This window comes from Felis catus, chromosome B2 (assembly GCF_018350175.1).
Source record: "Felis catus isolate Fca126 chromosome B2, F.catus_Fca126_mat1.0, whole genome shotgun sequence".
NCBI classification, from domain to species: Eukaryota; Metazoa; Chordata; class Mammalia; order Carnivora; family Felidae; genus Felis; species Felis catus.
The window spans coordinates 85,261,345-85,333,433 of record NC_058372.1 but is presented as its reverse complement, the minus strand read 5'-3'; the positions used below and the strand labels follow the sequence as shown (position 1 = coordinate 85,333,433).

General features: G+C 35.0%; 1 long non-coding RNA gene across 1 annotated transcript; it reads left to right on the top strand.

Moving 5' to 3' along the window:
- The first annotated feature begins 13,966 nt into the window (after positions 1-13,966).
- On the top strand, positions 13,967-53,243 carry LOC109500196. The gene is made up of 4 exons (XR_002157837.3): positions 13,967-14,059; positions 39,388-39,445; positions 51,168-51,220; positions 53,088-53,243. It is a non-coding gene; the product is annotated as an uncharacterized LOC109500196 (long non-coding RNA).
- Positions 53,244-72,089: the final 18,846 nt, after the last annotated feature.

The following is a 72,089-nucleotide window of genomic DNA, read 5'->3' as shown; positions in this document are numbered from 1 at the left end:
TTAAGCTAAGGTCTTTGTTTTGTACTAAAGTGTACATGATAGGGAAAGTATATAGGAGGCAGAAATGCTCGACAGAATGTGAGAAATTCTGGATTAGGGGTCCAAAATGTTCTCATGATAGTAAGAGACAGGGTGCTATCATTTGTTTCAGGATATCAGGAAAAACAGCAATGTTGTATCGTGAGTGCAGGCTTTGCTAGATGGTACTATAGAAGTGGAATTGTACAGATGGCTTTTATCTCTAAGGAAGAGTCTGCGTAATCACATGGAGATAAAAACATGAAGATGTGTAAAGGAGACACAAACAATCCTACTATACTGGAGGACAGAATTTGTGTATGGTACAAAATATTAGGGTTCATCTTACGTGTAGAAGTGTTCTAGGAGGTCACTTATATTTCCTTTTTGGCCTATACCTGACATAATATGACCTGTACCCTTTAAATATTAGCAGGTCAGTAGCATATATGGCAATGCTTATTTTTATTTGCCTGAAATCACAGTAAGAGATATACTTTACCACCACCTGCCCCATATATACATATGCATGTCATAAAAAAGATACCATAAAATTACTTATACACACTTATAAGGGATATGTTTTTGCTTGTGTTGTATTTTACTTTTATTCTCTCCAATATTTTCTATTCTGTTCTCTTTTTAAAATACTGTTTATGGCCCACTAGCCTCATTGTAAGGCCCTAACCTGGATTATAACCAGGAATTTGAAAACCACTGGCTTGGGGCACATAACTATTAGAACAAGTGAGTTTTTAGATAGGAGGGATAGATGGAGAAAAACTATATTAGTTCCCAAAACCAAACTTATCTATGCATGACTGGTAAAATCAAAGAATGCATCCATGGGAGAGATTTGGGAAGGGGTATCTATGAGTCTTGCACATGAAGGAGATTTGTGAAAACAAGGAAAATGAAGATAGAATAATCCCAAAATTGTAAAGATAGGTGATTAGCAAGTTTAGGGAGAATAGTTGATTGAGTGAGAGAAAAATGTTGCTTACTTCACAGTCTATAGTAGTATTCCGGTCAGGCTGCGATCTTGAGAAAGCAATTTAGGGACTAATGCTTTATCTTGTGGCTCCTTCATCTTTAACATATGGTTTTATTGTCCTGGAGGTGTTCTTCATTCTAGCCAACCTGAATTAAAAAAATAACAGAGATTGCCTGTGAACATTTTTATGGACCAGGCCTAAAAAAGATGTAGATTGCTTTCACTCACATTTCCACTGACCAGAAGAGTCATTTAATTATGAGGGGGGCTGGAAACATCATCTAGACGTGCACCCGCAAGGAAGAAGAAACAGAATTTGATGACGATCTGCTAGTGATTGAGATATTCTATTAGTTTGCTAGAACTGCTTTGATGACATAACACAAATTAAGTGTCTTAAACAACAGAAATTTACTGTCACTTAGGTCTGGAGGCTAGATGTCCAAGATCAAAGTTTCAGTAGGACTAGTCCTTTCTAAGGACTGTAAGTAAGAATCTGTCCCATGCCTCTTGCCTAACTCCCAGTGGTTTCCTGGCAATCTCTGGAATTCCTCGCCTTATACAATCATCACCTTAATCTCTGACTTCACCTTCACATCGTGTTCTCACCATATATATGTTCAAATTTCTCTTTTTTATAAGGACAGCACTCATATTGAATTCATAGCCCACACTTCTTTAGTATAACCTCATCTTAACTAATTATATCTGTAACCATCCTATTCTCAAGTAAGGTCATAGTCTGAGGCACGAGGGACTAGGACTTCAACAATTGAATTTTGGGGAAGACATCATTCAATCCACAACACATATAAAGAGCAATTTGCAGTACTAACACAGATTTCACCTGAATGGAAATGATAGATCAATTTCATCAAAGGAGACTTCGGGGTAGAGAAAAAAAGAGTCCTGTGGCTAGGGCTTCTGAAGTTTACGGTAGGACAGTAAGCAGGAATACAATTTAGGGCAGAACAGATTTCTTCAGGAGTGCCAGGGGTGAGGGTCAGATGAGGATAATCTGAATGAGAATGATACAGAGTCACAAAATCAAAGAAGGAGAGTGTTGTGTCTGAGGAGATTGTTTCCTAAAGGAAGAAGTCACCAATGCCAATATTTGCAGCTGTAATGCAGCTCTCAGTCAGGTGTGTGTTCATTCTCTTTGCATCATGAGGTTGTTCTCATATGGAGAACAATAGCTTGCCCAACGTCTTTTAATGAGTTACTGTCAGGATTGGGGTTGGCAGTGAGAGCTCACAAGTCAGAAATAAGCCAAGTTCCTGGCTCTGTAATCTATAGATACCACCTGTCTGTTTTCACTGGAAGAAACAGTGAGAGAACACACATTTGTCTCCATAGGATTTTAACTTGTGAAATGTTTTGGATTGCTTATTCAATCTTTCTGTTATATTTTAGAGCCAAAAAGTTTTCTGGAGCTATTTCATGGCAAATCAGGATCTACATATTAATGCAGTATGATCCTGTTATGATACCAGTGTCTAGGGAAGTAGCACAGCATGTGGAAAGACTGCCAGCCTGGACATTATTATGCATCTCAGGTTCTAATTCTCACTCCAAGTGTATGAACTTGAAGAGTCTCAAGCCCTCCGAATTTCTGTCTTTTCATGTTTTAAGTCCATGTTAAACTACAAAAACACTTAAGATCTAGGACCACCCTCACTATAAGTACCCTTCCTTATAGTTCATGGCTGGATTTACATAAGCATGGACTGAGAGGCTACCTGGCAGAAAAGACACTATTCTAGACATGCTCACATACATTAATTATTTAATAATCTGTTTAATTTGAGCGCTGTAAGAGTGACAGATTACCCTCTACAACTATATTCATGGAATATAATTTAAAATTGATAGACTGGTGTGAACTTTAACCACAATATGTTTCTGAGTCATCCCACCTCTGTCATAAAAGCAGAGTGCACAACAAACACAGAGAAGCAAACCTTAGTAAGCCAGTATTCATGGATAGGTAATAACTGCATAACTTCTCTCTACTCTTGGCACTAGAAATCTTCAGATATTGTTCACCTGGTTTAGGTTTCCTTATACAGCAATATCTATGAGTCATTACCTGTGAACTTGAAGCAAATGTCCAAATAATCTGTGAAGGGTAATTGTAACTATATTCTCAAACGAGAAAAAAAAATATATATATATATATATTTACTATACATTAAGATATGTGTGTATATATGCATTCATATTATTATGTGTAATTTTGTGCATATTTTTCATATCTATCTACCTATGTATGTGTAAATATAAATAATATCCAGAAATGCTGTGAAAGGGGTTTTTATGTAAACATTTGTGACAGGACAATAGGTTGATCAAATATTTCATTTTTACTTTGGATAGTCAAAGTTATTCTCAGAAAAAAATATAACTGGCAAGAATAATCTGTATTGCAACTTTAGTATTCAGTCACATTAAATAACTTCTAATATACCATTTTATTTACTCATAAGTAGCATAATCCAATTTGTATTTGCTCCTGCTCTAAAAGCAGAGAATTTTGGTGTCACAGAGTGGAAAGGGAATGGATGAAGTTTTTTGGGAAGCAAGAGATAGAGACACAATTCCTAGAGCCTAGGAAGGGGGCAGAATTTCTGTATGCCCTGCTCCATGGCTGTATCCCCGGGGAAGTAGCCAACCTCAAGGAAATGAATGTTGGGCATGCTGGGTAGTGAGTACTGGGTGTCTCCCCATGACAAGTATTTTCACATGCTAAATATGGGACAAAAGCAACAGATCTCTAGATCAAAGGGACCATGAAGATCCTCAAATTGGGTATGATGGGTGTAGCTAGTGAACACTGAGAGCCAATGGTTGAAAGATCCTCTCCAGGGCCTGGGTATTAAGTCATATTTCTGGACTTTGTATAACTCTTGGGCATAGTCTCAAGAATAAACATGCACAGTAGATTAGGGTTTTGGATTATGTTGATAGCAGAAAACATATATATATATATGTGTGTGTGTGTGTGTGTGTGTGTGTGTGTGTATATATATATATATATATACACACACACCAGTCTATCAATTTTAAATTATATTCCATGAATATAGTTGTAGAGGGTAATCTGTCACTCTTACAGTGCTCATATATATATACATATATGTATACACACACACACATATATAACTGATTTAATATATATATATATATGTTTTCCACTATGAACATATATATAGAATATATATATCAACATATATATAGAATATATATATTCTAATATATATATTCAATATATATATATAGAATATATATATCAACATATATATAGAATATATATATATACACACACACAAACACACACACACACACACACACATAAAGAATTTATTAGTTCTTGAATTGGAAGAAATCACTTAGCCAGGGACTAAGGGAATAATATACATTCTTTTCTGGTTTAAATTCTCCTCTTACAGCTCATGCTAATCCTCTTCTGTTTATCTTATGGCATTATTGTTTAATTATGTCTGTGTAAGAATCATTTACTGTCTTTATTTTATGTTCCTTACTGCTATTTTCAAAAAGTTGTTACTATTTACATCCACAAATGCTCATATTTCACTTTAAATGCTGAGCTGTTGTCAATTGATTTTCAGAGCAGCTTGATTCCTCCAATACTCTCTGTGAAGGGAGGGTGCCTGGATTGGCTTATAACAGGAGGGTGACTTTCATGAGTTTGGTTGGCTCTGCCATAACTTCCTATAACTTGAGTAAAGGGGTCACAATTCATTTACACTCCAATCTAATGTGTAAAGAAAACACTGATCTTTAATTCACTGTAACTGATTTAATTCTCCTCCCACCTTCAACCCACTCATCTAGTTCACCTAGGGGAAAACAAACTCTACACTTGTCAGGTTGTGGTATTATATTATTGGCCCTTTCAGTAAGGTCTTTCAATTCCTTTCTTGTCTTTGGTCTTTTGTCTTGGTCTTTCGATTCCTTTCCTGTCTTAGGTCTTTTGGCTTGGTCTTTGAATTATTTTCTTGTCTGCCAAATTAAGCTTCTCTCAAAGCAGGTTACCTAGGTAAAAGAACTGTCAAAGAGAAATTTTACTGGATGCTTGTTGAAAATGGCTAGGAAGAATTCGTTCAAGACTATTGCAATGCGGGAAAGAAATTAAACTCAACTCTGTTTAAATAAAAGTCAGAAGGAATTTCAAATGCTGGGGAAAATTCCTCATGGAAAAGTATTGGAGAACATTAGGGGAAGGTTAGTCAATGTGATTAGGTCATTTGATAAAATTTTAATAAAGTGATATGTAGGTATTTATAGAACAAATAGCAACATAAAAATAAAATTATAATTTTGTCTTTTTTATATTATGGAGAGAATGATCTTATATTAACCATATTTATAAAATATTTTTCTTATCTTTTTATATCTGTTTTTTAGAACAGATTAGACCCATTGCATTTGAATACATGTAATTCTGAAACACCAGATTTTTGTAGATGCCAATTCTTCACCTAGGTTTTTTTTTTTTTTTTTTTTTTTTTTTTTTTGAGAATTACATATGTAGGAGTTGAAAACAGGTGCATATATAAAACAAAGGGAAAAAAATTCATTGGAAATGCAAAACACTTTACAAATTTTGGCATGAATTTCTATGTAACACTTGGGAAGAATCAGAAAGAAAAAAATTAAGAGATTTTTTTGAATATTATAAAGTATCTTCTTAATAAGAATTAATCATAATTTTCAGTTATTTTAAAACAGACGTTATTTTGACATTATTTCAGTAATCCCACTTTCTACTGGAAAAAATATCAGTAAAAATTTAAGAGACACTTTTTGAGAATTGTGTACTGCTTTCATTAAAAGAATGTACTAGTCAACATTTAAATTATTTTTTTTTAATATTTTTTAAACGTTTATTTATTTTTGGGACAGAGAGAGACAGAGCATGAACGGGGGAGGGGCAGAGAGAGAGGGAGACACAGAATCAGAAACAGGCTCCAGGCTCTGAGCCATCAGCCCAGAGCCTGACGCGGGGCTCGAACTCACGGACCACGAGATCGTGACCTGGCTGAAGTCGGACGCTTAACCGACTGCGCCACCCAGGCGCCCCAACATTTAAATTATTTACAAGCAAAAATATTTTAACATTTTTTTAATATTTCATTTTTCCTCTTTATTTCTTTATGCACATGTTTCAGAATAAAATGCTTACTATATGGCAAGCATTTTTTTAGGTAATAGTACATAAAGGAGACAAAGTTCCTGTTTTTTTGAGACCAAAAAAAAAAAAAATTACAAAATACGTACAGACTAAAATATGCAATAGAATAAGAGTGAAGTCAGGGTGCCTGGGTGGCTCAACTAGTTAAGCATCAGACTCAGTTCCAGCTTGAGTCATGATCTCACCATTCGTGAGATTGAGCCCTGAGTCAGGTTTGAAGCCTGCTTCGGATTTTCTCTCTGCCTCCCCCCAACTCTTTCTCTCTCTCTCAAAAATAAATAAATAAATTTTAGGAGAAAAAAAAAGGTGAAGGGTATTTTAGAATGAGTGTCTCAAAAGGCTAAGGACATACCATGCAAGCTAAGACTAAAGAATGATAAGCAGTCAAAGGATGATGTGTGGGAGGTATGCTTCAATCAGATAAACTGATGTGAATGGATTTAGGAGAAAAGGACTTGGAGTGTTAGATTAACAGAATGGAGGCTGAGTAAGGGAACTGAGACAGGGAATGCTAGGAGATAAGTGTAACCTGGTTGATGTATTATTACTGTTCACTGTGATGTTGAGAATGTATTTAAATTACTCCATAATATTGCTCTCTTGGCATCCATATTGTGTGGTCACGTGGCTTGCCTTGAACTGACACTAGCCCCTCCCTCCAGCCCTAGGTAACAGCCTTCAAAGTCACAAGTAAAAGTAAATGTAAATTCCTGATATGACTCCCCCCAAAATCCTGTGATAAGCAGTCTCCCCAGTGCCTTCCCCTAATGCAACCCTTAGATAAGCCTCCTCCCCTCTTGAAGCTAATCAGAACTCCTCTTGGTTTGAATTGACCAGTCCATCCTTAGCTTAGGAACTCCAAAGCACTTCACTTTTGGATGTTAATAAAAGCTTGTGCCCCAGGTCCTCCCATGCTCTACCTGTACCCTGCTTTGACTTCCTCACGTGGCTCCTCCAGGTGTGCTGTGTACCTATTCCAGGATCTGTGAGTCAAAAACTTCTCTATTCCACTTGCCCTTGTGGTCTTTTGTTGAACTGTGGCTCACCATATGCACCCTGGGGGTCTGCTCAACAAGTGTTAATTTAACAAAGTTCCAGTATATAGGATGTTGGGGGGAGTCCAAGGGATGTCCTGGGTCTGCAGGAGATCTAGTAAATGAGGTTATTTCAGTCTTGAAGGCACAGAGTTATGAGCTGTTACCAGCCTTCAAAAAGAGCAGATCTCTCTGTCCCTCCCCTGCTTGTACTCTCTCTGTCTCTGTCTCTCTCTCTGTCTGTCTCTCTCTCTCTCTCTCGTTCTCTCTCTCAAAAATTAATAAACATTAAGAAAAAAAAAAACTATGAGCAGACTTCACAGGGTAAATAGATGAGAGATAAGGCCAGGGACATAATGCTACGCATATTTCCCCTTCCCTTCCTGAATGTTGAGTTTGGAATGTTAAATATTGAAACCCAAATCCCAAAGTAATGGTATTTGGAAGTGCCACCATTGGGAGGTAATTTGGTCATGAGAGCAGAGGCCTCATGAATGGAATTAGTGCCCTTACCATAAGAGGCCAGAGATCTAGCTAGCTTTCTTTCTACCATGCGAGGATATAGAAAGAAGTCAGGCCTCTGTAAACCAGAAAAAGGCTCTCACCAGAACCTGACTACGCAAACACCATGATCTTGGACATCCAAGTTCTAAAACTACGAGAAATAAATGTTGTTGTTTGAGCTGCCTAACCTGCGGCCATTTGTTATAGCAGCCTGAACTAAGACAAGGGCTGTTTTTTTTTCCTATTTTTTATGTGTTCATCAAAATTATTTTATTGTGAGGCTGACAAGTTTTCTTGCAATAAAAATCTACTCAGATTCATTCACAGAGACTAACGTTCATTTTCTTCATAGTTGTGCAATATTCCTGAAGTGCTACAGGTCCTACGAAGGGAATGTTGACAGCAGTACCGCCCCTCAGCCCTCTTGTGCTTAAAGGAACACATTAATCAATAAGTAGTCCTGAGACATCCACTTTATATAAGACATTCTATAAGAAGCAAAATAGGAAGACAGTCTCTATTCTGCAGGAAAATTTTTTTTTCTACTTGGGGAGTACCGATGCAGGCCAACAGGAAATATAAATAATGAGTTAACACAACATCATTATGATATTCATCCACTTCGTTTTAATAGCAAAACGAAATTTACTGAGCATTTACAATGTCCGGAAGTATTTGTTTCTAAGCACAGATCCCATCATCCAATCTTTATATTAATTCTATGAGGTATGTTGCTGACATTATACCCATTTTGCCAATGAGGAAACAGGGAGACAGAAAGACCAAGGAAATTGGAGGACCCACAACAAGTGTAATAGAAATTCAGAGAGAAGACAGAGTGCTTTAAGCTTAGGGAGAGGTGGAAGAAGTTGATGTGAGGCTTGAGGTACAAGTGAATTTCTGAAGGGTGGAATGGGGAAGGGAAAGGAGAAGAGAAGGGGAGGGGTGCATTCTAGGCTGCAGGAGTAGGTTGGGGAAAATTTTAGTGGTGATTTCAAGGTGATTACAGGGTTATTGAGAATACCTGAATAGCTATAGAGAAAGGATCATGGAGGACAGTATGTTGAGAGATACTGAGTGTTCATCTTTGTAATTTACGTCATGGGGCCATGTTGGTGAGTTAAAGAGTTAGGAAATGATTGCAGTGGTTCAGAGGTGGAATGATAAGGCCAGAATTAGTGCAGAGCCACTGGGTCTGGAAATGAGGCAGCAGATGTGAGGGGATCTTTGCAGGGAGTAATCAATAGGCTTTCAAAACTAATTAGATGTGAGAGCTGTGCAGTGTCTGGTTTTGAAGGATTGAAGTGCTTGAAGAGTGGCCACAGGATGGAGCTCTCCATTAACCAGCAGGAAATGACAGCATTGGTCTTTAGTGACAGGGATTAGAGATAAAACACAGGAGAGAATTCCACAGAGGCCTATGGAAATAAGGGCCTTTAACAGCAATAAATAAGAAATGATAATAATAAGATGTTAACAAATACAAATTTCTGCATTTCTACCTCCATAGCACATCTCCTAAAACAAATCAAGAACTAGTACGTGCGTAGAAATTTATTTGTACTTGGACATTAAACATCATAAATATAAAAAATTGTCTAGTCAAGGTTATATAAATAATAAAGTAAATGTATCACAAATAAAATAAAACTTCAGTGATAGCCATGACTGTGTGTGTGCACATATATTTGATATATGTTTTTTATAGTATTATCTTAATATTAAAACAAAATACAAAAACGATGCCTAAATTGCCAAGAGAGAAAATTATTTGACTTAATGATACAAAAAGATATAATAACTAAAATCATGTTTTCAAGGATACTTAATGTGATACACCATATCTATGAGGTATTATTCAATTGAAAAAATAATGTATTTAGAAATATATACAGTATGATGTATGTCTAAAATGTTTATTTTACATTTTAAATATGCATATGCATTTATACATGTATATACCCATACATATTTATTTGTCAATAAGATTTGAAGCCTGTCTATAAACCACATTTTTGAATATATTGTCTCTGGATTTCTAGATTTCTGGTTTATAGGCAAGCTTTTAGTTTTAGTTTGTTATAAATTTTGTGCCATAGGAAATCTCTAAAATGAAGCGTGCTTAAAAAGTAAACTGCTTTTGCATCAATGGTAAAGTAATTCTATACTGCAGTTTAAAATTTTGCTCACAAATGGTAAATTTTAACTGCAGGTACAACCACTGTTTGGCTCTCCTGAGCTTCCGGGGATGACGGGAAGAGAGCTGTCTAGCTGTGCCATCGCAAGTTAGCCTTGACTTGAAATGCTAACACTGGATGGTGTACTCGACATTATCCAAATAGGAGTCTTTCCTGCCATTTGTGGTAGTAAAACAAGAATGTTCTAAGCAACTGCTACATACTAAGTTCAGTGATGAAATTAGCTCAAAACTTGTTTTGTTTTGTTTTGTTTTGTTTTGTTTTGTTTTGTTTTGTTTTGTAAAGGAGGTTGGGGACCTAGGAGGTTAGGAAGCAGAAAATTATCTATTTATGTTTTTATGTCTGTCAATTTCAGATTTGATGTGATGATAGAAATAGAGTGATGATAAATAATTCCCATTGATCTATTAAATTTCAAGTTGACCTTAGACGTAAGGATTATAGCCTTCATGATACTATATCTGGCTTTAGTCCCAAATAGCTGCCATTTTTTGCATATTCACTGTGCCAAGTATATATGCGTATATAGTCAATTTTTTATTTATTCCATTTTTATTCTGGGCAAATGCAGTCACCTCATTTTTGCAAAAGAATGATAGCTCAGAATTGGTAAACAACTTGCTCAAAATCACACTACAACTAGGTGAAAAGAGGAGCTCTGATTGTGTTCACGCTTGTCTGTCTGCAAAGCCTCTTCCCTCACAGTCAGGCTTCTTTCTAAATCCTCTGGACACTCTTCCCCAAGAATTCTTCACTAGTCCTCCTTTCTCCTCCCCAATTGTAAGCATTTCTGGACACTATTTCTTCTTTTTCTATGCTCCTTATTGAGCCAAGCTGGTGAAGTTACTTTGCTAATCACTTAGGAGGGTAACTCCTTGTAAGTTACAATGTTGCTGTCCTTCTACACTTAACTCTACACTTAATCAGTTACATCTTTTTAAGTCAAACATTATGGTGAACAGTTGCTCTCTTGGCCTCCTGCTATTTATACATTTGCGTAATCTCCTCTTTAGTGCCGATTCGACCTTGTGACACGTAGCCTTGGCAATGAAAACTGTGCATAACTTTATATTAGAAAACTATTCCAGCAGCTATCCCTGGGATTTTATTTCTAGGTGCTGTGATTTCACAAAAGCTCCTAAGTTTTATTTTCTACTACGTAAAGTATTTATGCTGAAGTTTCTGGGTGGTGCAGCCGAAGGTTTTAAAGGATTTCTATAACCTCTCTCTTGGCTTTCTACTATAAGGGAGAGCCTCGCTCTGGGTAGCCTGAGCACGCCCCCCTTGTCATAACTGCTGCAGAGTGAAGGCCTCTGCCTGGACCATCCCTCAGCCTCTTCTCTCTTTGTATCTTTTGAGTCTATTTCAGCCAACATTACCTACATAAAACTTAGGTGTCACTGTCAATATTTTTCTAATATTTTAAAAACTATTTTTCTAATCTTGTCTCTTGCAGGAACAATTAAACAATAGAGGAGAGTATAAGACTTTTTATTTTCCTTTTGGGGAGCTTGCCATGTGAGAAGAGCCATGGTTGAATGTTGGATGGATAATCTTTTCCAGCCAAATCAGAAACGTGATCATGAACATCTCTAGGTAAAAAAGGCTGGTGAAAATCTACAACCTTGAAAAGACTTCAGAGTAGCCTATTAGCAAGACATGGGTGATTTCCTCACAGAGCAGGATGAGTCAAAAAGCAAGAATAATGCAGAGGCCTCAGGGCCCCCAGAATGCTGACATCCTATCCCTTAGGTTTCTAGGCTTGGAAGACAGCTAGACATTGTAAGATTCTCATCTCACCGTCACAGATTGCGTTTAATTTTTCATTACTGATAATTAAACTGACTTCCTCATGTTGAGGTTAAAATTGCTTATGCATGCAAGGATCTAGTCCACATATTGCCCCAAATCACTTAGAGTCTCTTGGACTACAGAAAGGCTAGGCCTATCTGACTACAAATCTGTTTCTTTTTATTAAATAAGGTAACACAGTAATTTCTCTCAAGGTGAATTTGAATTCCAGGAGAAAAAAAAAATATTTTCCACAATATACTTTGAATAAGAAATTGTAAACCATAACAAAAAACCAAAGCAAAACAAACTGATCACATAAACAAATTAACATAATGAAATTGAGAAAGACAAACAAAGGGAGTTAATGATGAGTATAGAGGAAGACAATGGATCTTGCAGGTAGGACTATAGACAGAGTGATATTTTTATTGTGATTTGAACATGGGCAAGATTTGGACATAAGGTTTAGAGAAGAGGCATGGCAGTGAAGACACTGGGAGAACATTCTACAAGTAGAGATATTTTATTAGAAGGAACAGATAAGAGAAGTATAAATAATATTCAGGGGAAAGGAGATGCCCTGGGGAGTAGGGTAGATGAACAAAAACAAATAAGGAGTAAGATTTGAATGTGGGCTTTATTTTCTAGGCATTAGAGAGATTTTGCAGGCTTCTTAAAATCAGAATGACATATCAAAAAGAAAATTGGGTGATTGGGCTGCAAAAATAAGGGTGAATGTAGATGGGAAGATCTGTTGTAAGAGTAAAATACTCTCACTTAAAGTTAACAAGGAGGCATCTCATTTTAGTTTTGATTTGTGTTTCCCTGATGATGAGTGATATTGAGCATCTTTTCATGTGTCTGTTAGCCATCTGGATGTATTCTTTGGAAAAATGTCTATTCATGTCATCTGCCTATTTTTCAACTGGATTATTTGAAATTTGGATGTTGAGTTTGATGAGTTCTTTATAGATTTTGGATACTAACCCCCTATCATATATGCAATTTGCAAGTACCTTCTCTCATTCCAAAGGTTGTCTTTTTATTTCATTGATAGTTTCCTACACTGTGCAGAAGCTTCTTGAAGAAGTCCTAATAGTTCACTTTTACTTTGCTTCCCCGGCCTCTGGAGACATGTCTAGTAAGAACTTGGTCCAGCCAATGTCAAAGAGGTTGCTGCCTCTGTTCTCCTCTAGAATTTAGATGGTTTCCTGTCTTACATTTAGGTTTTTCATCCATTTTGAATTTATTTTTGTGCATGGTGTAAGAAATATGGTCCATTTTCATTCTTCTGCACGCTGCTGTCCAGTTTTCCCAACACCATTTGTTGAAGAGACTGTCTTTGTTTCCCATTGGATACTCTTTCCTGCTTTGTTGAGATTGGCTGACCATATAGTTATGGGTCCATTTCTGGGTTTTCTATTATGTTCCATTGATCTATGTGTCTGTTTTTGTGCCAGGACCATGTTATCCTGAAGACTACAGCTTTGTAATACAGCTTGAAGTCCAGAATGTGATGCCTCCAGCTTTGCTTTTCTTTTTCAGGATTGTTTTGGCTATTCAGGATCATTTGTGGTTCCATACAAATTTTAGGATTGTTTGTGCTAGCTCTGTGAAAAATGCTGGTGGTATTTTGATAGGGGTTGCATTAAATGTATAGATTGCTTTGGGTACTATTGACATTTCGACAATATTTGCTCTTCCAATCCATGAGCATCCCATGGGATGTCTTCCCATTTCCTTGTATCATCTTCAAGTTCTTTCATAAGCGTTCTACAGTTTTCAGAGTACAGATCTTTTACCTCTTTTGATTCCTAGGTATCTTATGGTTTTCAGTGTAATTGCAAATGTGATTGATTCCTTGATTTCCCTTTCTGCTGATTCATTATTGGTATATAGATATGCAACAGATTTCTTGTATCCTGTGACTTTGCTCAATTTGTGTTTCAGTTCTAGCAATTTTTTGGTGGAGTCTTTCCGATATTAAGGAGAGCACTTGTTGTGATAGACACTGGGTATTATATGTAAGTGATAAATCACTAAATTCTACTCCTGAAACTAGAATTACACTATATGTTAACTGAATAGAATTTAAATAAAAACTTGAAACATTAAGTAGAATAAATTAAATAAGAATAAAGTTAATGAGGAAATCTATTAGGGAATTTAGAATAAATTTAGAATAAAGAAGAATTAGAATTTAGAATTTAGAATTTAGAATAAGGAAGAAGAAATGTTTGGGCAGGTGAAATTAAAAACCCCAGGATGTTAGGAGTTTCAAGGCAGATGAGCATCGATGAAGGTAAGGGACTCAGCTTGTTTAGCCTATTTTGAGTAGATGATATTAGAAGTAGGAAAGTGAGTAGGAAAAGGAAACCTTGAGTGGTTTGGACAATATTCAGATAACTTCATTTTTAGAGATGTTAATTCTGAAGAAATGATGACAGGCAAATTTTCCAACTGCATCCAAAAAGAGACATCATCAGTGTGGCCATCGGTAATCGGGCCATGTACAAAGAAGTGTGCCATCATGCAAAGGCCAAAAGCATCAATGTGCTAAGTGGATCACTATATTTACAGCTTGTGGTGAGATTCACAATACAATTATCCAGCTATGAACATTTATAAAATGAAAAGAATGGTACTTAAAAATCAAGTTTAACAGTTTCTTGGAGCCCTTTCCACAGGACATGGATGGTAATGTTTTTCACCTAAAACAATGTGGTTTACTGAGAAATGAATAGATAACTTCTTTTTCCTTGACCAAAATCTGAAAGTTAAAATTGATGAATAGATGGAAAAAAAGAGTCTAGACAACAGAGTATTATAGACTATAAGTGAGGAGGACAAAGAGAGGGAAGGGAGGCCATCCAATATCCTGGGATAGGAAAGGCAGCAAAGGAAGCATCCCCATGTATACCTCCCAGTGCATGAGGCATACAGAAGAAATGAAAGAGACAAGAGACAAAGGAGAATGAGAAAACACACAGTTATGAGGTTCTATGACAAGGGTAGCAAACCCTAGGGATGATGGAAATATCATGCTAGCACACTTGGTGAGGGAGTCGGCAGTCCCTCTTGAAATGAGGATGGAGGCCCTGTGAGACAATGATCAACTCATGTATCAACTGATGGTATCAATAAGGACTAAGCAACTTCAGAAAATGAAAGACCAAGAGCATGAGGACAGATAGTAAATGGAATAAAACAGTTGTAACCTTGTAGTCTTGCAAGTTATTATCAACCCTTAAGAAGGATATTAATCGTAGACTCTAATATATAGTATACTGCTCCCTTGGAGATATTCGTGATTCATTGTCTGTAATTTAATGATTTATTAAATGTAGTCATTTTTTTTTAATTTAATAAGAAGAATTCCTCTTTCAGTTATTCCCAAATAAAAGGTGCAGGGCCCTGTATTTTCTAGTGATTGCTATATCCCCAGCACCTAGCACAAAATCAGACTATAGTTAACAATAAATATTTTTGAAGTAATAAATGAGTAGGTGAGTAAATGACTAAACTCAGTCCCAAATTTACTATGGCACAGAAGTCATGTAAGAGAACTTCTTGGATTCAAGTAGACTCTAATAAACATCTTGTCTTCACAATAGAGTCAAAGTAGGAGATAAACCATCCCACCTCAGCTTCTACCAACATGGTAAAAGTTTGTCTCTGACAGTTACAGATTCAAGTACAATTCTCTCTTAAAATGTTTGCTGCTGAAGAGAGAAGTAGGACAGTGATTTAAAATGGTAGTAGTTTGGAGATATGTTTTGAAAAATTATCATTCAACATTGTCCTATGTACCTGGTGAAATGTAAAACTCTGCAACACATTAAAATGCTTTCAATGTGTACTTTCAATAGGTACTAAATAATTTAATTTAAAATAATTAAACATGTTAATAAATGTATAGGTTTACAACCAGTGTTAGAAACCATTGCCCCTATCCTCCTCACAAGGTACATTTTCTGTGAGCAGAAAAATAATTATTTGATATTATGTGGCATGTAAGATTTAACTAACTCTACTACACTGTCTAAAAGATAGCTAGATGAATAGTGACCACATACATTTCAGTGATGGTGTATGGTAATAAACTGATATTACTTTCACATCAATCATTTTGTCTCTTCTAACATATTTTTCTAAACCCCTGTATTTTCTTTTTCTCAACTACATGCCCAAAATACAGTCCTTAATATTAATAGACACTTATTTTTTTATTGAATATTCTATAAGGGCTCTTAATGTACTAGAGTTTTTGGCTCTCCATTTTGGTTCTTTATACTTAAGCCAGCTGTACAAGGTTCCATTTTTGTACATACAACTACTTTTAGCACAGTAGACTGCCAAATTTCACGGACTTTTTTTTTTCATGCTGCCTGTGCTATATTTATTATTCTCCTCAGAGTTTTCAAATTTAACAAATTCACAGATGCTTTCTCTGTCTAGGCTCATTTATGTAGATTTTTTAACAGTAAATATGTCTACTGACCCACTCAACACTTCTCTTCTTGCAGCTCTGGTAAATTCTTGGTGTTTTAATCATCCCTTCTTCTCCTCAGAAACTTGCCTTAGTATAATCATTTCATTATGTGATGTTTGAAAACTGTTCTTAACCATGATAGCATGGAGGTTAATAGGACTTAGAATATTGTTTGCACAGAATTTTATGATCTCCACACACCCATTTGTTTTTTATTAAAAGACATTTTAACCCCACCCCACCCCCATTGAGGAGAGATCAATACAACTTTATGTTTTATGATCAAGAGTTCTTGGCAGGACACCTCATTGATTTCAGAGACAAATTTGAACATATTCTTGATGATGCTGGAAACTAATAAGTTAGCAGTGAAATCTTTTTTTTTTTTTTTGGACCATGTCCAATGAAATTTCCAGAAAATTTAGTTATTATTTAACAAGAAGAAATAAGCTATATTTTCCTTTGGTAAATTTCATATTCTCCTCCCTACATATCCTAGGCATTTAAATTGTAAGGAAAAAATATAATTAGAAAAAAAACTGTTACCTATTCTCTTAAAGTATAGAGATAAGAATGACCTTTGATCTTATTAGTAGCTTGAGTTTAATATGATGATCTAATATCTTTGTTTTAATTCTAAAATTATAGCTTTCCACATCTTTCTGTTGACCTGATGCTTAGGACATTAGAGAATGCCTGTATAATTGAAATATTAGCATTTTTAATGATACTGGATTTGAAAGACTTTATTCTTAGGATCAGTGAGTCACATGGTAAATTCCATTTTAGTTGTTCATGATGATGACACCATTTCTTTATACTACAATTTCCATGTGTGCATGAATGATGTTATTTGATCTGTGTTAAAAAATAAACACTCATTAAATCTCTTGTCAATCTCTAGTCTAGCACAGTTAATTCCACTCAGTAGTTACTGTTCACGATAATAAATTGAGAGAACGAATTAGCCACAGCATTTCTGATGCAAATTTTGCATTTGGTTAACAACGATAAATGTTGAGGATCTAAGTGCTACTGAGATTATCAATTTCCCTGCATTTGATGAAAGTCTGTTTTGTTTATTTTCTCATGGACTTATATTGCCATGTTCTGCCTATCATAACTGATGCTGTATTCAATAAGGATTTTCTGTAACAGCCACTTTCTTAAAGATCTTCATTCTTTTATATACCTAATCGAGAAGTTATCCTGAGATTTAATGACTCTTAATAGACATAATAGACACTTAACTAATGTTATCTCTTTTGCTCTTCTGTTAGCACCCAGAAATTAAACCTACAATACCAATCAGAACTGAAATCTCAGACTGAGAATAGACTGATGAAAAAAAATCTGTAATTATAGCTCCAAGAGAAATGACTAGGATAAAGTTAAACACTGTTTTGTCCATGGCTCTCAAAATGCGAATTTTGGTATGAATTTCTATTTTAATAATATATAAGGACATTTCAGTTAACTTCCAAAGAAAATTAAAATGTTGTCAATAATTTCATATATTCTGTTTTCCTTTTATGCCATTGGAGTCCATTTTTCAATACTTGGTAGGCATATTTTTTAATGTATTACTATTACAGAGTGAAATCCTATTTGACATACCAGAGATTATGAACCTGCTTTAGTCTAAGGATAATTGTGTTAATTTTTCCCTTGGATTAATTTCTATAAATGGCTTTCCTTCTTTCAAATGGACATTGGATTCTCATAAAACTAAATTATTTTGTGGATTTTAAAATATCATATTTAAAGTATGCAGAATCCATTGGAACAATAGACAAGTTCTCTAAAGTTATTCTCTTTAGGGATCGTATTTTTCATAAACATTCTTTTAATAGATATAAGACTGAAATTCAATCTAGAACATATGAACTGAAAACATAGAAGAAATATAGCTTGTTAGTATTTAAAGAGAAGATTAATGGGGAGGAAAGAAGGTATGCCCCTGGCCAAATGAAACAGTGAAATTGTTTTATTTTAAACTCATAGATGAATGATTCATATAAAATACTGCACATGTAAAAATAAAGAATTTTAGAAGAGTTATCAAACAAGAATTTAAACACAATATGTTGTCATACTTGGCAATATGGAAAATAAAGTAGACTATACTTGCCCTAACAATATTCAACACAGACCATACTAAAAATGATCAACGTAGCCATAATACTGATTAAAAAGGATGGTTTTATTTTGTACACCTCATTAAAAGTAAAACTATGGAGAAAATACAGAGGCTTAAGAGCAACCAAGTTAAAAACTAGAATTGTTCATCTGTAAACTGACCAGAACTTTACCAGAATACCTGGTAAAAGAATAGTAAGAGACAGATCTAAATAACACTAAACAATCAGAATAGTATTCAGTTTAGAATTGGACATATTAGCTATATACTAATGATGGCAATATGGCAAAACTTATTTCACAGCCACAGAATTTTATTCTGACAGCACAAAACACATAAATCTCTAATTGGATTATTTAATAATATGCATTATCATTTAAATGTATTTTTACACATTAAATAATATTCTACATTTAATGTAATCCCTACCAAATACCACCAGCATTCTTCACAGAACTAGAAAAAATAATCCTAAAACTTGTATGGAACCACAATAGACCCCAAATAGCCAAAGCAACCTTAAAAAAGAAAAGAAGGCATCACAATTCCAGACTTCAAGTTATATTAAAAGCTGTACTAATTAAAACAGTATGGTACTGGCACAAAATAGACATGTAGGTCAATAGAACCGAATAGAAAACCCAGAAATGAACTCACAACTATTATGGTCAATTAATCTTCAACAAAGCAGTAAAGAATATCCAATGGGCTAAAGAAAGTCTCTTCAGAAAATGGTTTTGGGAACACTGGACAGCAACATGCAGAGGAATAAAAGTGGACCACCTTCTTACACTGGATACAAACATAAATTCAAAATGGATGACAGACCTAAGTGTGAGACCAGAAACCATAAAAGTTCTAGAAGAGCACATAGACAGTAACTTCTTTGACATCAGTCATAGCAATTTCTTTCCAGTACATAACCTAAAGCAAGGGAAACAAAAGAAAAAATAAACTATTGGGACTACAGTAAAATAAAAATTTTCTGCACAGTGAAGGAAATGATCAACAAAACTAAAAGACAACCTATGGATTAAGAGAAGATATTTGCAAAGGACATGTCTGGTAAGGGTTAGTATCTAAAATATATAAAGAACTTATGAAAGTCAACCACCAAAAAATAAGTAATCTGATCGAAAATAGGCAGAAGATAGGAAAAGACATTTTTCCAAAGAAGACATTCAAATGGCCAACAGACCCATGAAAAGATGCTGCACATCACTCATCATCAGGGAAATGTAAATAAAAAAGACAATGATATATCACCTCACACCTGTCAGAATGGCTAAAATCAACAATACAAGAAACAACAGGTGTTGGGGAGGATGTGGAGAAAGAGAACCCTCTTGCAATACTGATGAGACTGAGAACCGGTAAAGCCACTCTGGCAAACAGTATGAAGTTTCCTCAAAAAGTTAAAAATAGAACTACCCCAGGATCCAGTAATTACACTAGTAGGTATTTACCCAAAGAATACAAAAATACTAATTCAAAGGAAAATATGATCTCCCAATGTTTATAGCAGCATTATCTACAATAGCTAAATTATGGAAACAGCTCGTGTCCATCAACTGATGACTAGATAAGGAAGAGGTGTCATATGTATCTGATGGAATATTATCCAGCCATAAAAAAGAATGAAATCTTGCCATTTGCAACAACACGGATGGAGTAAGAGAGTATTATGCTAAGTGAAAGAAGTCAGTCAGAGAAAGACAAATACGATAGGATTTCACCCAGATGTATACTTTAAGAAACAAAACAAATGAGCAAAGGGCAAGAAAAGAGAGAGAGGGCAAACCAAGAAACAGACTCTTAACTATAGAGAACAAACTGATGGTTACCAGAATGGAGGTGGGTGAGGGGATGGGTTAAAGAGGTGATGGGGATTAATGGGTGCACTTGTGATGAGCACTGGGTGTTTTATGGAGGTGTTAAATCACTATATTGTACATCTAAAATTAATATTATATTGTATGTTCACTACTGCAATTTAAATAAAAACTTTAAAAAGTAGTCATTCTAATTGATATAATTCACAATAATTACATCAGAATCTCAAAACAATTCACTGTTTACTTACAGCTTCTGAAGAACTTAGAACAGTACCTAGTATACAATAAGCTATACATATTTTATTAATGCTCTATATTATGTTGTATTATATAAATATTTATAAGCACTCTATATATTATTGCTATTCATTCTCAAAGACGTTTTAAAATTTATATAACCCTTAAATGGTAGCTGTAGATATGAAATCAACTGCTCTTACTAGGGAAAATTTAAAAATCAATGCCTTCAGTTAAAATTCAGAGGGTTATAAAAGTGAATAGAGAGTTCAGTTTTATATAATGCATATACAGAGTGCCTAATCTACATATAATTTATACAAATGTTTCCACAGTTGGAGACTTAACTCCTGAGAAGTTTTAAAGGATATTCTGTGTAGGCAGGAAACATTTACCATGATTCCAAATGTTTCCGAGAAGCTTTTTTTTTTTTTTTTTTAATGTTACTCACAGGGGTGGGTTGGGACTAGTCTGACCTCCATTGCCCACAGAGTCCCATGTCTTTGGCAGAATTCTCAATGATAGAAGGGGATGACTTGGTTTCTTTCCAAAGAGCACTAAATGAATAGGCTGCTTTCCTTCTGATTTTACAGATGATAAGTCCTTTAGAATGTCCTTAACAATTGGGCTTCTTTGGAAATAAGTGAATTTCAGAATTTAGCATCTTCTAACACTAGCTGAGGCCTCCTGTGCTCTTACACAAGAGAACAGACCCCTCAAGAGTGACACAGCTCTTTTCCCAGCTACAAATGGGACCATAGAAACCAGAACAGCTTTGAGAATATAACCATTGGATGGCTGTGTTTAGATTAGTGGCAGTATTAACCATCAATCCTATTTAATCTTTGGACTGTCCTCAGTGATTGATGGAAATTATAAAGCATGTGTCGGAATGCTTCTGTTTCAGTGTTGGGGGCATAGGGACCCTAGCATGAGAGCCTGACCAGGAACATTCAGGACAATTAGGCCATCTAAAAGCATAAAATATCATGAAGACTTCAGTTTTTCCATTTCATTTTCTTTTAAAATGGAATTTATTTTCATCTGGTCCATTATTTAAAAAGTCTAATGACTTAGCGGATATATATTTTTAATGTTTTATTTACTTTTGAGAGAGAGTGTGTGAGCAGGGAAGGGAAAGAGAGGAAGACAGAAGATCCAAAGCAAGTTCTGTGCTGACAGCAGCAAAACCAATGTGGGGCTTGAATTTGCAGACCATGAGATCATGACCTGAGCTGAAACTGGACACTCAACTGACTGAACCACCCAGGTGCCCGTGACTTAGCTGATATTTTTTAATAAAAAATAAACTTTACCATATTTATAAGATAATTGAGCTTCAACAAATTATTTTTATTTCTGAATGTCTGTTTTCCCCTTCATAAAATAGTGATATTAATAATAACAATACCTGCCCCATAGAATTGTTGAAGGAATTAAATGAGGTAATACACAGAACAGTACATTTTCTGAAACACAATATAACCTCCCTAAGTGCAATAATGATGGTGATCATCAAGTTTTCTCAAAGAGCATTTACTAGTAATAGTAAAACAATAATTTACGTGTATCAAATGCTGACAATACACCAGACACTTTTCCAAGTATCTTGTAAGATTATTAAATTTCATTTTTTTAATTCATTCAACCTACTTATCGAGTGCCTAATTCGTGCAGGTTACGTTCTTAGTGCCATATAAACAGACAAAAACACACCCTACAGTGATATTTTTACTCTACAGGATTGACTAGAACCTTAACAAATACTTGGACTTTTAATGTATTAATGATATGGAGAAGTCGAAAGCAGGGTAGATGGAAGGTTTATCGGAATTTCTGTCACGGAGGGCAGTCTAGAGAGGCTGTCTCTGAGAAAGTGGTATTTATGGAAAGACTTTCAGGAAGTGAGGAGTAAACACAGGGATGCTGAGGAGGAATGCTCCCGGCAAAGGCGGCGGAGTGTTCAAATCCCTGAAGGAGGAGTAGCCTTGGCATGCTTGGTGAAGCACCAGGGAGGCCAAGGTGGCTGGACTTGCAGGGTCAAGATGGAAGCAAGGGAGGGTGCTACCCAGAAGCTCAGAGAGGGGCTTGGCCCTGCGGGCACCCTGACTTCATACTCAGTCTCGTGAACTGTGAGACAATGAATTTCTATTTTTGTCAGCCATTCATTCTGTGGCACTGTTACAGCCGTCCTGGGGAGCTGACACACTCCGTGCTCCGTGTTCTGACTTCCTAGAGAAATACAGAAGGGTAAACTATACTACTCCAATACTTTCAGAGTGCCCTCTTTACAATAAGAAAGCAGATTTCTTCCCTTAAACAAAGGTGTGGACAACAGAACATATCTTGAGTGACGTGATGAATTATCAAATGTAACTACAGCAGCTAAGGCTTGAGTGTTTAAGTTTTTGTTTTTTTGTTTTTTGTGTTTTTTTTTTTTTGGCTGACATCTATTGAGTTTACTGCACAACACACACCATGCTATGTTCATTAGCCTGTACTGCTGTCAGAGCAATTCTATGAGTTAAGGGCCATTTATAGCTCTCCATTTTTTCAAAGGAGAGGTAGAGTGACTTTGGAATTTTGGTGGCAGTTTGAACCTAGACCATCTGACCTCTCACTGCTGTGCATAACCTATGCTCCCTGCTGCATTCTGTCTCAGAACCACTACTGCATCGGCTACATTTTTTAAAAGACGATGCGGTTTCTTTGGTTATTAATTTAAAACTTCCGCCACCTTGTTTTCCTGAGCCTTTTGTTTGTTTGCTACTGGTCTTGAATTTCTTTGCCTGTAGTTTGCTTTCAGTTCTACCAGCTACTTTGATGTCTGTTTAATATTGAATTAGCATTCCAGCAATCTCTCTGCCAGCACTAAATTGGCTCATTTTCTCTTCAACAGCTCGGTACACTGACCATGCACAGCAGCCTGTGTGATTTGCTAAATTGAGTCACTTGTGCTGTTATTTATGCTTACTATGAACTATTATTTACATGGCAAGCTGTAATCTTGATTTATAATGATAACATTAATTGACTGCATTTGACTGTGCACCTTAACTCTACATAATTTGCCTATAAATTTTCAGAATTTTGTGTTGTTTAGCATGGGAGGCTCATGACCATTTTTGCAAGGCTGCCCTATCGATGTTGTTCTCGCTAATTGGCTGGAGGTGGTGTAGAGCTTAACCTTACAGAAAGGTTTACGGTTTTCTGCCAGAACAAAATTCCCCTTTATCCCACCTTAGCAATGTTTTCCTCTCCTACTGCTTTCTAAATCACAAGGCCATGAGACCACTGGTTTCCACCTGTGACCAGATAAATTCACCATTCAGTCACAAACATGAATTCCCATGAAAATCTAACTGAAGCTAATAGAAAAGGCAGAGATCAGTAGGAAGTTACAATGGCTTTTCCATTAAGCTCTCTGCATCTGTTGGTTTTAATAACTGGCATTACCTACTTTAGTCTCCACACCAGTGTTCTGCACCTAGGCTTTGTGTCAGAATCACCTGTGGAATTTTTTAAATGGTACGTGGGGTGAAAAACTTTTTATTTCATTGTCTTTCTCAGGGGGTGGAGGGGGCAGGGAAGGATGCTGGCAAATCTGTTTGTAAATCACAGCACATCTAATGCACCGCCCAATTGAGAAGTTTCTCTCTCCACGGTCAGAAGGTAAATGAGGAACAGGATGGGAAAATACACTTTCAGAGCCCCACTCCATTCTGGGAAACTGGTGAACAGACCATATTTAGAGAGGTTCCAAGTCTGGTTTGAATCACTTTGGGTCACTTATCCTTTCTCACTCTGCCCTTTCCGTAAGACACACCTTTGGGTTTAACCTCAAATGACTTAGTAAAATAGCTCAGGGAGGAAAGGGAACCAATAATGCTGAAGGCAAAATGAGAAGCCCCCCAGTTTCATGAAGTCAATGGTTCACCTATAGACTTAATTGGGAACTACCTCACTTTCTTCACCAACTGCCTCTCTGGGCCCTCCCAAAGGCCTGGTCACCACAGGGCAATGTCTATTCTTTCTCCTAATCTGGAGATGGCAATAAATAGGTACTGTTATGCTTTCAAGATAAACTGCATTCCACTTAAAATATTTAATATCTGCAGTAATACTTCACACACATTGTAGATCAATTCATTTGTCTATTATCTGGTTTTGAACAGAAGATAAAATAATCACTTTGTAGAGTATAAATAAACAAAATACAAGTCTATCTAATGTTACAATTATTCCAATTTGATGACCTACCCCCTGTGCAGCTTTACCCATTGATAATGCGTGGTGCTTTGCTATGAGTGACAGAGCCTTGGTATCTAAAAAGCAGAACTGTTAGCAAATTAATGGATTGGAAGATTCAAGGAAGTAAATATGATAATTCTCCCCGAATTCATATAGGTTTGAAGCAATTTCTGTCAAGATCAGAACATAGATTTTGGTAGACATAAAGACGTTTATTATTATGTTTACATGCAAGGGCATGGGACCTCAAAAAAGAAGAATGGGGCACCTGGATGGCTCACTTAGTCAAGTGTCCAATTCCTGATTTTGCCTTAGGTCATGATCCCAGGGTCATGGGTTCAAGCTTTTCATCGGGCTCCGTGCTGAGCGTGGAGCCTGCATGAGATTCTCTTGTCTTTGTCTCTCTATCCCTGCCCTGCTCTCTCTCTTTCTCTAAAATAAAATTAATTTAAAAAATAAAATACACATAAAAAGTAAAGTGGAAGGAATCACTCCATCCAATTTTAATATTTACTATATAGTAAGCATAATTAAGACACTGGTATTACTGGCAGAATAGATATATACAATTTGTCTGATTTAATTTTTCTATCTGCAACCAAGGAAAGAATATCCTGTTCTTTGAATGGCTTCATTTTGGCATTTGAGACCAGCATGGTTTAGGAGTGATGCGTGGACAAAAATGTTCAGCCATTAGGACCTATTATATCATTCAGTAAACTTCTTTTTTTTTAATTTTTTTAAGTTTATTTATTGACTTTGAAAGAGTGAGCAAGCAGAGGAGGGGCAGAGTGAAGGAGAGAGTCCCAAGCAGGTTCCACACTGCCAGAGTGAAGCCATATGCAGGGTTCAAACCCACGAGAACATGACCTGAGCCAAAATCAAGAGTCAGAGGCTTACTGGACTGAACCACCCAGGCACCCCGGTAACCTTTCTTTTTCTTTCAGCATTTTAAATATTCAAGTGATTGTTTCAATATGACAGTACTTTTCTACCTATATGTAATTGTTACTAATTGTTATTCTTTGATGATGTACATATAATTGTAACAAATTACAGAAATATACTTTTTTAAAATTAATTTTAGGGGCGCCTGGGTGGCTCAGTGGGTTGAGTGCTCAACTTTGGTTAAGGTCATGATCTCACTGTTCGTGGGTTCAAACCCCACGTTGGTCTCTGTGCTGACAGCTCAGAGCCTGGAGCCTGCTTCAGAATCTGTGTCTCCCTCTCTCTCTGCCCCTCCCCCACTCACGCTCGCTCTCTCTCTCAAAAATAAATAAACATTAAAAAACATTTTTTAATAATAATAAAATTTGAAAACAAAATTTGAAACTCATTGGCCATATTTAATTTGAAATTATAATGGGGAATGTGGAAAATTCTATTACATGAAGCCACAAATGTAATTTTATAAATTTCTCTCTTGGTAAAATTTGCCAATATATATTTCAGTTAATAAAATCCTAAATTGAGGGTGCCTGGGTAGCTCAGCTGTTAAGCATGTGACTTTGGCTCAGGTCATGATCTCATGGTTCGTGACTTCGAGTACCACATCAGGTGAGCTAGTGCCCTGCTTTAGGTGAGCCCCACTTTCCACTTGTCTCTCTCTCTCTCTTTCTACCCCTCCTGAGATTCCTTCTTTCTCTCTCTCTCTCTGCCCCATGCTCACTTGCACTCTAAATAAATAAATAAATAAATAAATAAATAAATAAATAAATTCCTAGATTGACAAGTTTCAAATGTTTATTTTGCCCCACTCTCTCTACTCCAAAAAGAGATGAGATCACTTATCTTAGGTCAAAATAATCTGTGAATTTAACCAAGTATGATTGCCTCTCCATCCTGTATTTTTTCTACTTTGCTTAACTGCTACAAGTTAAGATTTTGGATAAAAGGACAATTCTGATCCTGTTTTTTAACCTTCGTTTTTGAAATTGTGAGATATGGTCACTTTGCAAGCCAACTGCATGGAAATGTTTCTTCAGTGCAGATTTCCAGGACCCACTTCAGACCTAGTGAATCCAAATCTCCGCACGTCGGCCCCAAATCTGTGTTTTTGAAAGTTCTCCATATGATTCTTGACCTGCCATAAATTTTTAGTCTTACTCCACAGAATGTTTTTCTCTAGACTCCATACAAAATATTTTCTTCTCTGTAGACTCTATAGCACATATTAGTAAAATTATGCATCCTAAAATCACTTTGACAATCACTATTGTTATTTCCTTTCCTTTGTTGAAACAGTGGTTCATTTGTAACACCCACACGCATTTATTTTGACAAAAATCATACCATGAACATGAGATGAATTAGACATGATTTCATCTGCAAATGCCCATTTGCTTTTATTATTCATTTGTATTAATTCAATCCAGACCAACCTATTTTCCTAAAATAACATGAGAAGCATTAAACCCAGAGAAAGCAGTGAAAGAACTGAGATTATTTTGCTTGAAGCCTCGTCTGCTATAAAGCAGGCACAATGTATCTATGTTAGGAGATCCACGTTCTACTCCTTTCTCACCAAGCATTTTCATTTTCCCTTGCGATCTTCAGCAGTTTTTGTGAAGATTTATTATTATACAGATACTTAACAGAGGAAGTAGAATTCTTAGAAGAATAAGGCTTTCATGGCCACTCCATACATTGTGCCTTGTGTGCGCGCGCGCGCGCACACACACACACACACACACACACACACACACACACACACACACTTAAATACAGGCTCAACAATAACCCATTAGTCTCCAACTTTAAAGGACAGGATATCAACAAATTGGTGTGAAACTGCGGCAGAAGATTTCCATAGCTATGCTCTGAAATGGTGTAGCAATAGGCAGGATTATTTTACAATTGGATTAAAAAATTTATTATTTAAAGATCACTGACCCTGCCCTCCCAGATACTATGCCACCTCCTGTTACCACAGATTCAGTCCTTCCACAATTGGTCATGATCTTGATGCCTCTTTTTAAACTTGTTTCTTTCAATATTTACTTCTCCCTCTGCGTTTTCAGTGTTTCCCTCCATTAAAATCATTCCTGCATTCAAATATGAGGTAGAAGTAAAAACCCCTCTCTGACAAACCTTACATCTAACATATAAAACCCTTCTGCTTTTCTTCATGTAAGTTTCTCAAAAAAGCCATTTAGGATGACTGTTTTCATTTAATCCAATTTCCTTTCACTCCAAAATGTACTCCAATCTGGCTTCTACTCAAATTGCTACAAGAAAACTGCTCCCTCATCAGTCCTTAATGGCTAATGGATTTAAATGACCCCACATTTTAATCTCTAGCCATGAACCTGCTAACAAGATGCAAATTTATGTATGCACCTACAAAACTGACACATTCACCAGAACGCTTCCCGATGATAAACTTTTATGTTCCAAAATTTACTTTTTGCTCTTTTCGATCAGATTTTGCTTAATTTCTTGCTTTGTTTTTTCTCGTTTTTTTAAATGGCACCTCCATGATGCAGATACTCAAAATAGATATTTTTAAATCGTTCTTGTCACTTCTCTCATTCTCTGCTCTTGCTCAGTCTGTTCTCATTCTCTGTAATTCTTGACTTGTAGTTGTTTGCATTTCTACTGGCATCACTAACTCACGACACTATCATTTTTTACTACAATAGACTCCTGTTTTGTGTGCTTGCTTTTTTCTTGCCCTCAAATATGTCATTATTCATAAATTTCAAAATGCTATTTTGCAACTGGACACTTAATCATGTTATCACCCTACTAAAAACAAAATCCAATGGCATTCAATGAGTTATTCCAGGAAGTAAAACTGACCCTATAGGATCTTGGTTTGAATACCTCCCCAACTTCATCTCTACACATTTCCTCCTTAACTCACTGTGTCAGTAACACTGTCCTCCTTCCAATTCCTTGAATTTACTGACTTCCTACACCAGGCATTCGCACATGCTATCAATTCTATGAAATGTCCTTCACTTGTCTACAATTTCGTCAAAGTCCAGATCTTAATTTAAATTCCATGTCCTCAGACTCTGCCTTAATTCTCTTAAACTTATTAAAACGTGCTTCTTTGGGATAGGTGATTTTTCAAAAAAAAATGTGCTCTTGTATTCATTTCTTTATTTTCAGTTTGTGTTTCCTACTAAAGTGTAAGTTTCATGAGAGCATACCTTGTATTTTTTTAACACGTATACCTGACACTTGTCATAGAACGTGGAAATATAAGGTATCCAATAATTATTTGTTGAATAAATAAATGGATTAAATGGTAAACAACTGTGATAAACTTTACTTCTTTCTTTCCAAATCTCAAACTAGCATATGATGATGCATCTATGACATGTGTTACATGATATAAAGCCAAATAATATACAACATTTAGGGATTCTGAATTTGTTTTAGCAAATTAATGTAACCTCATTATAAATTGCTTGGAGCTATCCATTTACAAAATAATGCTACAAATGTGTAAAATGAAAGCACTGAAAAATGATTCCAATTTTAGAAAAGAACATTTTGAATGAGAACATTAACATTTGCAAAAACATTTATTTTCAATTTTTAGCAAGATGACTAAATGGCAATATGTGCTTTTGCTTTCTGCACGAAGGTGTAGTTGGTTGATTTTACGTATATGCTGGAGTATATTACATACTGAAACAACATGTTGAATCCAATTGCTCTCATTTCTCAATTTCAGCCCAGGATATGTTGTAATAGAGTCATGATCTGCTTAATGACACTATGACTTCTGCTTAATATGAGTTATAAATTTTCATTCTGGCATCTGTGTAAGGTGGTGCACCCTACCTGGTAAGTGACAATTCTCTAAGGACAAAATGATTAAAAGGATTTTTCAAGGTGCCAAGTTCAAGGGTTGGCTTTCACGGGCATCTGATTCCAATTCACATACTCTGGTCCACTAAGCCATTCTGCCTTTTCTTATAAGGATCACTGAAACCATATATACTTAAGTCCTGAACTCAAGTGAAACGTCGTAAGGACTTTTCTGGGCTTTATACGTTAACCTTTCTATGTTTTCAAGCTTAAATTATCAACCTTGGTTTTCTCTGTCAAAAGAGGCCAAGTGAGTACTTGTGAAGCTTTACAATTTTTTTTTTTTTTTGGTAGATAACAAGAAGCCCAGTGGCAGGGAGCATTCTGGAGATTTTTTATTAGGTCTTTGTTATTCAAACAAGCCCTCTACTAAATAGAAATTTCAGGAATTTGGCAAAATTTGGAAGCCTAGCTATCTTGAAGGTATGAAATCAGGAAGCCAAATTAAAAGTTAAGAATTTACAAAAGCCTGTTAATGATTGTCTTCATATCTTAGAAGAATATAGGGTGCCTCCTGTAAAATTGGAAGCGTATTACCTTTCATGATCTTTCCTATTTCTTCTTTCTTGGGTGTCTGTGGTTTATTCCCTATCAAGCAAAAAGGGGGCTGAGAGAGAAAGTTTGCTTACTAAAGACCTATGTCAATTACTTACAAGGGTGGGTGGAAATCTGCATTGTCTCTAATTTCATTCTACTTGCATGGATTTGATGTACAGCCAAGAAAAAAATATTTTCTCAATTGTGGCAGATTTGATCATGGATTGACAAAGTGATGTCTGTTACGTAATATGAATAGAAGTATTATTTGACCAACTAACAAACTAAAAGCGCTCTATTGGTATTTTGAGATTCATCTACAATCAAATGCCCCGCTTATTAATAATGAAGTATTTTTTTCTTCCATTGTAACTGCTAGACTATTGATAAAGTGGTGAAATAAAAAACATAAATGCCCACTTATGTATTTATATATTTTTAGTGCTTAAAAATTTTCAGTCTGGTATAATTGACAAAATTAAAAGATCTTTAAAGTGTACAACATGATGATTTCATATACATAAACATTGTGAAAAGACTCCCCCATTGAGTTAATCAACACACCATCACTTCATATATTTTACCTTTTTTTTTATGGTGAGAACATTTAAGTTCTATTTTGTTAGCAAATTTCAACTGTACAATACAGTGTAAATAACCATATTTTATGTTAGATTCTCAGACCTTATAAATCCTTTCTTTTCTTTTTTTTTTTTTTTTTTTTTTTTTTTAGATTCCACATATAAGTGATACGTTGCAGTATTTGTCTTATCTTTCACTGTCTGGCTTATCTCCCTTAGCATTATGCTCTCCAGCTTGTCATATATGGCAAGATTTTCTTCTCTTTTTAAGGCTAATATTCCATATTGTATACATTACATTTTATTCATCCATTCATCTATAGATAGACACTTAGGTTGTTTCCATACATTGGCTATGGTAAATAATGGTTCAATGAATATGGGAGTGCAGACATCTCTTTGAAATAATGCTTTTGTTTGCTTTGAATATTTGGTTCATTTTAAAATGGACTTTTATTTTCTTTACTGAATTTAAAAGTTTGTTTTAGTTATCACAAATTGATCTTTGAGTCACATGTCACCAAAACAATTGTCTCCATAAACCTGATTTTTGGCAGTAGAAAATGATGAACTATTTCATCTGCCATAAAGCTCTCATGACTTGAAGGAGGGTTAGAGGTGAGTGATGAGCAGACAGCATGAGGAGTTGAGGAATTTTTAAATTGTCATTTTACTTCCTTCTGGTTCAAATCTAACTAAAGAATTTTGAAGGAAACTACTTCCAACATATTTCTAAATTTTACTCATTTCCAGTATTGATCTCTGGAAGCTTTTCTTTTTTTTTTTTTTTAAGATTGGGAGCTTTTCTTAAGGGAAAATGCCATAAAAGTGCAAGCGCTTCCATGAGATTGTTTTAAGTAGTCTTAATTGTTTTGGTGATGGCGGGAGAGAAAAATCAAAGGAGATGGAATTTGGAAATGTGTTTATGAGTATGAGAGAGCTACCAACCTTATATAGGATGTTATAAAAAAGATTTATCTGACATGGATTGAGACACTGGATACAAAGTTGAAAGATACTCTTAGCCATTATAAGGTCACTAAAGTGTCCCTATGCTTGTTTTGTATTTTCTACTTTATACTAATCAATGCCACTACCACCTATCCCATCTCTATTACCACTAGGATTGCTACATCAAATTAACAATAATTATGTTATTTTTACTATCATAGCAAGTCAAGAAAGTCACAAGTCTAAATATTCTATATACAGGTTTTTTTCTCATTTTTCTCATATATTGTATAGGTGGGCATTTTCATTGTGTGTCTATTTTAGACACATTAATGCAGATAACTAATTTTTCCACCAAATTTTTCCACCAAAAACTAAACCCTCATAGGAGTCCAAAAGTGGCATTTCATGTCATCTTTCCTTTATCAGATAACTCAAAATTCAAATATAAGGTCATAAGATTTTACTCAAAAATCTAACATGTTTAGATCTTAGAACCTCACATGCAATAGACCCTCCAGACTGACTACCAATAGTCACCATTTTGTGAATTTGATGAATCTGAGAGATTATCTTTTACATGTTTATATGTTCTCAAAGAGTATGGTCACTGCATAAACATTCAAATAGCTTATAAAACAATTAGCAAGAATTGTGATGTAGAATACATTCTATTTTTAAGTGATAAATATAGATTTTGTTTAAAGTTTAGCGATTACACTAAGGATCAGTGTTGGAGTTTAGATGGACAGAGGCTTCATGGAGGTGACTGCATTTGATCTTTTTATTTTTTGTTTTATTTTATCTTTTTGTTCAAGTGTGTGGGATTTGTTCTAGGAAAGGAATAATTTTTTTTTGAGGCCTCGAGTTAATATTTATTTTACTCAAGTATTTATTTATTTTATTTTTTTAACTTTTTTTAAAATTTACATCCAAATTAGTTAGCATATAGTGAAACAATGATTTCATGAATAGGTTCCTTAATGCCCCTTGCCTATTTAGCCCATCCCCCCTCCCACAACCCTTCCAGCAACCCTCAGTTTGTTCTCCATATTTATGAGTCTCTTCTGTTTTGTCCCACTCCCTGTTTTTATATTATTTTTGTTTCCCTTCCCTTATGTTCATCTGTATTGTCTCTTAAAGTTCTCATATGAGTGAAGTCATGTGATATTTGTCTTTCTCTGACTAATTTCACTTAGCATAATATCCTCCAGTTCCATCCATGTAGTTGCAAATGGCAAGATTTCATTCTTTTTGATTGCCGAGTAATACTCCATTGTGTGTGTGTGTGTGTGTGTATATATATATATATATATACACACACACACACACATATATATATACCACATCTTTTTATCCATTCATCCATCGATGGACATTTGGGCTCTTTCCATACTTTGGCTATTGTTGATAGTACTGCTATAAACATAGGGTGCATGTGTCCCTTCAAAACAGCACACCTGTATCCCGTGGATAAATGCCTAGTAGTGCAATTGCTGGGTCGTAGGGTAGTTCTATTTTTAATGTTTTGAGGAAACTCCATACTGTTTTCCAGAGTGGCTGCACCAGCTTGCACTGCAGCCAACAATGCAAAAGAGATCCTCTTTCCCCGCATATTCGCCAACATGTGTTGTTGCCTGAGTTGTTCATGTTAGCCATTCTGACAGGTGTAAGGTGGTATCTCATTGTGGTTTTAATTTGTATTTCCCTGATGATGAGTGATGTGGAGCATTTTTTCCTGTGTCGGTTGGCCACCTGGATGTCTTCTTTGGAGGAGTATCTATTCATGTCTTTTGCCCATTTCCTCACTGGATTATTTGTTTTTGGGGTGTTGAGTTTGATAAGTTCTTTATAGATTTTGGATACTAACCCTTTATCTGATATGTCGTTTGCAAATATCTTCTCCCATTCTGTTGGTTGCCTTTTAGTTTTGCTGATTGTTTCCTTTGCTGTACAGAAGCTTTTTATTTTGATGAGGTCCCAGTAGTTCATTCTTGCCTTTGTTTCCCTTGCCTTTGGAGACGTGTTGAGTAAGAAGTTGCTGCAGCCAAGGTCAAAGAGGTTTTTGCCTGCTTTCTCCTTGAGGATTTTGATGGCTTCCTGTCTTACATTTAAGTCTTTCATCCATTTTGAGTTTATTTTTGTGTATGGTATAAGATAGTGGTCCAGTTTTCCCAGCACCACTTGCTGAAGAGACTGTCTTTATTCCATTTGATATTCTTTAGGAAAGGAATAAATTTTAAAGGAGGTAGGCAAAGATGAGGAAGCATCATGAAAGAAATATTAAGTTATATGAAGACCAATTCTTCTATAGCAAAGACACACAGATACCCAACCCCAATATGAAAGGATATTAGAGGAGACATGCTGTTGATGTTTTTAAGACATTTTTGTAGAAAATTACTATGTATCTGCATTAATATAGTATTATTATTTTTAAAATTTTACACTAATGTTTATTATGTAAGTATCATTCATTTTTAAAAATTATTTATTTATTGAGAGAGAGAGAGGGAGACAGAGAGAATCCTAAACAGGTTCCCTGTGGTCAGCACAGAGCCTGATGCGGGGCTTGCACTTATGAACTGGAATACCATGACCTGAGTGGAAATCAAGAGGCAGACAATTAACTGACTGAGCCCCCTAGATACCCCACTATCATTCAATTTGAAGTGCAACTTCATTTTTCAAACATTTTTGTGTTTAGTATTTATCTACAGTAATAAATTTAAATAAAATTCATTTTAATATTTTATAAGTATCCCATGCCTAATTTATCTCCATGTTAGCAGGCATTTACCTTATTTACAATTGTTTTGCTATAATGGTCTACAATATATATCTTGTCATATATGCCAAAGTTTTAGATCTATAAAAAGTTGAGAATATGGGATAAAAAATACGAACCTTACTAGATATTTACCAAATGGATTTTAAAACTCTTTTAACAATTTGTAGCGTCACCAGCAATGTATATCTCTTCCTATGATTCAATACCTTTCCAAAAACTAGTATCATCATTCTTTAAAAAGATCCAAGCTAAATCAGAGGTTTGGTACTATCTGACATTAAGACTTACTATAAAGCTGTGGAAATCAAGACAGTGTGGTATTGATGGAAAAAATGACAAATGGATCAATAGAACAGAGAGCTCAGAAATAGAATATATATATATAATATATATTATAATATATAATATATATAATATATTATAATATATAATATATATAATATATATATAATATATATAATATATATATATATAATATATATATAAACTGATCACTGACAAAGGAGCAAAGGCAATACAATAGAACAAAGATAATCTCCTCAACAATGGTGATGGAACAACTGGACACTATATGCATATATATATGCATATATATATATATGTATATATATATATATATAAAATATACAGAACCCTTCCTAAAAATTAACTCAAGATAGATCATAGACCTGAATGTAAAACACACAATTATAAAATGCTTATGATAAAATGTAGAAGAAAATTGATCTTGGGCATGGTAATGGCTTTTTAGACACAACACCAAAGGCACAACCTATGAAAGAAATAATTGATAACCTAGATTTCATCACAAGTAACAACTTCTGCTCTGCAAAAGACAATAAGAATGAAAAGGTAAGCCACAGGGTGGGAAATAATATTTGCAAAAGACACAACTGATTAAGCGCTATTCAAAACATATAAAGAACACTTAAACTCAACAATAAGGAAACAACCTCATCAGTAAATGTGTCAAAAGACCTGAGTAGACACCTTAAAAATTAAAATAGATAACAAGCACATGAAAAGATTCTTAACATGTCATAAGAGAACTGCAAAGCAAAACAAAAAGAGATGCCGCTACAATGGCAAAAACTCAAAACACAATAGCAAATGCTGGCAAGGATGTAAAGCAATAAGAACTCTCATTCGTCATCTGTGGGAATGAAAAATGGTCAAGCTACTTTGGAAGACTGACAATTTCTTATCAAACTAAACTTACTCTTACATATATGATCCAACAATCTTGCTTCTTGGTATTTCCCCAAATAAGTTGAAAGCTTATGTCCACACAAAAACTTGCACGCAGATGTTTTTAGCAGCTTTCTTCATAATTCCCAAACATGCAGGCAACCAAGATGTCTTTTAGTGTGTAATAGACAAACTGTGCTAGAACCAGACAAAGGAATATCATTCGGCACTAAAAAGAAATGAATTATCAAGTCGTGAAAAGACTTAAATGAATATGACTGACTACAAGAAACCACTCTAAAAAGGCCCCATATTGTATGACACTATTTGATATTCTGGAAAAGGTGAAATTATGGAGACAGTAGATGCATCAGTGGTTGCCAGGGGTTGTAGAGAGGGATGGATAGGCAGAACACAGAGGATTTTTAAGGCAGTGGAATTATTCTGTATGATACTGTCATGGGGGGTACATGCCATCATATGTTTGTCAAAACCCATGGATTATACAATACCAAGAATGGATGCTAATATGAACTCTGGATTTAGTGTATAATGATGACTCAATGTAGGCTTATCAATTTTAACAAAGGCCTGTTAAAATATCTCAAGTGGGAGAGGCTGTGTCTGAAGAAGAGCCCAGAATGTAATTTCTATTTAATTTTGCTGTGAACCTAAATCTGCTTTAGAAAATTACAGTCCAATATAAAAATCAAAAACAAAGATTGCCATCACACCTAAATATAAGAATGCTTCCTTAACAGTGTAAAATACTGTGTTCAAATATTCACTCGTCTCATAAAATTTATATATTTTTCTTTTTGTAGATTGCTTGTTGAATAGGATATAATTAACTGTCTTTTATACTGCAGGCTCTCTTGTTTTTTTTCTCTGCAAAATTTTATTTGGTTACAATTGGTCATTGAAGCAATTTGGTTCTTTGTCCACTAGTTTCCCACATTTTGGAATTTGTTGACCACATAACAATGGCATTATTCAATATGTTTTTCTTTTTTTATGTCCTATGAATAAAGATAAAACTTAGAAGCTTGGTTAGATTTAGTTTTCATGTGCATGAGTGTGTGTGTGTGTGTGTGTGTGTGTGTGTGTAATTTGTGTTATTTGTTTTGCTTTATTTGGCATGGCTACTATTCATGTGGTGTTCTGTTTCTCCCTCAGGATGCACATAATGTTTGGTTGTCTCTATTGATATTAGCAGTTATATATGATAACGGCATAGATCCATTAATTCAGACCAAAAAAGTGCTATTCTAAAAAAATTTTTAACGTTTATTTATTTTTGAGACAGAGAGAGACAGAGCATGAACGGGGGAGGGTCAGAGAGAGAGGGAGACACAGAATCTGAAACAGGCTCTGGGCTCTGAGCAGTCAGCACAGAGCCCGACGCAGGGCTCGAACTCATGGACAGTGAGATTGTGACCTGAGCCGAAGTCGGATGCTTAACCAACTGAGCCACCCAGGCGTCCCAAAAAAGTGCTATTCTAATTAGATCATGTCTTCTTTGTATCTTAGGCAGAATACTTCCCTAAAGAGAAGGTTCCTTTGTCTAGTTATCTAGTGCTTGGTTACCCAGTAGAATAGTTAGTGGGGGAAAGATGAGATAAATGTGTGATTATTTCCTTTTTTATCAGCTTCAAAATAATGGAAAACATCTTTCAACCATAACCAATTGGTGGATGGTAGTTCTTTTTTGTTTTGTGTTTTGGTCTCGTTGTAATTTCATGGTTTTAAACATATTTTGTACATTTTTATCTATTTCAAGTAATACTGATATTCAAACTTTTCATATTTTGTCCATGTGGGATCCTTTCTAAGATGACTCCTGCATCATTTTGACACAGCACTCAACATCTTTGAAACATTCTGTACTCTGTGTCATGACAATATGGTCCATTTCATCTTGATCCCTCCTGCTTGTCTTTTCTGTAAGAAGTTCTAGTTCCTTCTGATGAGAGAGAAAAAAATAATAGATAGATGATAGATAAATAGAGATAGATACATATGAAATACCTATATAATGTAAGACCAAATTTTATTCATTGTTAATGGTTGGTTATTGTTTCTAAGCTTTTTTCTAGAAACATACAGGAAATATGTTTATTTTTTCTTAAAGATATTTTTATTAAAATTTCTCATGAACTCATAATGATGCATCCAATTCAAATTTAGGGCCTCCAAGGTTTTTATTTAATCTTTTTTGTATTATATATGTTTCTCTCATATCTAGACTGAGAATTCCAGTTCTCAATAACACTGAGACTGTAGAATTAGACAAAGAAAACATTACTCATTTGCTTTATCCCACAGTACACGTACAAATATATCAGTATAAAAATACAAACACTAAAACAAAAATGATTGCTTAAATGTTTAAGATTTTCTTTTGTAGTTTATTTTTGTCAAATTACTATGACTTAAAGTCACTTTTTAAAAATTTCCTCTCTTTATACTATGAACAAAATACACATTTATGTTTGTATGTTTCTTGTTTTGCTTCTTTTAAAAATTTAATTCTAAAGGTAAATGTAAAATGTTTGTAGATTTCTGAAGTCATGTCTACAAAACAAGAAAGTCCAGGATCTGGGTTTGCCCCTCTATGCTATTCTCTCTCTCTTCTTAGAGCCAACAGTTGTCCCCCTTAATGTTTAGTCTTCTATGGTGTACTTATTTTTGTGTTTTAATGTAAACAGATACCTCTTTCAAACTTCTGGTATGTAGGAAGGTTTCTAGTGGTTGCCTTCATACACAGTACCTTTCCACAGCATTCCTAATCCTTTTTTTGAGGGGTGGGGGTATGATCTAATGGTTCCTTATTATAAGTAATAATAAATTAGTTACTAAATTCTGCTTCCTCCTGTCCTCTCTTCCCCAGCATCTAATTTGAACCATTCAGTTTAATTCACAGTTAATAACTATAAGGTCATCAGCAAGCACATTCTATTCCCTATTCTCTTTAGAGTTTGGTAATGTTTTTCACATTTGATTAAGCCTCAATTTTGAATCAATCCCATCTCTGCATATTCTCCAATTTTCTTCATTTCCTAGAAATCATAAGTTCAGAATATTTTAAAATATTATTTTCTGAATATACCATATGTTACACTTTGAATCATATTTATTGAATATATTATCTAATTTCAGTTTCATACTTTAATGAAATGAAATACTTAAATGAATTTGTTATAACTTAACATTTCACCCCCATCCTGTTTTTCAACTTCCGGGATCTTTTGAAATTCATTGTAGAATCTAGGGGGTTTTACTATAGACGTGTCAAAAGAATAGAGCTCAATTTCAGGTCAAAATAAGATTCACAGCAGATGAGAACTGAAATATTGTCTACGTTATGAGAGAATGGATATGCTGGTAACTTGAAGATTTGATGGATTCCAAGGTCACTTATCAATCTTAAAAAATCTTCTCAGCTTCCAGAGATATTTTTTAAACTCCTATATAGACACAATGTTGGATGAATTCTCTACTTATTCTTAATAATGTCATACAAGTAAATAGTAGAAAACATTTGCAAAGTTTTCTTATATCAGGTGTACTTTAGTTACATAAGACCTTTAACTCCATATTTATTTAAATACCTGTACACAGGTATAGGTATATTTTAATACATATTTTATATAGAATATGATTCATTTATTCCTTTAACAAACATTTATTGAACTGCCTTTTGATACACTAGGCATTAACTTAGACTCACCCAGAAGAGTAAAGCAAGACCAGCCGAAAACAAAATATGCATAAAATCTTAATGGGTTATAATTAGTCCATAGGCTGCAGAAAGCAGAAGCTGCCATGACCCGAGCCACAGCCTTTCTAATTCTGATAAAAGTAAGCAGCATTTATATCATCCTTAAAATTGACAAAACAGATAATGGAGGGAACAAAATGGAAATGGTTTACTGTTGGCTACCAGGAACCCTAAGGAAAGATATGTTCTTTCCCTCACCCTATTTCATTAAGCATATCATACTATCAATATTTTCAGTTGACAGTAAGGGTGCAGCCTGAAACTTCAGCTCTGTGAAGTTTTTCAATACTACCTACTCTTCGTTCTGTCAGTCGCATGAGAAAATGTATTTATAGAAACCTATTTTTGTGGACCTCTTATGGATCCTTCACTGGTGTTGGGGCTTGACTTAAAACAATAAGTCAGGTACAGTGCAAGCCTTATGCTATTTTACAGTCTAGGAGCAGAGGCATACAAACAAGCACCTCTAAATGCAGAGTGGAATGTGACAAGTGAACCTTCCTTATAGAATATCTAATTGTAAGCAATCAAATGGATGGGGAATAAAATTCCAGGCACCTGGCTGGGCTTAAGTATTCCTATATTGTAATTTGATTTTATGGCACGGAATCTACTCTGAAACCCAAAATACGGGGTCACCCTTACTTGGCAATTGTGCACAGGGAGTGTAATATTGTGTTGGCAAGGAGAAAAATAAGAGATCTCATTCCACCTTTAACAATGTTGTAGTTCTGGCCAACAATTTAAAGAGGTTATGACGCCACTGACCTAGAAATCATAATGCAAACATAGCTCCAGCGATCGCAAATGCATATACTTGCTTTTAGAACGTTTATAATTTTATAAGTACATTTTTAATATTCTTTACATTTTCAGTGAGTTGTGAATTAGATTTGTTTGCAATGTGCAATGGTTTAGAAAGCAGAATATCTTGTTGTTAAATAAGATTTGTATCATTATAAAAATGCACTTAAAGAAACATTTTAGTATATTGGCATAGATCATGGCACACTTCACCATTTTGTTAAGTCACAAAAGCAATTAAGAACTTTGATTTTCCACCTATATGAGGAACTGACTGAATATCATTTCGTGATTTTGGTGAAGAGTTTGAAAATCTATGTCTGTATTTGCCTGGAATCATTTTTATGGCCAATTAAATCTATTTAAAAGTATGCTAAATAAATGACAAAGATCCTTTCTTGAGGATGAAATAAAGGTGTAAATAAATCATGTATTTTGAAAACTAAAACTGGAAAAGAAACCAACAGTAACAAAAATAAATGCCATAATTATAACTCCAACTATATAATTCAGTAAATTATATCTATATGTATATATCACATCAAAGCATTTGCCTATGTTATTTGTAAGTTTAAGAGCTGTCTAATGCATGTGCTGTATAGATTAGGAACCCTGTCTTATTTTGTAGGTACATAAACATTACTGGAGTCATAAAATAACAAGGTTAGTGAGGATCAATCATAATTTTTGCGAGGTATTATAGGCTTTTTGGCATTTGATAGATATTGCACAATTAAGCATATGACATTTTTCTGCATTTGTTTGCATCAGAGTATATTTTGATAGTAAGAGAAGGAGTAATTTCTGGAGGGTGAATATGGGAGCGTGAATCTAGTGGTTTAATAATAGTACGATAGAACACAGCACAGACCACACTTGTAATTAAATCTCATCTGCTTCATAAGATAGTCATCAGTACATATGTTTGAAACACAGATCTGAATGCTCTTAGATTTTAGAGAGGTTGTAGCTTTACTTCAGGATACAAGGTGGTGCTGTTTCATTTTACAAACAAAAACCACTGTTACCAAGACCTGGCAATGCTAGAATGAGGACATCATCTCTTATAAAGAGAGCAAGCATACAGAATAAGCCAATTCCATACTGCTACATGCCAGTTATGATTTCGTTTAATGGAAAAATAGATAAGTTATATCTATATACACTGCACAATGTAAATACAGAGCCAATAACAATATTCACCCAAGGATGAAATGTTCATTTTTCAGTAGTTTACAGGGTTCTATGGCCTGCGATATTTGCAGTGGCTGCAGAGGCCCTGGCCTTAAGGGAATAAAAATATGTGCTTTATGAAAAATGAGTGAAAAGTTAAGGTGTATTCCTAGTTCTTAGTGGCTCTTTGTACTGATAACCAACTATTTCACTGGTTTTGTAAATGAAAATCTAAGCTCATCTTTTAATTCCAAATCTACTGACCTGTACCATTAATGAAGACCAAGACTCCACTGCCGTCTATCTATTCAAATGCTAATCACCATTTGCCAACTTACTATATGTATTTAAATACTACAAAAAGTGAGGTTTTTTTTCATATCAGCCTTTCTCTGTATTTATCATTACTCCGCATAGAGAATCTAAATGATAATGTGGGCTCCTCTTTCAATGTCAGATTTCCTGTGTGACATCAGTAAAATTAAATAACCTTTCTGGGCCTGATTTTTAATTCAATTATGGATACTTTAATATTAACATTTTTACGGCAGTTCTTGAGATGTTTGTAATGTTTGTAAAACAAATTGAGAGGTTATTATTATTTTTAATCATTGACATGTTTGTTTACTGAAAATCAGTAGAGAAATTTGGCTGTTTTGTGTATGTTGATATCCTTGGAAGATTTTTGATTGACATCTATAACAATTTTATCAGATGTTTCTTTATACTTCGATCTATTTATCTATTTGGTTGTTGTGTGCATGTTGATATCCTTGGCAGATTTTGGATTGGCACGTATAACAATTTTCTGAGATGCTTCTTTATACCTCAATCTATTTATCTTATTAGAGGTTTTGGCTACTAAAAAGAAAAAATAACCCAGAACCTCTGCTGAGGACTTGTGAAATGTAATTATACCCTTTACTGATTTTTTTTCCACTCAGTCTTTTTACCCTGACATATCACTTATTTAAATGTCAGCATTAATGTTAATTTACTTTTCTTTTTATATTTTTGCATTTTCTTTACTAGAAGCTGACTCGTATTTTCAAATAATAGGGAAGAAAGAATTGCACTTTTCACTTATTTTGGCATAAAATAGACTTATTTAAATAATGCTTTATCCTCAGTTTTATGGACAGAATAAATAGTAGACTCATTTATTGATGATAGATATATTACATAGCATTATTTATTCTATAGAGTACAGAAATATCATTTATATAACCTTGAGAAAAAGTTCATGCCAGCATAATTTAAGTCAATGAGGGCAAAGAAAGCCAGGTAGTTCATTTTGGGAAAAAAAACTCAAATAACAAAAATGTTTAATAGTAACAAACTAGGCTTAATCTGATGAAAGGAGATCACATAACCTCTGGTATTTCCCTAAAACTTAATGTCTAGATAGTATGGCATGACTATTAGAGATTTCTTCTTTTGAACAGCATCTGACGCTTTAGGGGGCACTAATGTGTAGTAATATAAATTATGTTATTGGATCACATGCAAGCCTGGATTTGAAATATAGTTCTGCCACTTGCTATAGTATGGTCGTAAGCAAATAGCCACTTTTTGAGTCTATCCCTTATGTGTCTGTAAAATAGGGATAATACCTACTTCCCTCCTGGTTAGATGAATGTTTGTATGAGATAATTCATATATAGTGCTTAGCGAGAGTAAACACTCAGTAGAATTAACTAGTTAGCTAATTAGTTAATAGTTTCTCTTTCTAACAAACATTTAATTTTTAAAAATCTCCCCAATCTCCTCAAAATACTTATTAACCTTGACACACTTTGTTTCCTGTAATATACATATGAAAGAAAGAAATGGTTAAAAACTACTTCGTTGATTCTAAAGAGTGCATTATTAAAGAAGGAAGGGGCAGCATAATGTTATTGTTTACAGAGAAACCTGACAAACACTACCTTATGCGATCAGGGTTTGTTTCAACAGTGATGTCATTTTGAGGATATGGATCCTTGATGTGATCTGATGAAACATCACCTTACCTCTGTGGTCCTCACCACAGAAACCCATAACCTCAATCTAACCAGGAGATAAACATCAGACAAATATCAATTGAAGAAGAGTCAACAAAACTTCTGATGATTACTCCTCAAAACTCTCAAGACCATCAAAAAGAAGCCTGAGAAAATGTTACAGCGAAGGGGAGCCTTAAGGAGACATGGTGACTAATGGCATAGAAGTAAAAAGACATGAATCTGAGTCATACTCTAATAAACTTTCTAACTTGGGAGACAGTGCTTGGACATCATTGCTACAACACTCACAGTCACCATTAACATCAGGTGATGCCATTTCGGACACCTCTACATTCTATGCAGGCATAGCGATTAAATACTGGATGGAGTGAACATTCAAGTCATTTGACTAAAATGGGATAATACATAAACTGTATTAGGAAACACTCAATTTTATTTGAATTGAACAGCGGGAAAAGAAACAGGAAAAAACAAAGAATCTGGTGATCATGAGAAAAATGTTTCTTTGTCATAGAAGAACTTATTTGTAAAAGATCAAGCTAAGGTCAAGGATTTATGAAACCCATTATGAGGTTGAATTAGTATGTTTTCTTTTTCATCTACATTTTTCAGTTTTTTATAGTATTATTTATTCTGTTTATAAATGATGAGGTAATTAGCTGAAAGATAGAACCTATCAATAGACCTATAAACATGACTACCTAAGACATCTGGGTAACTGATCCTTGTTCTTATTTTACAGCCCCAAGTCAAGTAATGTACTTACATCAGGCTGTGTAAGCCTGCAGGGGGTGATAAATGGAAGCTGGATAGATGTTGTGTATATGAAACCTTACCTTGTTACAGTATTTTGTATTATGTAAATTCTAAAACTGATGAGAAGCACTTAGTCCAGAAGAGATAGTCCTGGCACATATCAACTAGCTTAAATGAAGACTATTTCAGGTTTAGGTATATAAGCCAATGTATACAAGGCAGAGGGCTAAGAGGGGGACTGAAAACATCTGAAGTGACTCACACACAATTAGAAAATTACTACTGGCAACACTTTGTGAAGATTTTGGGGCACAGAATTTTGTCTTTCCATTGGCTGTAGAACATGTTGATTTCTCCTTTGTGTAACTCTGATTTTGCTTACCTTGACATTCTTTGGATAACCCTGGCTGTTGATCTCGTTTATGTGCTAGGTCTTTTCATCATTGTGTTCCTAGTTCTGATAGTCTAATAAAGTGGAAATAAATCATAATATTCACACTTTCTTCCTTCTCATAAAGCTGTACCAATTACATTATATTTTATTGTTATGGTTTATGGCATTCATCTCCACTTTTTAAACATAACGCTTACTTTTGGTTCCCCTTGTTAGCATCTTCATTAATTTTATATTTTGGTTCATTTGTTGATTGACTGGGTCTGGTGTTCAGGAATTTACTTTTCACAAAGGGACTATACGTATTCCATTACCTGAGTGATTTTATGTTTGATAAAAATCTCTTGCTTTTGTAACTGAGTAATATCTGTTCAGTGTCCAAGGAATCTTGGGCGCCTTTTAATTTCTCTCAGAAATTTGTTCACATGGACTTTTTTCTAGTGTTGAATGTTATGAAAGGAAGTCTCAAGTCATTTTTTTCTTCCTGTAAGGGTCTTTATTTATCTTCCAGGATGACTAAAAATCCTTTCTTCATGCTGGGTATTCAATAATATAATTAGGATACGAGTCATTGTTAGCTGTACATATCAAGCTTTTCCTGGAAAGTGGTGTATCACTTGGCCTGTAGATAATTTCTTCCTTCATTTCAGACATTTTTTTCCTGAACTGCATTATTGAATAATTTCTGATTCTATGTGTTGAGTTCTTTGTTTCAGGAACATAAACTATCTTGATAAAGGAATATCTGAATTGTACAACTATTATCTTTTCTCATTGTGATTATTTCAAGATTTATCTCTGCATCAGAATTTCCCTTTCATTTTTTTTTCTGTACAGTTCCTCAGTTTCTGAGTCTTTCCACATCTTTTTCCTTTTCTTCCCCCCACCCCTTTTTTTGTTTGTTTTTTTGTTTTTGGCACTCTACCTATTTTTTTAGCTTTGTAGTTTTTAAAATCACATTTTCTTCATCTCCTTCTCCTTCTCCTTCTTGTAGACAGAGCGTGCAGGTATGAGTAAGGGAAGGGGCAGAGGAAGAGAGAGAGAGAGAGAAAGAGAGAGAGAGAGAGAAAGAGAGAGAGAGAGAGAGAGAGAGAGAGAGAAAGAGAGAGAGAGAGAGAAAGAGTCTGAAGCAGGCTCCACTCTCATTGCAGAACCCAATGTGGGGCTCAGTCTCATGAAGGGTGAGATTCAGACCTGCGCGGAAATCAAGAGTCTCATGCTTAACTGACTGAGCCACACTGAGACCCCGTATTTTCTTTTTTAAACTCTAATGTTGTGTGTCTTTTTGTTTTTTAACTGATTGCATGCTCTTACTTAGCTGTTCTATACACCACGCTCTCCTTCACACCAAGATCAAAATTTTCATGTGACTCATTTAGGGCTCTACTAGATTTAATAATAAAGAAACCCCCAAAATACAATTGCTCAAACCAGAGAGACTTTTTATTTCCCATTTAGCTAACAGCTCCAGGTGGATGTTCCAGGTTAGTGGGTGGCTCTCCCTATGGGTAATTCATGGACTGGGGCTAATGGAGACTCTGGGTCTTCAACACACAGCTTTCAAGTTCACTGTAGTCACTGTCATCTTATCAGACAAAAGTGGAAAACATAAATACCCAGGGCCAGAGTGTTTCCCTTAAGCAAGAAAGACACATATTCTAAATTTTCTTTTTAATGTTTGTTTATTTTTGAGAGAGAGAGAGAGAGAGAGAGAGAGAGAGAGAGAGAGAGAGAGAGGCAGAATGCAAGCAGGGGAGAGGCAGAGAGAGAGCAAGACACAGAATCCAAAGCAGGCTCCAGGCACTGAGCTGTCAGTACAGAGCCCAACACAGGGCTCGAACTCACAAACCGCGAGATCATGACATGAGTGGAAATAGGATGCTTAACCAATTGAGCCACCCAGACACCCCACGTATTCTAACAGTAGCAGTCAATCATACCTTTTATTCCTTGGCTTTCCTTTTTTTCTAGATTGAATAGTTATATTTTTTTTTATTCTACGGTGTATTTGTATATTTCATACATCATTTTATTTGAATGATACTTGGAGAACTTTGCCCTGATTTTCTCCTTGTGCTGATACATTTTGTTCAGTTTCCCCTTGACTTTCTTCTGAGACCTGTTCAGTATCCTCTCTGAACTAACTTTTGGGGACACATTTTATATTCCAACCACATTTCTTAGACACTATGTCTTTAAGCAAGGGGGCCTGGAAGGAAGTTAGAAACAATACCATGAAGCTCTAATCTTTTTTTTTTCCTTTGTCATCATCTTTTGAGGTTTGTAGTATCAGATTGTTCCCTTTACTTTTTTTGATAACTGCAAATATTTTAACTTTTTTATTATATGTATATTTCACTGAAGAAAAGTAGTATTTATTAGGCTTTGATAAATTACCATGATCATTACCAGAAGTATTACTATAACTAATTTTTACTGTGTTTTCCTATTTTTGTATAGGATATGAGAGTTCACACTGTTAACTTATTTGCCATTGTAGTGCAAACAATGTGTATAACAGTGTCTGAATAGTAAACTGTCATTGCTGTATACCTCAACCAATGGGTGATACATGAATAGTCATCAACTTGCAGATATAAGTTCCAGTTTGGTGTTTCAAGGGAACTAAATGCCCATGCATTAAGTGAAGTATGCCTGAGGCCTGTCTTCCAAATGATAGTTTAAGGAAATTCTCTACCCATCATCCGGCCTTCCAGTGGAAATCAACACCCTCTAGATGAATTTTATTTCCCACACTGGAAAAACAGCTGGAAATAATTTTTACCTTTTGTGGCATTTATTATTTGTTCTACAAATGTAGGTGAAGTCCCTTAAAGGGAAATATAATTTATTTTATGACTTTGAATTCTCAAACTTCTAAAAGCAAAGAATTATTTTAGTGAATGAATGCACTGTTCCTAACTCTACACACAAAGATTCATTAAACAGAAAAAAAAAAAACTTACCTAGTTTTCTCCAAAATTGTGATACTATCTGCTTCTAGGCCTAAGCTTACCTTTAAATATCAAAGTACAAATACAATATAAAAATATTACTGCTAGACACACTCATAAACATCAAAATAAAAGGAGGAAACTTATAAAAATAGTTTCCTGTGGACTACAACAAACAGGAAATCTTTAATTGAGAAAGTGAAGTCTCTAAGAAAGGACCCATAATGAAACTGAAGCTTTAGTTACACATAGAACAACAATGCTGTGTCTAGAATACAAGTTCCAAACTTGGATTTATGATTGCCGTGTGCAATGTATTCCTTATATACTATTTTTTTTCTTTTGCTCTGGTTTCATTTTTATAGACTGTCATGTACTATATATGAACTCATTTTTACACTAAACCCTTTGGCAAACTTACCTCAGTATTTAAGGAATTGCCTGTCTATTTGAGAACTTGGCTTGAAACAACAAAGGGGCAAATGGTAGAAAGATGGCAAAAATCTGCTTTCTAGATCAACAGCCAATGAGCAGAAAATAGACATGTACACACAAGTTAGGCTGAGTATCTAAAATAAGTTATGCTTAATTATAAACTCTGTAAATCTCTCATTTGCATTGAACCATAGGTTTTGTCAAGCTTTTGAGCCTGCGAGGCAAGAGGGGGGTGGGGCTGTCCCCCACTCAGGAAGGCCCAAACCTCAGGACTGACTCTTCTTTAGGAACTTTACCCATGACTTGTGCATCCTTGATCGTTTGCTCCTTTTTTGAAAGTGACTTTTTCAAAATGTTGTTATTTTGGTCTCAGTGGTTTACAAAATTGGGTTAACTTCTCTCTGAATTCCTTAGATTACAATCATACATGTGGGTGCTTACATGATAGACATATTTCTATCACTGGAAAGCTAGTTTTCATAATAACATAATGCACTTGTTACAAATATAACTTCACATATGTAAAACTACCTATGGCACTCCTGTAGATATGTTCCTCCCATACATATCTTCATCTCAATTGATGGCAATAGGTCGTTCTAAGATCACTTTTAATCCATCCAAAAATTCCGATGGCTCTATTTTCAAAGTATATCCAGAATATGAACACTTATTACCACCCCAGTATTGCCACCCTGGGCCAGACCAACAAGAGCTCCCGCCTGGATTATCACACAGCGTCCTCTCTGGTCTCACTGCTCCCATGTACAGTACAGCATCCTGTTATGTTTGAAAACATGGTTACACTGTGTCACTCAGAAGGCCCTCTCACAAAGTAAAGGAATACAAGCTCCTTTTAGCTGTGTATTATGATCATTAAAGGCTTTGATCCAGTAAGGAAAAGTTTAGATATTTGTCTAGTAGATATACAGAGCACCAAACAAAACATATGTTCCGTGTTTAAAGGCACCGGCTAAAGAGACAGACCAATCCGAATCCAAATTCAATTTCCACTACCAATTATCATCAATTATGACTTAAGAAATCTGATCAATGTCTCCAAATATCAATATTCTGATACATAAAATGGGATCAAAACAATGTCATAACATTTTATGTGACTATAACAATGTATAGGATTGGTATATCAAAGTCTAACCAGGAAGAAAGAAACCACCTAAAATGTTTATAACAGGGTATTTAATTTTTTTTTTTACATTTATTTATTTTTTAGAGATAGAGTGAGACAGAGTGCGAGTGGGAAAGGGTCAGAGAGAGACTGAGAGAAGGAGAATCTGAAGCAGGCTCCAGGCTCTGAGCAAGAGTTCAGCACAGAGACAGATGTGGGGCTCGAACCCAAAAACCGTGACATTGTGTCAGATGCTCAACCAACTGAGCCATACAGGTGCCCCTATAGCAGGTTATTTAATTCTGGGAATTAGTTACAAAGGTGTTGTGGATTTGGGGAAGCCATAAAAGTGATTATGACCTAACCCAGAGATTAGCAAAAGTGGGAAGTTACTGTCACCCTTAAACCGGAGGACTAAATGTTGGTACTAGTCAGAATCATTCTTTCAAAGCTCGAACCACAGTGGGCCAGATATAAGCTTAAACAGAAAATACTGCCCAACAAAGATGAAGGTGAAAATAACCTGGCATTTCCGTTCTCACTACACTCTAAAAATCCCACCAGTGTCTCCACTGTCCATTGCAGCTAGAAGCCAACTGACAGTGGTCCTGGGAAATGTACCTGGGAAATGGATGAAGAGGTGAGCCCCTCTCATAAAGAATGGAAAATGGGAAGAGGGATGAGTTTGGGAACAATTGGTCCCAAGGGCTAGCATGGTCTATCACCAAAGATCTTAAAATTGGCTATGTAGTCTAGAGGATACGTAAATGTTCATGCAAAGCATCAACTTTAAATTGCCGTGGCATGGAGGGTACATTATCTAGGAGGATAGAGGAAGTTTGTTTTTATGGGCTGGGGTTCATAGATGCTGAAATTAACACTGACTTGAATGTCAAGGTAAATACTTCTACTGGATCTCTGATATTGGTCTTCTTAATGAGAATAAAGAGTACATATAACTAATTGTCATCCAAGAGAGGATATTAGTAGTCAGATTTGGGGAAAAAATAATTGCACATTATTTGAGGTGATTTATTGACTTAAAAATGGGAAGAAGCCATTGAGACATCTGAGTTATAGACATGAGACAAATCTAAAGAAGACAACCTAAATCCTTATCCAGAAATGAAGAACAAAGCTACTCACTGATGTAGATACACTTCACCCTTTAATGGCTTTCGTTCATGATCAATGGGGAAAATAAACCCTGTGGGATTTTGAATTCATATTTATTCTGTTGATGAATATATTTTTTATATGTTAATGAACATAAACTTGAAATGTTAAGCATATCTTGGAAACATATTTTTGCTAATTACACATTGCCTTGCATCAGGGTATTGTTGACTTTCCATTAAATAATTTGAAAATTCAGGTACTACATTTGAAATGCTTAACATATTTAGTTAGGAAGGAAGTTCAGCCTTGTAATATTATAATGACTTAGCTTTGCAGGTATCTCAGATAAAAAAGATCAGTGAACCAGAATTCTTTCTTACTGTGTTGACACAAAGTCCGAGTCACGTACATATCTCCAAGACAATTCTGAGAAAAATACATCTATTGCCCAGAAACTCAGTGTCAGTGAAATTAAGAACCAAATGTTTGTATGCCTACAAAGAAATTTTTGCTTTGACCCATTTTCTACCTATAATGAGGCAAAATCAGGTGGACCTCAAATGTTTTAGGTTGGTTTGGATAACTCAGCATATATATCCTGCTATTGTAATTAGCAGCAGTGGTTTAAAGTTTACAGAAGCAAAAACATGAAACTAAAGCTCTGGGTTAGAAATTAGGTTAAGAATAAAAGAGGAAATAAATATTTAATTAATGCAGAATCAAAGCTCTGGCAGTGAGATGGGGTCTTTATTATTACAGATGAAGCTTTCAAAAAGTAAGGCTACATAAAATGTATGAACCCTATTTAATTTTGTTAACATGAGGTTAAATATCTTTGAGATTATAATAGGGTATCTTGTCTTCTGTGCTTGCATTCTAAAGTATCAACAAAAATATGGCTGTATTTCTTCCTAGAATAGTTGATTTGAAGCCCTGTGCTTTTGTGAAAGAGCTTGCAAATGAACTCTACAAAATTGTAAAGTGGAAGATAATATTAAGAGGAAATACTTATCGTTGCTCATTTATTTTCAGTGAATATGCCCACATATGTCTCCTTCAGGATGACATACAAACAACATTGACAAGTATGTAACATTTTCTTTAAACCTAAATTCTAAGCCACGATTGTTGCTGACCTTTCTTTCATTTTTCTTTCTTGAAAATTATAAAACCGAATTTGAATATTTTAGTACATTTAGTGTTGCCTGAATGAGAACATCATTCAGTGAGGTCTGAGGAAAGTTCCAAAACATCAATCAGTTTATAGTCTTCAGGCAAATTCTATCACATTTTCTGTTAATGTCTTTCTAAACCTGTTCCCATTCAGAGTATGTAATGTGAAGTGAAATAGCTTATTACAAAGTGCCACTAATTATATGCCACCGTAACTGTATTATTTTAAGTTATTGTATTCCTTAGATTTAAATGATCTCTAATGTGTTTAAAGTTAATATTTGATGAAAACTTGTTAATATTTAAATAGTTTGCCTACTGCAATAGATTCTATGGAAAATGGGAGTATATCATATGATCATCTTTGAATGAATAAAGAGAAAATCTCAAATGATCTTTCCTTTGTTCAGTCATACTTCACTATTTTTAAGACTTGAGATTTTTCAGTTCACAAATTTACTAGATGTGAATTTGAATACATTTATAATGTTCATGTTTCCATTTTGAATGTGATTTGTTATTGTATTTTGGTTATCTTTTAGAAATTTCAAAATTTACTGTCAGTGTGCATTTTTTTATAGTAGGAAACTACTTCTTAAGAGCTTGCCAATAAAATATTGATGAAAAATTGATGATTTTTTTTCTTTTCATTTATCTGGAATCCATTTATTCATCAAGGTGGTAACTTCACCAATAACTCATTGGAATAGTCTACGATTTTTAGGGAAGAATTATGATTTTGACAGGAAACCACAGGGGAAATTTAAATTATTTGTCTTTTAAAAAGTAGAACATTGTGATTTAGGGCAGTTAAAGAGTTCTGGGAGTGAGAACATCAAATGTAGTGCTAGAAGTGTAGTTACATGGTTCAAGAGAATGACTTGAGCATCATAAAGCCTGAATCTCCTTGGATTCTGATTTGTTTACACAGATATTCTTTCAACTCATGCTTAATAATGTGTTGTTAAAAATAAGTTGGCTATTAAAAAAGTAAGTTGACTATATTTTTATCATCAAATGGCAAAATTTCTTAGCTTCATCTCTTACCCCATGCACAGGCTGGGGAGGAAATAGGTAACAATTGCCTTCTAAGTCCTTTTTCTTTTGGAGAACTTAAGTTTTTGGAAGGAAAAATAATAAATAATCTAAGGGGCATCCTTGTCTCTTTGTAACTAACTGGGGCCTGAAACAGGACAGCAAATACCTTTCTGACTTTCAAGTCTCAATTCTCTGATGTCTCCTTAGAATTGGGATGCTCTTGTAATGAGCAGTGATGCATCAGCAATACATTTAGATTTTCTATTTCTCAAGAACTTTCACTCAAAAACCTATATCAATATCTTAAATACACATGAAGAGCTTGACAAAAAAAGCCTGCGATTTTGAATAGTAATTTTCAAAGTGCCTTTTTGTACATTATTCCATTTGTTACTCAAACTTATAGAGTTTCTCATGAATATAGATTAGAAAAGCCGCACTTTACAGAGAAAGAAATGGAAAACTCAGAAAAATGGTTTTCCAAAATAAATGAAGTGCTCTTAGAAATGTGTTGTTTTGATTTTGGATTGAAGACACTGCACCAGATACCTCACTAGGCCATGGTTAGCAGAAATCCCCGTGAAACGGATACTGCTTGCCAATAATGTGAATTCCCTCTCCATAGAATATTTCTGTCACCTGTGGAAACACTAGCTTTCCTCTAAAATTCCACAACTGGGAATAATCTCTCCTTTTCCCATTGTATTCTTTCATCGTGGAAATTTTTGTTTTCTCTTTCAGGACATGAGAATTACTTATATACCTACTTCCCCCGGACTGTGAAGTCTGGGACCAGGATTGATGTATCTTTTTGTCTCTCATAACATCTAACAAAGTGTTTTTCATATGGTAATGCTTAAAATGTGTTTGTTTATTGAATAAAACATGTCAGTACGATTTTGAACATCTATAAGAAAAGAAAGTAATGCGAAACAAAGTAATGTGGATAAACCAAACGTAGCAAAATATTAGGAAACTATCAGAAATGCAGCAATAATGTTTTACCAATTCCTCCAACAAGCTATGCAAATAAGTCAGTCATTTAAACTGAATGACATTCGTGGAAGTATAAAACCAGTGAAAGGGTCTTTATTTAAGGACTTACTTAAGTTCTCATTAAAGGCTAGATGGAAACTTTTTTTATTTAGTTATTTTTAAATTTTTTTAACGTTTATTTTTGAAGGAGAGAGAGAGAGAGAGAGAGAGAGCGCATGAGTGGGAGAGGGGCAGAGAGAGGAAGACATAGAATCCGAAGCAGGCTCCAGGCTCTGAGCTGTCAGCACAGAGCCTGACATGGAGCTCAAACTCACAAGCCATGTGAAATCATGACCTGAGCCAAAGTCAGACACTTAACCTACTGAGCCACTCAGGCACCCCTGGAAAATTTATTTTTAACTGTGCAATGGATGATATGAGGTGGGATATTTTGTGGAAGTTGGGCAACTTTATTTGAACTGTGCACACTACAGAGAATAGAAATACTCCTGTAATGTGTTCAGTTCATTAAGAACTTGGAGCAAAAAAATGGCTGTACATTACATACTGAGATCTTCTTAGGGCAAAACTGCATGCAAGAATTAGTCTGAAATCCTCCTAATGTAGGTACTTTTGGTGACGAGAGTTTGGAGTAAAGTAGCATATTGTTAACATTTATTTATGGCTTGTAAGAGATTTTAGAAAATTCCATACCTGTAAAGCAGAAATACTTTCTTGGTTCATAAAATAACAGGCAGGCAACCTTCTAACCTTGAGGATATTCCTGTCTATAGCAAGAAGATAAAAAGGCTGGTACTACTGCTTTTGCCACAGTAATACATATTCCTAAGATTTCTTAATCATAACCTTATGGTTTATACAAATTACATATGTGAAAATGTTTCTGAACGTTTCACTTTCGCTCTGGTTGACCGCATAATGATTGAGTTACAGCATGACGTAGTAATCTCGTCTTATTTAAATCAAGTAAGTCAAAGAAATTATCCACGTCTTATACAAAGTCAAACACACCTCCAAAAGTCTAAAATGATTTCAAGTTTAGATACTCACATAGTGATAATTCAAATTTTTTTCTATCTGGTCCTTCAAATAGATTCCTTTGTTCCAGTGATGCTAAGTGGTTAGTGTATTTTTGAATTTTCAATACAATCTAGGGATTTAAAAATACTTAGTGTAGTTAGAAAAAAACACTATCTTTTTATAGAAACTTTATAATATGCTGAAGTTGGGGAATGTTAAACTTTACTGTTTATTTGATGCCACAAACATCAGTACATTCAAGAGTACATATATTTATTATAATCAGAGAGATTAGAACCCTTTAAGTTCCTTTTTGCAGATATGTATCCCTCTCCTTCCTTCCCCTTCTCTCTATTTCAGGAGTTTTTAATCCATTTCAGTATTCATATGATATTATTATAATAGTTCTTAAATATTCCACAAAAGAATATTGATAACATTGAGAGGCATCTGGTCACAGGCATATGTATTTTAAGTAACTCGATTCATGTGCTGAGAAACTTCCGAGAAGGCCAACATGTGATTCATATCTAAAGGCTCTCTTTCCTAAATATCTAGTAGAAATTGACATGAATATTACAATTTATATTAAACAAGTGTTTACTATTTTAAGCATTATAGTTGACACGCTATTTAGAAAGCATGGTAGGGGCACCCTGGTGGTTCAGTCAGTTAAGCATCCAACTTCAGCTCAGATCATGATCTCACAATTTTTGAGTTTAAGCCCTGTTTTGGGCCTCTGTGCTGACAGCTCAGAGTTTGGAGCTTGCTTTGGATGCTGTGCCTCCCTCTCTCTCTGCCCCTCTCCTGCTCACATCCATCTCTCTCTCTAATAAACAAACACTAAAAAAAAAACTGAAAAATCATGGTAGAACAAAAGCATTTAAAAACCTGTTAGCATTTTATAACTAATTGGCATTAACTCAAGATAGTATTTTTAGTGGTTTGGTATTCATTCATGTCAGTTATTTCAAAAGATGTTTAATTCATAGTTTATACATAATTTAATTCACTTGAATTAATTTCCAATCACTGGCATTGAGTAAAAATAGTATACATTGACTTAAATATATATATTAGTAATACAGTTATTTACATACATATACAATTATGATTTTAAGTATTTGATATGGGTTCCTCATCTGTTAAATTACTTAATTTATTAATATTCAAAGTTATGTGTATGAACAACAAAGTTTAAAATAAGGTATTGAAAAGTCATAGACTTTTGGATTTTCTGTGGGGGGGGATTGTTAGTACAAAAAAGTAGGGCAGATATCTTTATAACACAGAAGACTGCTAAACACATACCAGTGTTTGCTGGAATACCACCAAATGACACAGAAATCTCACTATCTCATAATGCACTCCACTCCATTATTGAATGGTCCAATATCAGAAAGAGAATCTTCATGTTAAAATGAAATTACAAAATATTTATATGCAGAAGTTACTTGGCTATAAAAATTATACTTGCATTACTTCTTCTTGATTTTCTTATTCTTAAGTGCCAGGCACCAGGTCAAACAATTACCAAATAGAGACAAGAGTATGGGCCTTTTTACAATGCCCTGATTCCTCTACAAAAGGACCCAAAGCAATGCATGGGAAATCTCCCCAAAAGGAAAATGGCATGCAGCCTATATTAGAATTTGTCTGACCCAAAATCACTGCCAAAAGATCTTCTTCCACAAAATTAGCAATTGGGGCAATACCAGAGAAGAAAGCCACTCAGTTCCTTGAATCCCTTGTTAATGTCCACTTGCCCCCCCCCCTAAAATTGGAGATGCATTAGGGACAGTATTGGTATGTGTGGGGTAGATGGCTGTGTAGGCTAACAGCCAACATCAGTCCCAACTGATCAGTTGTTTTAGTAAGGCCTTGTCATGCCTTACTCATCCTTAAATATTTTCCATACTTTGTATAAACATCCTTAATGTCTTAACCCAAGACATCACTTAATTCAAGACAGAAGTAAGGAAGGAGTGTAAAAGAGATGTTTGGAGGATGAAAAAAATAACTCCTAAATGGCTCTCTTCTCTTGTTGCCACATTCAGAAACAAATTAGCCATCTCTTTGTTTTAATAAGGAAAGAGCCTATTCTACTTAGAAAAGATTTTATTGGGGGAAGGAGCTATTGTTGAACTAGGACACAAATGTAATAATTTGTAATATTAAAATAATGTTATGAATTTTTTACTGTAAATGTTATGTGTAATTTCTAGAAAGAAAATATGAAGTGAACTAATTAAGTTTACTCAATATTCTATGACCCTTATAATTAGTTTTTATTGACTTACTAAGAATTACGCTTTAACAGATTTTATGATAAAATGCTCATTTCATTTTAAAACAGAAACTGAATGCTGTCACAATTATTATTTATCAAAGTAGATAAAAATGAACTGACCCTGTAAGGTTTATTTTGTGAATGTGCATTTGTAATTATTTGGTTTAAAAAGTTCATTCCAGCAAGCAAAGTAGAGAGTTAATGGCTCCCATTTGTAAATAGGTGACATAACTTATTGTAATGCTCAATTATCTCTGGTCCATGAATTGTTCAATTATGCAAGCACTCATCTGCCAAAATAAATACTCATTAAGGTGAGCATCTATGCCAAAAATACAAATTTTCTGCATTTTGACTATGTATGTATACTGTAAACTCTAGAGAAATAGATTTACAGCACCAATTAAAAACCATGGAGTCTAGATATAATTTGAAAAAAATTAGATGTCCATTAAAGAGCAATGAAATGGGTTTGTTTAAAAAAATGCCTAAAATTATCTTGTTAGATACGTTCCCTGATTGGAGAAAAATAAATGAAACCTCACATTGACATTCAAATCCTATTTTCTTTAAAAAGGAAAAATGGTCAAGGGTGAACGAAATAAGAATATCACTCAAGTCCTACGTTAGAATAATAAATAGCACACACACTCGCCCTGTAAGTTCTTCAAACTCTGCAGAAAAAAGAAGAGTTCATGCATCTCATTCAAACTTCAAAGCTACTTTCTCCTTTTTATGTTTAAACCAAAGCTTTCAAGAATGGAGGCCAGGTTTCCCTTACAATTTAAAATTCAAAGAGCACCACTTTGAAATTTAATAGAGCAGTGTTTGCTAAAGTAAACATTTTAGTCACAGTGCCGGCAGATGCCTCCGTGTATCCGCAGCCTTTTCTGTAGGTATTAAAGCCCTGCTTCGAACTATTGGAATGTCTCTTCCCTAACAGTCATTGAAAAGATAGAGATTTCACGGAGTGCAGCATCCCACTTCGCCAAACAAAATGCACCTTTGGCGTTAAAGCAATTTTGAGACTTAGAAACTTCTGATGGCACTTTAAAAGTTGTGCTGCCGAAAAATCAAACAGGAACATTGAAAACGAGGATCCCAGATTCCTGTGAAAGGTTTTCACTACCCACCACCTCCGCCCCCCATCCACAACCATGGGCCTGGAGAAAAAGGCCCCTGAAGGAAGAGAGAGAAGTGAGTTAGACAAGCATTTATGGTGATCAACACGTGGTGTGAGGAGCCTTTTGTATTATTATAAAATGGGTTACTAACACTGCTCAGTGAAAGGCGCTGTTTCTTTTACAATGCATACCAAATCCAATTACGGAGAAAGAACGGTGGAAATTCTTTTCTTATTGAGAGCTAAACCAGCTTACTAAACCATGTAATTTTTTCCAGTAAGCCTAGAACATAAACATGTATATGTATTAAAAGGACTTTTCTCTATGCATTGGCTACTGTGTTATCAAACATCTTTTTCATTCTTGCAGAATATTTTCCTCTTGTTTTAAATTTCAATTATATTTCATTTAGAATCGATTTACACGGATCAAGAAATTGCAAAATTAATGATAGAACAACATGTAAATCCAGTGGTCTCACAAATGCATTAGAAAAATATTATTATCCTAACTTAAATTAGTTTGTCTTTGTCCATATAAACATACATTTCCAAATCAATATATTAATTTACAAAACTGTTAATAGTCAGATTTTTCCAAACAATAATTAGAATTCATTTCTCTACTTTTTAAGCCAAAATATATTTTGATAATGACCAATAAAAATACTATGTTTAGAAATATATATCAGTATAAAATCCATGTATTTATTGAGAGTTAATAAATAGGAATAGGTAAACCTCTTTCAAATTTAAATTCAATTTTAATAAGGGAAATAAAAATAAGGTACATCACCCTTACTTCTCAGTTACAAACATACATTGATCTCTAGAACTGTTAACTCCTTACAATCTATGGTATGTTTACATACATTGTATGTAATGACTCATATGAACTTTTTTCCAAATGAAATTCAATTAAAATAGAAAAAAAAAAGGAGACCTATTTCTAAATATGCAAGAGGCAAATTCAAATGCATTCTTCTGTTTGTTGTGTTATGAGTTGACTATGTTTTCCCCCCTGGCACAAAAATCCTAGCATTGCAGTTTTCTGGCAACAAATGGCTGCTGGGGGTCACCAAATGTCTCTGATTTGCTACAGCGTTTAATCTTCCACAAAAGCTGTTTACTGCTTCATGTACACCGAACGCCAGGAACGTTATCCTTTAAATCATGCTTAGCTGCTAATTAATGGATGTATAAATGTCTAACAGCCAAGTCTTTAAAGCAGAGCCATGAGTGAGTACAGCAGACATTTTGCACATAACTAAAATAGAATTCTGATAAGCCCACAAACTCTGATTTTTCGACATAGCTATTGTTATGCTGTGTATCTAAACAAATTTAAGTGCATTTGAGAAATTTGCTTTAAAGCCATCTGAATCTGAAAATGTGTTAGGAGTGGTACAGGGTTCAGCAGTGCATTATTAGGTTACGGGGCTATATTTCTTTCTTGTGTTTCTCTTGGATGCATGCATTTTGGAAGCAAAACAAAGGCTGAGAATTCTGAATTTAATGCCCAGATTTGACATTATGTCACTGTGAGATTGTTGTCACCAAAATCCCTTAAACTTGCTTTTCTGAAACAAATAAAAATTACTTTCAAAATATTTCTTTAATGTCTTTTTTCTTGATGTGGTCGGGCATCATCTGATAGAACACAAAATGTAACGCAATCATCTGGGAAATTATACTGTATTTTACATGGATTGAGCATGTCTGGCATTATATGATAATATATGAGATGTATAGTACATGTCTGGTACCAGAGTAAGCTCTTTTATACTCATAATTTCTCATAGTCCTACTAACCATGCTCCCTACTATAAGAGAGGTATCAATATCTTTATACCCAGATGAGAATAAGTGGGTTAGAAACTAAGAAACTTGCTCTGGGTTTCACAGCTTGCAAAGAGCTAAGCAATCAGAACTAGACTCAAACTGAACACTGGCTGACACCAAGTCCTTATGCCATTAACTACTATAATATGTTACTCTCCCATTAGTCTTGACTTTACATAAATGTTAATATTTTAGCAAGTTTTTGTATCACAAGAAAACTTCTAGGGAATAAAGAAAAACTAACCCCAGGATAGCAAAGGAAGGGACAAAATACGATTAAGCAGACAATAAAGAATGACAGAAAAAAACAGTTGAAGGGGATGACTCCAACTTTCCAAAGTAATGCCAGAAATCTTGATTACCCCCCTGTTTTAAGAATGCTCTTCAAATCCAGGGAAAGCAACAGACAAAATACAGAGGGTCACTCTCTGTCCACGTGTGATGGGAGAACAGACTCTGATCATAAACATCGACGGACATTCCACCTGTAACATTTCTTAATTCTTTGTCTGTAGGAATGCTCATTTCCTTCTCAGAGCTTTCATCTCCTTAATCTTCAAACAAGGCTTATAAAATTATCGTGGAAATTCCCTAGCATACATCTGCTAAATAAATGAAAACTAATGGTTTAGAATCAAAAATTCTGTTTTCAAGTCTAGCTATGCCACGGATTAGTGATGTGATCTTAAGCAAGTTATTTAAGTGCTCTTTCTGAACTACAGAAAGGCTTAATAATACTCATTTTATAGGTTGCTGTTAGGATTCAGTGACATAAGGTTTACAAAATATTCCATAACACAGAAAGGTCTTTAACCATTATTGTTCCTTGTTCTTTGATCTTCTCCCCCTCACCATCCCACATGTCTTCCTGGTCTTCTTAGTTACCAGGCATCCCACAGCTGGCCTTCACAAAGTGCCCTGTTTTCCAAAATTATATATATGATAATTCTCAGGCCCTTAATGTAATGAGTGTAACCTAGTCATGCAAAGAACTTTTGCTTTTTACCTCGAATTTATTAAGAAAAACTTCAGCCAGGGGTGCAAATAAAATGAAAACAAAATGAAGAAGCTGAGAGAAGGGGGCTGTAGTGAAAGCAAGCGTGTTCTGCAAGAACATGAAATGCACCAGCCTGTTAGGTCAGTGAGAGACAAAGAGCCTCCATCCCCCACGCAGTCCTCACTCATTCTCTGCATCTCACTGTGTCTCAAACCAAGAAAGAAGTCTGATAAATGACAGTGAGAAAGGACCCACATCTGAAGACAGCACTTAGCAGAGGCACTTCTAGCTGTAACAATGTGTGAACTGGTGTGTGTGTGTGTGTGTGTGTGTGTGTGTGTGTGTGTGTGTGTTGTGAGTTTGTGTGTATGTGTGTGGTGAGTCTGTGCTATGTTGGAACAGGATTAGTTTTATCTGTGTGAGTTCATTTGGCCAGAACAGCAGTCTTTTTACATATACACAGTTTATAAGGGGGTGTTTCATTTGAAATCAACACATTAAATTTGAATAGGAGCTTTGAAAGTTTTTTGAAAAATATGCAGCAAACAACCACAAACAAATTTACATGATTAAAATAGGAACTTTAGAACAGATAGTGGCTTAGAAATCATCTAGTACAAGGCACGTCCAGGTAAGGACAGGTAATCTTCTATGAGTTGTGCTTAAAATCTCCAGGAATGGGGAATTTGTGATTTCATCACAAGATTAGTTCCAATGTACAAATCAACTGACAATTATTTATCCTGAGATAAATTTTGCGTCCCCAGAATATGAGTTTGATTTCAGTTATCTCTGAAACAACTCAGGGATAAATCTCTTTCTTGTTCCTGATAATGTTTCATACATTTTAGGACAGATGCCACTCTCCACTTAACCTTTTCTTTCTAAGCATTTCTTTCAACAATTTATTAAGTGGGCATTCCTAAATTATTTACATATACTGTTACTGATACTCTAGACACAGTTCTAGCTGATAAATATATACATGTATGGGGGAACAGAATCAACATAACATTTACTATTTGGACTCATCAGTGCAGCTGCCAGAGGTACCATTCTAGCCCGTAATGGGGCACCAGACTTCTATGAACCCAGGGTAAAATTTCTTAAGCTTCATCACCAGACAAGTAACACTCTTGAGTTGTATGGATTTTGTCATCAGATAAAAACCTCAGTTGTTTTTCACATGAACTGGGGCTTGCTAGGACTCCCATATCTAGTTTTCGTGCAACTGAAATTTGTATGGAATCCCAAACTTATCTTGAAAAAGAAGAAACAACAAAAAGAACAAAGCTGGAGGTATCACAATTCCTGATTTCAAGATGTACTAAAAGGCTATAATAATTAACACAGTATGGTACTGGCACAAAAACAGACACAGAGATCAATAAAACAGAAGAGAACTCAAATATAAAACCACACTCATATGGTCAATTAATCTATGACAAAGGAGGCAAGAATATACAATTGGGAAAAGAAAGTCTCTTCAACAAATGGTGCTGGGAAAACTGGACAGCTACATGTAAAAGAATGAAACTGAACCACTTTCTTACATCATACACAAAAATAAACTCAAAATGGATTAAAGATTTAAATGTGAGACCTGAAGCCATAAAATTCTTAGAGGACAACACAGGCAGTAATCTCTTAGACATCAGCCTTAGCAACATATTTATGAATACGTCTTCTCAGGCAAGAGAAACAAAAGCAAAAATAAAGTAGCAAGACTATGGCAAAATAAAAAAAGTTTTGCACAAGGAAAAAAATCAACAAAATGAAAAGCAATCTACTGAATGGGAGAAGGTACTTTCAAATGATATATTCAATAAGGAGTCAATATCCAAGATGTATAAAGAACTTATACAACTCAACACACACACAAAAAAAAAACCTACACATAATCTGATTTTAAAATGGGCAGAAGATCTTGGAGAACCTAGGTGGTTTACTCGGTTAAGTGTCTGACTCTTGATTTTGGCTCAGGTCATGATATCACAGTTTGTGAGTTCAAGCCCCACACTGGGCTCTGAGCTAACAGTGTAGTACTTGCTTGGAATTCTCTCTCTCCCTCTTTCTGCCCCTCCACTAGTTGTGCTCTAGCTGTCTCTTTTCTTTTCTCTTCTCTCTCTCTCAAAATACATAAACATTTTTAAAAAGTGAAATAAAAATGGGCAGAAGATCTGAATAGACATTTTTCTCAAGAAGACATACAGATGGCCAAGAGACACATGAAAAAAATGTTCGACATCACTAATCAGAGAAATGCAAAACAAGATGAAATAATACTTAAATAAAAATGTCATTTGTTCTTTTAAAAAATAGTTCTCTAACATTCAGCTAGTCATTTAAGCTACAATCATAGTTTTCAAAAGATTATCCTTAAGGGATTTTAAATTTTATTCCTGCAATGAATCAATAGCATCATAACTTTTAAACACATCTATCATCAATAATAGGATAGTTTACGTTCTCCACTTTAGATGAGGTCTTATGGTCTTTGCTCAATAACATGGCACATGGAAAACGACTGACTCTCTTAACATTTAAATAACATGTCAGTTGCTTTTTAGTTCCCCAAAGTAGAAAATTGAAGAAACATTACTTACAATGATAAACTGTGATAACTTTACAAAAATTTATAGGTCCCCCATTCTGTCTCTGTACCTGGTAGGATGGCACCTTCCCCTTCCCTTGAGGTTCGGTATAGTCACATACTGGGCTCTGGCTGATAAATGATAATGGAAGTGATTTCATTTCTAGGCAGAAGTCTTTAATTAAGAGCCAAGGTGCATTCCCCCACCTATCCAGTAATGCTCTAAATGTTGGATACATCATCAACCTGGATAATTGAGAAACATCCCCAGGCAAGCCATGATGGACCTGTGTACAAATAAACCTTATCATTTTGTACCATATTGTTTTTAATATTATCCATTACCTTAGCATGACCTAGCCTATTCTAAAACATAAATAATTACATCCTGAGTATTTGGGGGAAAAAAGTTTCTTCTTGCCTCCCTTCAGCAGCCTCCACTCTCAGTGGTTGTCCCTGGTTCTCACCACACTGTTACAGAGATTAGATGTGGTATGACAACAGAGTTTTGTAAAGATATTAAGTTTGCCCTTAAGAATATCTGCTTGTTGGGGTTCCTGGGTGGCTCAGTTAGTTAATCATCCCACTTTGGTTCAGGTCATGATCTCATGGTTTGTGAGTTTGAACCCTGCATCGGGCTCTGTGCTGACAGCTTGGCGCCTGGAGCCTGCTTCGGATTCTGTGTCTCCCTTTCTTTTTGGCCCTCCCCCACTCATGCTCTGTCTCTCTCTCTCAAGAATAAATAAACATAAAAAAAACGTTTGTTAAATGTCTTCTTGTTCATTTTAGATAAGTGGAGCATACTTTTTATTGGAAAGGCTCTTCCAGATCAGTTGCAAACTGAGGTGAGTGTTCAGAGAAGGGACTACATTTCTACGTATTAGAAAATATACATCAGATTAATCCAAAAAGACTCGTTTCAAACACCAGAGAAGTTCAACTTCTCTTTCATCTCAGAATTTCTCTGGTATCAGAACTTAGGCCTGAAGACAAGGCTGGAGAGGTAGTTGGCCACATATTCTACATTAAAAACTCTCTAGTATGCTTTTCATTGTGGATTCTGATGTCTTCCCTATTCATGCCAGATGGTGCCTTATTTCATGATTACACATTGAAGCAAAAGTCACGTGTCAGTCACTGTATAAGTACTGTGCTTTGAGTTGTTTTTGCTATTTTGATGACATGTATGCACTGACCAACCCATGTTGGACTGTCTCATTTCTCCTAATCAGGCATAAAATTGCACAAATAATAAATCTTCCAAGTTGAAAAGTTACTGCACCGAAGAGACCTATGTTTTCTGCCCTCTTAAGATGTAGCCTGTGGATGCATTTTTTAGCAGAAAGAGTATTTAAAATGTTCTTTTTTATGCTTGTTTCTTGTTTATTACATCCGCTTCCACTGTAATTTTGGTGCACTTCCTTCACCTCTATCTTCTGTATGTTCGTTTACTTCTGAGACTTTGCCCTGTTTGAAATAAATATGTGTGTGTATATCTGGTGTCTATGTATTCCCTGGATCTGGGCAATTTTTTATGCACGTCTTTAGTTCTGATCTCAACCTCTTCCTTGACATACTCAGTTGTGGAGCAATGTTGGGATGTTCTTTTAAAATATATGAGAACCTACTTTGTGCCAACCACTGAGCTAGACTCTGGCATCCAGATACGAGTAACACAATAACCTTAGTAAGAGAGGAACAATTCAACATATAGTTACATTGAGATTTTGTTATGATCAGCATGTGGCATTAAAATAATTATGTTCACTGTTCTGAGAGAGCACAGAACTGTCAAAGGGGCAGGATAGCAATTGAATATGTGTCCTATAGGATAGAAAGTACTTGGCCTGGTTACGTAAAGTGCTGAGTTAAAAAAAATGTATATAGACATATACACATATGGTATGTATATTATACACATATACTGCATATATGTATATACAATACACACACACACACACACACACACACACACACATTGTTAATGGAGCCATAGGCCTGGCAAATGTCTAAGTGCAATTTATTTCATAATTACCACTAAGCACTTACCAATATACAGAAGAGAATGCGAAATTTATGATTATGAGTAGCAAAAATTAGTTTGGACAGATTAATTATCTGTGCATCTATATTCTCTTCCTCATCTATCCATCCTTCCAGAAACATATTAGTCACCATTCACACAATAGGACATCAATTATTCCTTTTGTGGGGTTTTCTTAATGCTTTACAAATAAAATTTTGAAAAAAGAAAATAATATGCCTGATAAACATATCAAGCTTTCACCTTTCACATTTTTTTCCTAAAAATTTTTAGGCAACTTAGTAATTTTGTTCTAATTCAAATATGCATTATTTTCCTAAAATGTGTGTATAGATAAGTTGTCTTTAAAGTAGAGAACATTTAAATGTAGAATATTTATGGAAATGTCAGAACAATTTCCTGATGAGTAGCTGGGCTTTGACAAAAAAGGACTTTCCTCACATTGCAGAATCCAAAAGTGTGAATGAGTTGGAGCCTTGATATGGAGGCTATCTTTTATCTAATAAATTTATTCCATGAAAATACACAAAACAAATACCTACCAAAATAATACTTTCAATAATAGCATCATTTGATATAAAATTTCCGACTCTGATCTCAAAACTCTAATATACTGAGAAAAAAATGTGTATGCTCTAAAAAAAATAAATCATTTAAATTATTCTGTTAATATTATGGCATGATAATTATTAGAATTTATAGTAAAAACATAATATATAAATTAGTGTACTCATACTTAGGTGGCATATAGAATATTTGTTAATATCTTTTGCTTAAAATAATTTCATTATTTTAACTTAGCAGACTGATCAATTTCTCTATTCTCAAACACATGTGTTTAATATCTGAAAACAGGTGAAAGAATATTCATGGATATTCAGTTTCCATACCAGGAATGAAATCCAACTATTTTTCATTATACTCAAAGGACTGCATGCTAATAAACTTATTGGAGAAATAAATCTTCAGATGCAAATGACTTTAATTTGCTGAACATACTGAATTTGCTACTATTTTACAGTATAGAATCTTGATGAAATTTAGCCAAAGTTTTCCATTTTCACTGGTCTTCTTTCTCATAGTAAAAAAAAGATCATTAAAGTTATGTTTCAGATTCTGTAAATCTTAACTGCTCCCTCAAATAGAGCTCCAATAAACCTACTCAGATTAATCTCCTGTTGTTATTTGATGAATAACAATGTGTATTTTTTATTTCTCTATGATTAATAGAATATTAGCAAACATCATCAATCTTACACTTTCTAGTATTTATAAGATAAAGCCACAGCGAAATATTATGGCCTTTAAAAATCAATTTGCCTCTTTGTTCTGGGTGTAGTTACTTTATGCAATTAAATCATAGAAAATTTATTATTAAAGGACAGTCGATTTGTCAGTTATTTTCGGTCTGGGCTGTACACTGTTGTTTTGTATTTTTATGTAATGATGGTAACTCATTTCTGTTTTCTCTTTCTTATTATAGAAATCTTATTGTGGTTAAGAATCCTACTGTATACAACCTTCATGTATTTGATATGTCTGTTATTTCTTCCCAGCAGAAGACATTTTCACTAAAATTTAAATGCTGACTGACCCTCCTTCCCTCCTTCCCTCTTTCCTTTAAGTAGACTTCACACCCAACATGGGGTTTGAACTGATGACCCAGATATCAAAAGTCAGATGCTCTACTGACTGAACCAGCCAGGTGCCCCAAGCCTGATTTTTCTTAAAGTTAGGCTCTGTTAAGAAGAAACACATATTTAGGCATTGGATACTGCTATTTCTTTCTTTCTTTCACAATATAATATGCCTTTAAATAAGATCAAGCTTCAGAATACTTCATGTTTCCCAGAATAGATATGTTGTTCCCAGCTGTTAAGGATGCAAGGTTATTATATAAGTATTTGTTGTTATTGTGTACATTTAAATGGATATTCATATTTAGCTTCAATATTGTCCTTCCTAAAGTAGGAGGAAAATGGGTCTACTGTGATTGATAGGATTATGATTTGGAAATGCACAGAAGAAATGAAAGCAAGTGTTTAGCTTGTGAGAGACGTGTAATAGATTAATTGAAGAAAGGTATCAAGATATGGACAAAAACAAATTTGTATTTTTTAAGTGGTTTAGTTCTTTGCTGGAGCACAATATAGGCAGAAAGTTTAGTGTTTTGTATTAGCTTGAGATTGTTTGAACTTTTGGGAGTCTTTAGGAAAGAGTAAGCTCAGTAGATATAAAGCACTGGGTAAAAAAATGTATGCTGAAAAAGAGAAGTAACACATAAAGTACTAATGATAACATTCACCATTTACTGAGTATCTTCTCTGTGCCAGGCACTGCTGGGCACTCTGCATGCTATCTCTAATCTTCTTAACACCTTGAAATGACAATTAGCTCCATTTTACAGATGAGGAGAATAAATTTAAAGACGCTAAATAACAGACTATGTGATCGAGTTGATGAGCTTTAGTAGTTAGGTCTAACTGACTCTAAAAAATTTGTTCCTTTGATAACAGTAAGCTGGAGAATTACAAACACCTGCTGAGGCTGAAGACAACGGCGGCAGCACATGTGTCTATTCACTCAGTATCCTGCCTGCACCTCCTGGGATCACTGAAACAATATTAACTTATAACATTCCTCCATTAGTTTCATATTTATTTGTTAAATCATGAGTCTCAATTTTAGGTTTACAATATAATGGAAATCGAATGCTACCAATTCACTTTCTTTATTACCTGCTGAATTACATTGTATGGAAATAGATAATAATGCTTCGGGATCCCATAAGACATAAGAACATTCCTTTGATTACCAACTGTAGCAGACTAAAAATGCCCCCACAAAAAACTTTCTTCCCTCAATAAGAGAATCCTGACATTTTAGCTGGAGAGACAGTCACACAGAACTTACTCCCCTACAACTGTTAGAGCCATGTCCAGCCAATGGCAAGTGGCAAAACATAATGAGTTCAATTTCGATATTTTGCTCATTCAAGAAGGGGACTGGTCCTATTCAATTTCTGCTTCTCACTACATGGAATGAAATTACAGGGAGCCATCTCAGATCACATAGACCTAGGCAACATTTTAGCAATGTTAGTACATCAGTATCTTGCTCTGTGGAAAATGGAGTTGGTATTAAACAAAAGACAGGTATTGGGTATTTTGAATAAACTCAAAAGTATGCAGAGCTAGTGGTTGACCACGAACATGAATTTGTAAAAGGATGGGAATATCCAGAACAAAGTGTGTAAAGAAATTATAAGGTGAAAGTGTTGGGTAGACACAATTATCATACAGAATATTTGGTAGATTTAGAGGGAAATAGGAACCAAATGTAAATACCAATGGAAGTGATATAAAATTATTAATACCAGCAATGTGGAGGAACAAAAAATTATTTGGCTAAGAATATAAGCATTTCTTAGAAGTAGGGGCTTTTACTAAAGACTGGATGTGCAACAATTTCAAAGTATCAGGGAAGAACTGAAAACATAACCATTCCATCTACTAATATCCTCAAATATATACTGTTGAAAATAAAGTACCTCCTCCCCCGCCCCCATGAGGAAGAAAGTAAAATTACAATATCAAGCCAGGAGAATTTGAGGATATGATTTAAGAGCAAAAGATGAGAAGGAGGGGAAGGATATGAGTGAAGAGTGGAATGTTAGAATAATGGAAATTTGCTCTGATGGGCTAAAAGAAAATGGTAATTACTCTTAGAAAAAGATAATGTTAAAGATCAGGATGAGAATTTATGAAAGACTAAGGATTGTTATTTGAAGATGTGCACCAGAATCTGAAGATTAAGAACATCAACAATTTTCCCCTTACTCCTGTGGACTGAATTGTGCCTCCCAAATTCATATATTAAAGCCCCAACCTCTAATGTAATGGTGTTTGGAAATGGAGTCTTTGAGAGACAATTCAGTTTAGATGAGGTCTTGAAGATGGGGTCTTCATGATGGCATTATTCCCCTCGTAAGAAGAGACTCCAGAGAGTTTTCTTTTTTCCCCACCATGTGAGGACGCAGCAAGAAGGTGGCCATCTGCAAGCCTGGAAGAGAGCTCTGTGAGACTAGCCAGGGCCTTTGATCCAGAACTTTGAGAAATAAATTTCTCTCTTAAACTAGTCAGTCTATGACATTTTATTTCAGAAGCCCCAGCTGACCAAGGCATTTATCGTATAACTTTTCTATGCTATGCAACAAATGGCCACAAATTCAGCAGTGTAAAAACAATATGAATTTTTATTTCACAGTTTCAATTGATCTAACATTTGTGTGAATTAATTGAGTCCTCTGCTCAGGGTCCTACCTAGCTGAAATTAAAATGTTGATCAAGCCTGTAATCTTATCTGAGCCTTGGGGTACTTTTCCAAGGTCATCTAGGTTGTTGGCGCAATTCAATTCTGTACTTTCAGGTGTAAGACTGAGGTTCCCATTTTGTTGCTGGATCTTAACCAGGGACCACTTTCAGCAGCTACAGACTACCCTCAGGAGTTAGCCATGTGGCCTCTCCTAGCAAACAGATTACTTCTTCAAAGTCAACAGGAATCTCTCTCCAGCCAGCTACAACAAAATTGTATATAACACAATATAACCACAGGAATAACTATCATCTTAACTTGGCCTTATAATGTAACCTAATCAGGGAAATGACTATGCCGTCTAGTTCACAAGTCCCACCCATACTCAGAGAGAGGGATTATAGGGAGCATGTACACTGGGAGGTTGGGATTTTTAGAGTGATTTTAGAATTCTGCCTACTATACTGATTAAGTAGGTCTCAGTAAATTTTGTTCCCCAAGATTAACACAACAATATCCGACACCATGTGGTCTTTCTCAGTATGATCTTCCCTTAATAGAAGTGAAGTGTATCTTTCCTATTTTTGAATCTGAGGAGAATGGAGAGCCCAGGCAACAGCCTTGGCTGGGCTCTCACCCAGCAGCCAGTACCAAATGCCATCCATGTTACTAAAGCCATTTTGGACCCTCTAGTTATCTCACTACCTGTGTGAAGCAAAAGAATAGACGGTCAACCCATAGAATATTTTTAAAAATAACAAGAAGTTGATATTTTGGGCCAGTTGTTGATGTTGTTTTGAGTGTTTGTGGCAGGAGTAACCAAACATAGATAAAAGTAGGTAAGAGGTTGGGTAGGGGGGGAAGATAATCTGATAGGGTAAGAAAGTGAATGCGTGTGTGTGTATGTGTGTGTGTTATATATACATGTATATGTATATATATATATATATATATATGTGTATATATATATGTATATATATATATATATATATTCAGATATATTTATGAATAACCAGGGTGACCATATCATTTTAATATGCAAAATGGGGTATTTTTGAAAGAAGCGGAATAAATATTTTTTCAAGATAACCTGTAATAAGATGGTGTAGGCTTAATGAAGGGGAAAAGACATATTCAGTGAGGGTGGTTTAATTATATTTTGTTTAAAAGAGAAAGTTAACAAACAAGTCCATTAGAGCAAGCGACAGTTTGTACATACCAAAAAAAAAAAAAAAAAAAGAAGTATACTGCTAAAGAGCATAGGATTATTCCACAGGGATTTGAAGGCTACTTAAGTGCTGGTTAAAGTTTACCAGAATATTCCAATACAAAAGCTATCACTAAAACACTAGCTGTTAAAGAGTTTGGTAAATCTTTTGAGGCTGACTAAGAGAGGTTTTAACTAGAAACACAGAAAAATCTATTTCTTTTTTCCTTAACAACAGAGCACCTCGGAGTGGACCCCAGAGGACCACTTGTAGCAAAGCTTCAGCATATTCCTTTTCACTAATAGATAAGCACAGCACTGAGCTTACTTTATGAAACTTTTTTTTAACTATGGCTATTTTTAACTTGAGTAAAATAAAATTATAAATGAAAGTTAAGAGTAATGTCCTTGATTTGACCATAGTGGAAGTAAATGATATGTATGAATTGATATGTGTGCTAAAGATTTCAGAGTTCACAGGTAGAGATGGAGACTAAGTGGTTTTTAGAGATTTTAAAGAAATTGGTAATGTTTATTAGAGATGTTCTTGAATAAAGCTTTACACTGTTCTGAATCATTTCCCTCTCACTGGCTTCATAAATATCTGAAACTTCATTATTTTTAGAATTTCAGACTAAATATTAGAAGAATTATTAATTCAGTTGTTCCACTGGTAGCTATCCAGCTTGATTATATTTGTCTGGTCAAAGGATGTAAGTGAAAGATGACAGAGAGTTGAAGTCTAAAGGATGGGGTTCCAGAATCAGATCATTTACTACTAGTGTTACCTTCAATTAGCATTTAAAATGCAGACATGCAGGTTCTATTGTTAGTAACTTATGTTAAAATTGACCAAAAACAAAAACAAAATCAAAACAGAAGGTTTAGTAAAGTCCAGGAATTTTCTCAATTCCTGAGAACTTGACAATCACTGCATTTCAGAAATGCCTGCCAAGGCCACCATGAACCTTGACATCAATGGTAAATATTCCACTTTGAAATCTTCAATTTCACTGCTGACACTATCACCTCTTGTCCTTCCAGGATTTTCTTTTTTAGTTTTTGTTAAGTTTATTTATTGGGGGAGAGAAAGAGCTCACACAAGCACATATGTGGAAGTAGCAGAGAGAGAGGGAGAAAAAAAGAGAGAATCCCAAGCAGGCTCTGCACTATCACTACAGAGCCCAACATGGGTCTCAAACTCACAAACCTGGAGATAATGACCTGAATTGAAATCAAGAGTTGGATGGTTAATGGACTGAGCCTCCCAGGTACCTCAGCTTTCAGGCTTTTCAATCCCATATACCCCAGCAATTG